This window comes from Apium graveolens, chromosome 3 (genome assembly GCF_009905375.1).
Source record: "Apium graveolens cultivar Ventura chromosome 3, ASM990537v1, whole genome shotgun sequence".
In the NCBI taxonomy this organism is placed as follows: domain Eukaryota; kingdom Viridiplantae; phylum Streptophyta; class Magnoliopsida; order Apiales; family Apiaceae; genus Apium; species Apium graveolens.
Window position 1 is genome coordinate 65,526,176 of NC_133649.1, and position 72,089 is coordinate 65,598,264.

General features: G+C 36.6%; 3 protein-coding genes across 3 annotated transcripts; 1 reads left to right on the plus strand and 2 right to left on the minus strand.

Moving 5' to 3' along the window:
• The first annotated feature begins 28,216 nt into the window (after positions 1 to 28,216).
• On the plus strand, positions 28,217 to 34,629 carry LOC141712377 (tRNA(His) guanylyltransferase 1-like). Its single transcript, XM_074515297.1, has 13 exons — positions 28,217 to 28,418; positions 28,510 to 28,641; positions 28,748 to 28,792; positions 29,177 to 29,346; positions 29,480 to 29,565; positions 30,609 to 30,716; positions 31,081 to 31,334; positions 31,798 to 31,929; positions 32,019 to 32,063; positions 32,311 to 32,480; positions 33,280 to 33,365; positions 33,453 to 33,560; positions 34,195 to 34,629. The coding sequence occupies exons 1-13, from the start codon at positions 28,312 to 28,314 to the stop codon at positions 34,327 to 34,329; spliced, it is 1,578 nt and encodes a 525-aa protein (XP_074371398.1). The 5' UTR covers positions 28,217 to 28,311; the 3' UTR covers positions 34,330 to 34,629.
• A 1,372-nt stretch (positions 34,630 to 36,001) lies between these two features.
• Positions 36,002 to 37,552, minus strand: LOC141710748 (peroxidase 27-like). Its single transcript, XM_074513282.1, has 4 exons — positions 37,287 to 37,552; positions 36,915 to 37,103; positions 36,627 to 36,798; positions 36,002 to 36,538 (listed from the first exon to the last, which is right to left on the minus strand). The coding sequence occupies exons 1-4, from the start codon at positions 37,509 to 37,511 to the stop codon at positions 36,132 to 36,134; spliced, it is 993 nt and encodes a 330-aa protein (XP_074369383.1). The 5' UTR covers positions 37,512 to 37,552; the 3' UTR covers positions 36,002 to 36,131.
• Positions 37,553 to 56,798: 19,246 nt separating this feature from the next.
• LOC141712378 (uncharacterized) lies at positions 56,799 to 60,946 on the minus strand. The gene is made up of 2 exons (XM_074515298.1): positions 60,603 to 60,946; positions 56,799 to 58,295 (listed from the first exon to the last, which is right to left on the minus strand). The coding sequence occupies exons 1-2, from the start codon at positions 60,891 to 60,893 to the stop codon at positions 56,985 to 56,987; spliced, it is 1,602 nt and encodes a 533-aa protein (XP_074371399.1). The 5' UTR covers positions 60,894 to 60,946; the 3' UTR covers positions 56,799 to 56,984.
• Between the last annotated feature and the right edge of the window lie 11,143 nt (positions 60,947 to 72,089).

Consider the following 72,089-nt stretch of genomic DNA (forward strand, 5'->3'; position numbering starts at 1 on the left):
TGGTGACTTTTCACACTCCATGATTACTGGAGAAATACTCTGATAATAGCATAAATTCTGATAAGCAGTCATGACTCACTTACACTGAGAAGCCACTGTAAACTGGAATTTAAAAAGATGCACAAAATTAGCACAAAACAGTTGAGATGGACTCAAGCATGAACTCATTCAATAGTAGACTTCAGAATAATGACAGATTTTTAGTAAAGTTTTAGTTATGCCTTATTTCTAATATGTACTGAAGTGAATCAGACTTTACTCTTTGTCTGATATTTAGCTTAATGCACACACTAAACACTCCATATGAATGATGAAAATTACTGCGGTGATCTATGTTATTTTAGATGAACAGTTTATGTATCAGATTGCATAAATTCCGAGGACAAGTTCTGTTGAACGTTCTGATGATTAAGTTCTGAAGAATCTATATCAGAATTTGTGTGAAGAATTACAAAGATAGGCATTCATTTTTCGAGTTAAGAAATCATGTTCTGATGACTGTTAAGTTCTGATATAAGTCTAAGTTCTGATATTAAAATTCTGATTCTTTACTTGACTTATTTGTGGATAAAATCCAAAAATAGTCTCATTTTAAATCAGAATATGTTTGGGCGGAATATTAACGGTCAATATAATTAGGGATAGTGGTACACGTACATGCACAGTAATTTTTACTTATTTCTTTTGCGCATTAAACCCTGTTTTACCTTTCCAATGACTGTTTTTCTTCTTCCAAGTCTAGGGAGACGAGGTAGAATTATTTCTACCTGTTAGCATTAAATTTCCTTGCATCTCCTGGCATTCTCTTGCCTATATAAACCAACACTTCACATCAGCCTATACATCAATTCTTTTCTCACATATTCACTCTCCTTTCCTTCATACCAACAAAACCATGGTCAACTACAACATGTTCTTGAACTATGAGATCTTCAACATGGAGCTGAGCTGTGAGGCATGGCAGCAGGAATGGCACGTGACTGTCATTCCTGATGAGATTTAGGACTCGGTTCCCCAGGAGGTTCTCACCCACCTCATGTTCTTTTACATAGACTATCATCGCCATCTGGAGCGATTGGAGGAAGAAAAGCTGGAAGCTCTCCGCCAGCAAGAGCGAATCATCAGACTCGCTATTCTTTTTGTAGAGAGTAGGAAGAAGAAATAACTTATTTTCTTCTTCCTGTTTTTCTTCATCGTCAGCCTTGCCCTGCTTCTTGAGCTAGGACTAAGGTTATTGATGTTAGGTTTAGAAGCTTAGGACAATCTTGTAATGCTCTGATGTAATTTAAATTTCATGAATGTATTCTCTTAATATATTAATGGAATTTCTACTTTTTGCAAGTTTTTGTCTCTGAGATGTTTGTAATTCAAATGCCCTGATAAATCCTGATATATCTATATTCTGATGACCATTTCATTTTTGATTTAAATTAAGTTCTGATCTTAAAATATCAGTACTTGTTTATTTGATTTATTTTGGTCATTCTCACACTCGAATTTTTTTTCAGAATATTGGTGTTGTAGTGCAAATAATTGAATAAGTGGGAACAGTTTAAATTTTGAATTAAAACTGATTTACCTCAATTAATGGAATTACTGGGTAAGTGGAACGGTTTTTCCTTGAAAAACTGCGAGTGGGTAAGTAATGATTACTGTTTTCCCGTGCCCATTAACTATTCATTATTGCTGCATGTCTGACAGGTGTCCAACGGTTATATTTTTTTTATCAAGTATAAGTAAGAGAGAGAGAAGATTATACAATCTTTTATTTACTTTTACACTTTATCTCTCTTTCTTTACTTTTACTCTCTCTCATCACCTGACGTTGGTTTTTCATACAGACATTTTATCAAACACCTAACAGGTAAATCTTAAATTTCAATTATTCTCATGGCACCTAAGGATTTGATCATTGATGGAGCTAAGTTCGTTCCAAATAACTATGCTACAATTTTCGATCATGTTGAAGCTCCGTCTGAGTTGCATTTTGTACAAGATCTTCTTGCACACAGTGAAATTGGGTATGCATTGACCCAGCCTTCAGTCTTTTCAAGCCAACAAGTTCTGACGTTTTGGCGGACTGGGCATTTTGACAATGGTGGTGCTAATGGTACTCCCAGCATTGTTTTTGAAGTGGATGATACTGAACATGTGGTAACTCCTGGTACAATTCGCAAGGCCTTACATTTACTTGAAGGTTGTATTTTTTCAACACCGGAGGAATCAACTCTACAAGAGTTAATGGCAAGTTTGGAGTATGAGCAGAGTTTGGCTAAGCTTGGACAGTTGAAACGGGCTCATATCAGAAAGGAATGGAGCTTCTTCTTCGACTACATCACTAAAGCCTTCGGGAATAAGTGTTCCAACTTTGATGCCATTCCTATAATGAGTCAGCACATCGGGTATGCTATTATTAACCAAACTCATTTTGATTTTGCAAATGCTGTGATAGGTTTTATTGGGGATAGGATGACAGAAGATAGGAATGTTATCTACTGTGCTAGATTTTGTCAGCTTATATATAATTTATGTTGTGCTGATGAACCCCAACCTACCACTGACTTAACTTCAGCTTTCAAAATTGCAAAACGAGCCTTTAATGACTTGGTAAATGCTGACCTTAAGAAAAAGGTGGTTAGACCTTTACAGATTCCTCAGTCTGTAAAACAGATCTTGGTAAATGCTGATCCTCAAACCTATAGATCTGTATATCCTGATGTCCAACCCACCACCACAACCCAAACACCACAGAAGAGAAGGAGGATTATTCTGAGAGATGAGTCTGATAGTGAGGAACAGGTTTCTTCATCAGAACCTGTTGTTAAAGAAGCTGAGAAAGTTCCTTCTTAGAAGGATTCTGGAATTGGGGGATCTAAGCTTCTCAAAAGGCTTAGAAGAATGACTTCTGCTGAACCTCCCAAGGAATCCCCACCTTCAAAGAGATACAAGAAACAGAGAGCTAAAAGGCCAGTTTCAGATGATGAGGAAGCAGCAGCTAAGGAAGGAGATCAGGAATCTCTGATCTCACAAGAACCAGAATCTGCTGAAGCCACTGCTTCTCCATTAACTCCAACTCATGAAGCTGCTACAGAAAAGGCCAACACACCATCTGTGTCTCCTGTACATAAGACTGTATCTCCTGTTGATCCAGGCACAAGTGCTGAAATTGATATTCAGAATCTGGTTGTGCCTGAGGTACTTTACTTAGAAGCTCCAACAGAAATTAATCCATCAACAACACCTGTTACTGATGCTACTCAAACTCCAGAATTATCTACTACACCTTCTCTGCATCTAGATATTGATGATCAGAATATAGGTGAGCATCAGGATATGGATGTTGATCAGAACTTGGAACCAGATCAGCACTTAGAGGATGATGCTGAAGCCTCAATTGCTTCTCATACTGTTGTTTTATCAGAAGATGCTGATTCTGTAAGTTCTGATGCTGCAAATGCTGATGATACTGGAAATGCTGCTCCAAATGCAGATGCTGATGAAGCAGGTCCTTAGCCTCAATTGCTTCTCATACTGTTGTTTTATCAGAAGATGTTGATTCTGTAAGTTTTGATGCTGCAAATGCTGATGATACTGGTAATGCTGCTCCAAATGCAGATGCTGATGAAGCAGGTCCTTCAGGATATACACCTCAGCAAACTGTTCACAAAAGTGAACTAGTTAAGAAGTTTGTTACAAGAGAAGCACCAGTGCCTTGTAGTGAAACTCCTGTAGGACATGAGTGGACTAAGGAATGGAACTCAGTTACCTGTGTTCCATCTCAGTTACCTGTGTTCCATCTGCAAAGAATCTTGCTGAGCACTTGACAAAAGCTGATGAGATGTTAATTACTGATGATTTCAAAACACAGCTTCGAGTCACTGTATTGAGTACTAAACATCTGTAAGGTCTCCATTCAACTACTCATGCAGAGTTACATAAAATTCAGGAAGAATTAATCAAGCAAGAACAAGTTCAGAAAATTGACAAGAAAAAAATCTTCCAACCTACCTTTGATAGGGTTGCTTATATTGAGAAGACCCAAGAGAAACAACAATCTCAGATTGATGATATTTTGAAAAATCAAGCTTCTCAGCAATCTCAACTTGATGAAATCCAAGCCTCAGTGGAATTGCTTGTCTCTCTTCTCTTACCTGTTGATGCCAAAAAGGAGAGAAAGTAATTAAGTCCAAATGCAAAACTGAAAAGACACTAAAGGGGAAGGATGATGAAAAAGATGACCAGGGAAACTCTGGAATGGGTGGAGGTCATAGTCAAGGTAGAGGTTTCTCATCAAGTAGAGCTGAAATCACAAGTCACAGGACAAGTTCTGATGCTGAAAAAAGTATTACTTCTGCTACTGGTAAAAGGATAAGTTCTGATGAACTTTTAGATCATAATGAAGAAATGTCAAGACAGTTATTTCTTAAGGAAAATCCAGGAATGGACTTGGAGAGTCCGATGGAAGAAGAAGCTAGACTTAAATCAGAAAAAGTTAAATCTAAATCTGAAGCTTCTGGTAAAAAGAAACTTCCAAAACTCAAAGGCATTGTGATAAAAGAAAGGACAAATTCTGAAGCAACCAAAGCTAAATCACAACTGCAGATAGATCCAAGGTCCAAGGGCAAAGAGAAAGTTGGTGAACCTATCAAGGTTTATGTGCCTCCTGTGAATGAAGAAATTACTGATGAAGATGATGATCTTGCTCTGACTTCAAGAAAAGTTTCTAAGACAACCTCTGACATGGCTCAAGTTGTTCAGAGTCAAGAGATAGTTAGTTCTGATATATCAAAGAAGCAAGTAACCTCTGACATAGCTCAAGTTAACTTGATATCAGAAGATATATCAAAGAAAACCTCTGACATTGCTCATGTTAAACCTTCAAAGATACTCCTACCAGGATTCACTAAAGCCAAACAGACTCAACCTTTGAAGACTGCTGCAAGTGGTTTTGAAGCAAGAGTAGTTATTGGAAAGGAAGCAAGAGATAAAACTGGATTGGGAAGTGCTGATAAAAGAAGAATACAGAACACAACCAATGATCCAACTTCCTTAAGTGAACCAGGTATTGGAGCAACTCCTGAGAGATTGAATCAACTAGAATCTGTACAAATGGTTTACCATACCTACTTGAAAGAACACATCTTGTTGTACTTCATGACAGATGGTAGGGTTTATCATATAATGGAAAATGCCATTCCACTGAAGTATTTTGAAGAGCTGGAACATGTATTATTCTTACTTCAAGTGAATGACAAAATAACAGAATGTGGTGCAAACTTTTTGAAGAGTCAAATTCAGAAACAGAAAAAGCTTTATTCAGTTAAGTCTGACAGCTCATATCTTCCAAAGTACAGAGATCACAAGGGTGATATTGTTGAGATGAAGCCCAATTCTGCTAAGATTATAACTACCTTTCTGGGTTACAGGGCTGTGGAATTCAATCTTGAGTCTGACAAGGCATATTTGATCAGACTGAATCAGGACATAAGGAAAGCTAGAATTAATGATCTTAGGGCTGCAATCTTTCAAACTGGTGAAGATTCTGCAAAACTTAAAGATGCTAAAAGGAGGATGATTGATGAACTCAGATATGCTGAGAGATGTTTGTTGAAGAACTATCTCAGAACAACTCCTGACATCAGAGAGATCAGAAGATGAAGCCAAGTCAAGATCTACAACTACTTAAATTCTGATATGGATACAGACTGAAGTTGTTATCAGAAGTTAAAGATTGGTAAAGCTTTAAGGACTGTAAGTTATAGTTATCTAGTCAAATTCTCATGCATTTGTACTTAATGTTTTTGACATCATCAAATATCTGTTAAACTTGTATATTATGCTAATTTACAAGTTGGGGGAGATTGTTAGATATATTTGATAATGTCATGGCTAATGTGATTTATGTTTAGTTTTCAGATCTTACTTAAACAGGATAAATCAGTACTTACTGGAAGTCGGGACTTAAGGATATTAGTACTTATATTATCAGGAGATAATCATCAGAAGATGGATATCAGAACTTAAGTATTGAAGGACGTTCAGATAAGGAAGACAGCTGGTTAAAGGAAAGAAGATCGAGACAAACATAAGAAGAGATATGCATGAAGATGGAATTCTATGAAGAATAGAATACTTGGAAGAAAAGATATCTGATTGATATATTTTAGGAAGCAGAATTATATTCCATATTAATTAGCGATTATCTTATAATTGTGTAGTATATAAACACAGACATAGGGTTTACACTATAAGTGTTATCAATCGAGAAGATTATTCATTTGTAACCCTAGCAGCTCTCGTGATATTTGTTCATCACTGAGAGAGAACAGTTCCATACTGTAACAGAGTTTATTGTTTCAATAAAGTTTGTTTTCTGTTACTTGAGTTATTAAAGTTCGATTTGATTGTGCTATACACTGTATTCACCCCCCTCTACATTGTGTGTGTGACCTAACATAGGCAAGGAATTTGATTCCCACCAATTCTTCCTTATGCTGGTAATCTTATTGAGAATCTTAGTTTTGGCAGTCCTAGTAAAGCCAGTATCCCTTTTGATAGCTGAGTAGACTCTAACCAAGGTAGAATAGCCCTCACTTAGAATTCTTTGAAGAGGCCAAGTCCTTTCCATATTTCCTTTATATTTGAACACTAGCCTTTCTGGTAGCTGTCTATAGGCATTAATTCCCCTTACTTCCTCCAGCTCATCCAGGAAGAGTTCAATATCTGTATGTTCTTTTATGTCACAAATATGAACATAATCATCCTTTGAGGCTTGTGGCTTAGGTTTTTATTTCTGAGTGAATTTACTTGAGGTTAGGGGAGATGTTGATTTGGATTTTCTTTTCAGTTTCTTTGGTGGTGGAGAGGTAGTTAGGAAGGTAGGCAATTTGATGGTGTCCCAATCAATAGGTTCCTCTTTAGGGATGATTGTTTCACCATGAACATTTATACTGGGATCAGCCACAACAGGTTCAGGAATAGAGGGTAGTGGTTTAGATTTTGATTGGGTTTCCTCAGTGTCATCTTCATTCTTCCTTTTTGCCTTGACCTTCTTTCTGTTCCCTTTCTGCCATTCCTTTCTTTCCTCACTTCTTTCCTCCACACTCTCACCAACCATATTCCCCATATCCACATTTATGCTTTCAGTCTTGTCTCCTTCACTCTTGTCTTCAATCTTCTTCTTTTCTTCAATTTGACTTGACTTTAGCTATTTTTTAAGCTTAGCTTGTGCTCTTTTGTCAGCCTTCAACTTTTTAGCTTCTTCTTTTAGCCTTTTGGTCTCTTCCCTCTTGGCTATTGAAAATTTGGGATATCCTTGCATCACACAGATGCTCTTTCCCTCTATATAGATGATAGCCATATTCATTCTTTCCACTACATCTTTGGTCTCTTTGTGCTTTATGATGTTACCACCCAAAACTTTGTCTTCATCAGGCTTTGGAAGAGGAAAATCCACTTCTTTTAGTTGAGCAAAGCTTAGAGGGTTCTTTGTAGAGTCCTTGTTGAATCTAGTGGTTGGCTTGAGTACCATGGGCTTCAGGTTCATGAAAGAAGTTTCTCCAACCTTATTCCTCCTTACTGGCTTGTGCTCCATTGTGATTGGCTCGACTTTTGTGCTATGTTTCACAGATAAGGATTTTGTAGTTGTAGAGCCAAACACTTGTTGCATCCTTTCATCAATTTTTCTCCTTTGCTCTTTCACCTTCATCTCAGCTGCTGCTAGCTGGATTAGATCAATTCCATCAAGCTTTCCTTTGATTTGAAGTGTTGGAAAAGTAGTGATGGCTGGAACTAGCACTTTTGATATTTGTATATGTGTAGATGGCTCCCCTTCCCCTTCCCTTTTATTCTCCCCCTTTTTTGTTATCATCAAGGAGAGGGGTCAAGCCCTATGCTTTAGCCAGTTGTATTAGAAGACTAGTCTGAGACTGTTGATTGTGAAGAATGGTGACCACAGAGTTTTCAATAGCTTGAACTCTTTCCTCCAATTTGGCCATCTTCTTTTCAACATCTGACTCTTTTCTCAGTCTGAGTAATAGTTCCTGCATGGTACCAAAGGGCATGATTGAATCCAGCTTCTCAGAATTGTAGGACTTCAAGTCAGCTATATCCTTCTTGAGTTCATCCACACTTAGATTCTGTCTTAATTGTTGTAGCTTCATGAGATGTATAGAATCTAGGTGGGCTTGAAGAATAGCCTTGGTACCAGCATTTGAAGTTTCCTGAATGGCCTTTTGGATAGACATGACTTGTTTGACTAAGGATATATTGAAATTTCCTGGTGTAGCCTCCTTTGTCAATGCCCATTCAGGTAACTCTGGAATAGAACTTGGGCCTTCAGCTCCCCCTAAGTTCATGCTTCCATCAAAATAATCAGAGTCATCATCATTAGAATTTACTCCAAATTCTTCAGATGGCTCACCAGCTGTAGAAGACATCCTATTGACAACAGCTTTATCCCTTTGTAGAGATTCTGAAGTATGTACTAGATTTAAAGTCTTTTCAGCCTCCTCATTGCCCTGAATAGCCAACAGTTGATAGGCTGATACAGGATGAGTAAAAGTGTCAGCATCCAAGGAAATGTTATAAATTACATCTTTGTAATGTTGCGGAAATTGTCTTTCCTTTTCAGCATCATCCATAATCATTGACTCACTAGCAATGGCTGGATCCACCCTTATATCTTCTGTACCTGCTTTTCTCTCAATTTCTCTCTTTTCTTGCATCAGAGGCTCCCCTGGCTCACACTCCTCACACCCTCACCTTCACCTACTAAGGTGGTACTCCTCTCACTTTCTTTTGCCATGTTGGAAGAAATAGCATGCATATTTAGACTCTCAAGCTCTCCTTTTGCCTGGGAGCAACCCAGCATCTCACTCAAGTTTTCACTCCATTCCCTCAATCCTAGAAGTGATTGCACAGTAACTATGTCTTCTACACTTGGAATTAATTCAGTTGTTTGTGTAGAGACTATCAACGGATAGGGAATATCCGTTAAAGTTGAAACTGATGGTATCAACGGATAATTGCTGTTATGCTTATCCGTTGAAGAACAACCACTTGTCAATGGATGAGGAATATCCGTTGAAGAAGGAAAAGAAGTAGAAATTGAAAGTGACATAATTGTTGAATCTGTGTGGATTGATTTTAATTTAGGTGACACAGATTCTTCAACTAAGTCTGAAAGAATTGGCTGATGTTCCAACAAATCATCTAAAAGATGATGATGACCAGTATTTGAGTGGGGCTCCTCCCTGAGTTGTAAAGAGGGAGAATCAGGAATTGATGTGAATATCATGTCCACATCCAGAGATGGTGATGGAGAATTGGGTGATTGATGTGTGTCAGTGTTGAGAGAATGGGGCTGTGACTCCACATTTGTTGGAGTCACATCAAGCTAAATATTATAAGGCATTGATACAGGTGGTTGTATCTGTGCAGTGTGTGCACCCTGTGTGGAAACTAGGGTTTTGACCTTCTTTCTTCTTGTGAAGGCTTTTACAGGTGAGTGTGTGGCTTCAGTGTCCCTCCCTCTTTTGTTCTGTGTCCCTGATTGGGGACTATTTTCAATAGCTGCACCCTTTTGGGAGGATGCAACTAGGGATGAGTTTGAATCCTTTTCAACCACCACAGTCTTTTGAGAAACTGTGGCTTGGCTAGCTTGGGTACCACTCACCTCTCCTACCTTATTCTGGGGGTTTTCTTGATGTTCACCCCTCCCATCACCATTAACACCCTGTACACTCCCCTCAAGGTTCATGGTAGGTGTTACAACTGTTGCTTTTGAGAGACAACAGATGTGGCTTTCTTTGACTTGGGTTTTGAAACTTTAGGTTTGGTGGCCTTGGTAGGAATCTGTTGGGGCATTGACACAGATCCCATGGCCACACTAGAAGGCAAAGAAGTGATGGGGTTGGAAGAAGAAAGAGTTGAAGAAGTATTTATCTCACTTACCTGAGGTGCATTCATGATTGGTAAGTATACCAATGACACCTGACTGTTGAGGTTAATTCTCAAAAGGTCAGCAAGGACCCTCTTCTCTTGTGCCCAGCATTTGAGTATTACTCCCATTATTTATGACCAAACCTTCACCAATATGGTTAGCCAATAACATAAAGAATCTAACATAGTAGATGTTATGAGGTCTATTAGCCTTGTTGCCTAACCTAGTACCCAATTCTAGCATAACATAATTGCTAAAATTAAAGTACCTATCAGAAACCAGCATATAGAGCATATTAACAAGAGATGAAGTTATTGCATCAAATTTACTAATTTTCCCAGAGAAAACCTTGATAAAGGCATCACCAAGAAAACTCCATTCTTTCCTAAGGCCTTTTCTCTTAATACTGCCTAAACTAGTAGAATCAAGGGAATAGCCTATGGAATCTAACATGCTAGATACATCATTATTAGTGTGTGGTGTCATGGCATTATTTTCATGTAATTTAAAACAGGACTGTATATCATCACAGTTAATACATTAATCCTTACCTTTGAGAGAGAAAGAGATGGTCATATCAGTGGGGTTGAACTCTGCAGTTGTCCACATTTCATCAACTACCTCACAGTAAATCATTGGGGCTTCCAGCATTGCATAGCTTAGTTTACAGTTTTGATGAAGTCCATCATCTTGTGATAATCTGAGTGGGCTTCATTCTTTTCCACCAAAGCTACAAAATTATTTTTCTCATAGACAAACCCAGACTGGGACATTATCTTTACTACTGGTGTCATTGTTGTGAGTAGAAGTTGCAGAGAAAGGTTGAGAGTTTTGGGAGAGAAAGAGAGTAAAAGCTTTTGAAAATTGCAAGAAAGCGTAAAGTGAAAATAAGAATTCAACGGGGCTTTTATACTTTCTCAAATTAAAACATAAAGAGAATGATTAAACAATATTTTTAAGTGAATTACAGCCGTTTGAGAATAAAAGTAAAACTGTATGTATTCTAAAAACTGCCTTTAATACAAATACATACAATTGTGTATATATGTATCAACGGTTAAGTAAATAGAATCAACGGCCGTGACTCACTCAAAATGACTGATGTGACACTTCAACGGATGAGGTAAACAATTATCCATTGAAGATTAACACAGTTTTATCCGTTGAAGGATAAAATTACTAGAAATGTATTTGTCTTTCAACGGATAATGGACATCCGTTGATAGAACAATTTTGGCTTTCAACGGATAGGGAATATCCATTGATAGAATAAACTTTACTTAAAGCCAACTTTGTTCTTACAACAAATTCATTTCAGGCTACAAAACAAATTACAATTAGAACATGAATTTAGGAATAATTAAGCATACCTAGCTCACTTACTAATCTTGTGAATGTTGATTCATCAAGTGGCTTGGTAAATATGTCTCCAATCTATTTTTCACTTGGAACAAAATGAAGTTCCACTGTACCATTCTTCACATATTCCCTTATGAAGTGATATTTGATGTCAATGTGCTTGGTTCTTGAATGCTACACTGGATTTTCAGTGATGGCAATGGCACTTGTGTTGTCACAGAATATTGGAATTTTGTCAATATTTAGTCCATAGTCAAATAGTTGATTCCTCATCCATAATATATGTGCATAGCAACTACCAGCAGCAATGTACTCGGCTTCAGCTGTTGATGTAGAAACAGAGTTTTGCTTCTTACTGAACCATGACACAAGCTTATTCCCTAGAAATTGACAGGTGCCAGTTGTACTTTTTCTGTCTATTTTGTAACCTACATAATCTGCATCTGAGTAGCCAATTAGATCAAAACCAGACTCTCTAGGGTACCAAATTCCTAGATTTGGAGTCCCTTTGAGATATCTGAAAATTCTTTTAATAACAACTAAGTGAGATTCTTTAGGATCATCTTGAAATCTAGCACATAGACATGTAGAAAACATTATATCAGGTCTACTGACAGTTAAATATAGAAGTGAACCAACCATGTTGTTAGGTATGAATACAACACAGAGCGGGGGGTGAATGTGTTTTGGCATAAATGTTTGATTTTTGATTGACTTAGGCTTTAGCAGTTGGTAGTTGTTAATGATTTAGTATAATGGATGTTAAACATAAATAGCTGTGCAAATATGTAAAACAAAGATCTTCAAAACTCACTTAATTTTATATTAAAAATCAAGCAGTGTTTTGTTAAAAAATCTCTAAGTTTTTGTTTTAGAACTTAGCTTCTTTCTTGAGAGAGAACACATAAATTTTCTATTCTGATTGTTCTACTTAACTAGAGGACCAGTGTTAACTTTATAACTCAGTTAACTGTTGGTTTACACGGTGGATAATAAATATGATATTAGCTTTTCTAAACTGTCACTTGTCATTTCTATTTATAGAAAAGCAAATCTTCCATTTCTGGCTTAGCATATCTTTAGCATCCCGTGATTACTTTAATCTCCTCTGTCAGTTAATCTTTGCCATTGATCTTGCACATCTCTCAAGCTGCTTTTTGTAGACTTGTCAATCCAGCTGTGTGAATTGTTTGTTGATTTGCAACCTTGGATATTGAACTGTTCTGCAATTCTGTACTTAGAGAAATTTCTTCACTTCGAGATCTCCAATTAAGCTGTAGAGAACTCGACATCTCTATAGGCATGTTGGCTTGTCGATATCTCTGAAACTTCATTTTTAACTTGACTTATCGACAACTCTGAGTTCTCTAGTGAATTTTGGTTTATCGATAACTCAGAGTTCTCTAATGGACTTTGCTTATCGATAACTCAGAGTTCTCTAATGAATGTATACTTGTCGATATCTCTGAGTTCTCGAATGGTATCTGACTTATCGATATCTCCAATAGCAATTCCTGAGTTCTCTACACCCAGTGGATGTTGCTTATCCGTCGGGTAGACATTGCTCATCCGTTGAGTAGATATTGCTCATTCGTCGGGTAGACATTGCTCATCCGTCGGGTAGATGTTATTCATCCGTCGGTACTCTCTGAAGTTTAAATGACTTCTCGATAAGTCATTCTGGAGTTCTCGAATGATTTCTCTATAACACTAATTCTGTGACTTGTAGAGATCTTGACTTAGAATGTTTTATACCAAACAGATTTATTCAACTCCAAGCTTCTTCATAATTCTTCTGAGGCATTATCTTCTTGATCTTCTTCCAGATAGAATTCTTAGGCTTGACACTGTTTAGGGAAAAATGCTCCAGTCTGCTCCATTTACATTTTACAGACATTAAGTGTTACAAGTATGAATTACAGATTAAGGTTACAATACAACTAATCTTAGGGTTGTCAGTATGACTTAGTCTTGTTATAATACAGGCATGTCTTGCACAACACATGCCTCTATGCTTGTAATGTCCACAGACTTTTCACCCTTGTTTAATTCAAGCTTAGTGGCAGTGGCCATGGGAGTTTTTGCAGATGAACATTCCATTAAGTCAAACTTCTTTAAAAGATCATAAATATATTTAGTTTGACTAATGAAAATTCCACCATTAACTTGTTTAACTTGTAAACCAAGAAAATAATTTAGCTCTCCCATCATGCTCATTTCATATTTACTTTGCATTAACTTAGCAAACTTTTTACAAAGTTTATCATCTGTAGAACCAAATATAATATCATCTACATAAATTTGAACAAGTATTGTAGAGCCATTAACATTTCTAAAGAAAAGAGTTTTGTCAACAGTACCTCTTGTGAAGTAATTATCTAGGAGAAATTTTGACAAAGTCTCATACCCGGCTCTAGGTGTTTGCTTTAGTCCATAGAGTGCTTTCAATAGATAATACACATGATTTGGAAAATTTGGATCTTCAAACCCTGGAGGTTGGCTCACATAAACTTCTTCCTCCAATTCTTCATTCAGAAATGCACTCTTGACATCCATTTGATAGACTTTGAAATTGGCATGAGCTGCATAGGCTAGAAAAATTCTGATGGCTTCAAGTCTTGCAACAGGAGCAAATGTCTCATCAAAATCTATTCCCTCTTGTTGAGAGTAGTCATTGGCAACCAATCTAGCTTTATTCCTTATGACAATGCCATTTTCATCCATCTTGTTTCTGAATACCCATTTTGTGTCAATAGAACTTTTGTTCTTTGGCTTGGGTACCAGCTTCCATACTTTGTTCCTCTCAAATTGGTTTAGCTCCTCTTGCATTGCTAAAATCCAATCTGGATCCAATAGAGCTTCTTCCACTCTCTTAGGTTCCTCCTGTTGTAGAAAACTACTGTATAGACATTCATCTTGAGTATCCCTTCTAGTTTGTACGTTAGATGTTGTATCACCAATGATTAGTTCAAAAGGATGATTCTTGGTCCATTTCCTTTGAGGTGGTAGATTAGCTCTAGATGAGGTTGCCTCAGTATTGTCATGATATGAGATAGAGTGTTGATTGGTTGAAACTCCCCATGTGTCATTGGTCCTTTGTAAGGAACTGGGAGTTCCATCAACTGATGATGTAAATTGATTATCCGTTGATGAACTATGATCAGCGGATGCTCCATTATGTACTTCAACGGATGATGCACTTTTTCTTTCAACGGATGTTGCATTACTTCTGTCAACGGATGCTGAATTATGACTTTCAACTGATGCAGCATTTTGTGCATTATCCAAAGGCAGATTTTGAATCCTTTTTAAAGTGTCTTCTCCATCATTCTCATTTTCACTATCATCACAATATATCTCAATGTTGTCAAATTTGAGTCCTTCATGATGTCCCTCATCTGTTAGTCCATCAATCTTTTTATCATCAAACACAACATGCACAGATTTCATAATAATGTTGGTTCTTAGATTGTAGACCCTATATGATTTTCCAGCAGAATAACCAACAAATATCCCTTCATCAGCCTTTGCATCAAACTTGCCTTTGTTATCAGGTTGGTTCCTTAGAATGTAGCATTTGCAACCAAAGACATGAAGGAAGTTTAGGGTTGGTTTTCTTCTCTTGAACAATTGATAGGGAGTCATGCCTTTTACATGATTGATTAGAGAAATATTCTGAGTGTAGCATGCACAGTTAACAGCCTCAGCCCAAAAATATGTTGGGAGTTTTGACTCTTCAAGCATTGTTCTTGTAGCTTCAATTATTGATCTGTTCTTCCTTTCCACCACACCATTCTGTTGTGGAGTCCTTGGAGCTGAGAACTCATGCATGATCCCATTTTCTTCATAGAACAACCTCATGGTAGAATTCCTGAACTCAGTTCCATTTTCACTTCTGATATTCCTTACTTTGAAATCTGGATGGTTGTTGACTTGCTTGATATGATTGATAATGATTTTACTAGCTTCATCCTTTGATCCAAGAAAATAGGTCCATGAAAACTTTGAGAAATCGTCTACAATCACTAGGCAATATCTTTTTCTTGAAATTGACAATACATTGACTGGTCCAAAAAGATCCATATGTAGCAGTTCTAATGGTTCATCAATTGCTAATTCAAGCTTCTTACTGAATGATGCTCTCTTTTGCTTTCCTTTCTGACAAGCATCACACAGTCCATCCCTTGAGAATTCCACTAGAGGCATTCCTCTAACTAAGTTCTTTTTGACTAGATCGTTCATTATCTTGAAATTCAAATGGGACAGCTTCTTGTGCCATAACCAACTCTCATCTTGACTTGCTTTGCTGAAAAGGCAAGTAATTGATTCCGCATCTGTAGAGTTGAAGTCAGCCAAGTACACATTCCCTTTTCTAATTCCAGTTAGAACCACTTTGTTGTCCTTCTTACTTGTGACAACACAGGCTTCAGAATTGAAGGAAACAGTATTCCCTCTGTCATATAGTTGACTGATGCTCAATAGATTGTGTTTGAGACCATCAACTAATGCAACTTCATCAATGATAAAATTTTCCTTTGAAATCAAGCCATATCCCATAGTGAACCCTTTGCTGTCATCTCCAAAGGTTATGCTAGGGTCAGCTCTCTCCTTGAACTCTGTGAGCAGGTTGAAATCTCCTGTCATGTGCCTTGAACAACCACTGTCCAAGTACCATAGATTCCTTCTTTTTCCCTGCACACAATAAAATCAAATCAAGTTGATTTTGGTACCCAAGTTTCCTTGGGTCCAGCCTTGTTAGTCTTTTTCCTAGACTTCACACTTCCTGCACCTTTTGACTTAGGTAACTTTAAGTCAACCTTGATCTCAGATGTAGTTGGTTGAAGTGTAGGGTTAGTCACAGAATCATTTAGCACATTTGGTTGAATTTGATAAGGCATAGATTGTGCAAACATATTATTCCACATAGGCATGTTGTATGGCATTTGAGGCATACTAAATGCATTAAAATAAGGATTATTAACATATGGCATGTTTGCAAAATGTGCATGTGGATTCTTTTGAGACATAACAGGCATAGCATGCAGTGGTGACATAGACATGTTAGGCATGGAGGGAGTTAAAGACATGGGAGCATTCTTAACAGATTTACAGTTAGCAGATAGATGATTAACACTACTACAATGCACACAACTTTTTCTAGGAGCATACTTATCAGGTGTGTAATTGTTGTGTTTGTTAATCCCTACCTTCCCATTTCTATTAGATTTTCTTTTAGTTTCCTTTTTATCCTCAAGCAACTTAAGCCTATATTTCAACTGATCTAAAGTCATGTGTCCTATATTCACCTTACTGGCATCTTTGGATGTGCTAGCTTCTTCTTTGACAAAGTTCTTGGAAGTTGAACCAAACTTCTTACTGAGATTTTTCAAATTATTCCTTTTAGAATCATTTGCCTGTTTCAATTGATGAGCCTTCAACGGATGCTCCTTTTCTTCCTTCAACAGATGACTTTCATCATCCGTTGATTCCACATCTGTTGACAGTCCATCAATTAATTCTATTTCCTTTTTGTTTTTCTTCTAGGCATTCTCAGAGTGATTCAATTCCTTGAACCTTGACAATTTGAGCACTAACATCCCTAGATGTTTTCCAGGCCTTGATTACCTCTTGCTCACGTTCTAGTTGTCTAGAAAGAACTTCTACTTTCTTAACAGACTCTTCTAGTTCACTCTCAACAGATAAGCATTTGATTTTAATCTTTTCAAGCTCAATTACCTTACCCTCTAACACAGCATTCCTATCACTTAAAAACATATAATTCATTGGACATATCATTTATAGCTTCATTGCATTCATTTTTAGAAAGCTGAGAGAGGTCAGTAGTGATTACCTGGTTGCTTGATGAACTAGTTTCATTTTCATCAGAATTAGCCATCAGGGCTAAGTTGATATACTCCATATCATTATCTTCATTGGCTCCATCAGCTGCCCAGTCATTTTCCTGAGTCAGAAAAACCCTTTCCTTTTGTTTGAGCAATTCAAAATATTTCTTTTTGTAATCCACTTGCTCAAATTTCTTCTTTTCAGAAGTTGGCTTTCTGCACTCACTTGCAAAGTTCCCACTTGTGCCACAGTTATAACACTTGAACTTAGATTTGTCCACCATGTTCTTGTTTGGCTTAGTGGCTCTAGTGTTTTTCTTGAATTTTATCTTTGCAAACCTTCTGGACAGAAAAGCCAGATGTTCATCAACATCATCAGAGTCATCTTGACTGGAATTGTCTTCAACCTCAGCTGCTTTCTCCTTTCCCTTGCTTGATTCTGATTTGCTTGTGCCAATTTTGAGACTTGGCATTGTCTTTTCTTCATTCCTGGCTTCAGTTCTCTCATTGTCAGCTACAAGTGCAACTGATCCACCTTTTCTTTTTCCCTTCTCCAATAGCTCATCTTGCTCCATCTCAAGTTCATAGGTCTTCAAAATTCCATATAATCTTTCAAGTGTGAAGTCCTTATAATCTTGAGAATTCCTTAGTGAAACAGTCATAGGCTTCCATTCCTTTGGTAGAGACCTCAGAAATTTTAGGTTGGAATCCTTGACTTGGTACACTCTGCCATACAGCTTCAATCCATTCAACAGTTTCTGAAATCTATTGAAGGTATCATTTAATGATTCTCCTTCTTCAGAATAAAAATATTCATATTATTGAATGAGAAGCTGCATTTTGTTTTCTCTAACTTGTTCAGTACCTTCACAGATAAGTTGCACAGTATCCCAAATTTCCTTAGCAGTTTGGCTGTTAATGACATTATCAAACATATCTTTGTCTAGGCCATTAAACAGAATGTTCATGGCCTTCTTGTCCTTGTGAACCTCTTCAATATCTTCATCAGTCCATTCTACTTTTGGCTTGGGAATATACTGTCCAACAGCAACTGTGGCAGTGGCAGCTGTGGCCACTTTGTGAGAAATGTGAGGACCATTCTCAATACAGTTAATGTAGCTTTCATCTTGAGAGAGAAGATGTAGATGCATCTTCACTTTCCAGTGATGATAATTATCTCTTTCTAAGATTGGAATCTTCACTCCAATATCCTTCTTACTCATGATGTTAGTAGAATAGATCTTTAAACTCTTTGTATGTCAAGAGCTTGCTCTGATACCAATTGTTATTCCCAAGGAACTAACAATGAGATTTACAGAAGGGGGGTTAAATTTAAATCTCAAAACTTTTTCATGTTTTGAGCAGTTTCAAAAGCTAAGTGTATGATGAACAGATGTGTGTGAATTGTTTTGAGCAGGTGGAGATAGATGTATACTCAAGACACAAATGTAAAGAACATAAAGGCTTTAAAAACTTTTCTGGTGGATTTGTTGTTCCACCAGAGATGTGTATTTCAGAAAATCTGTGATACAAAGAATTGATCACAGTTGCTTCCTAGTACAAACTAGATGATTTTCTCTCTATATTTTTTTAAACAGCTCTGGAAAATTCACTTCTAATTACTAGCTGCAACTTGGTTTATATATCACCAAGTTTACAAGTGAAGACAAAGATAAAATACAATTATAAAATAGTTCTTCACATGTTTCTTCTTCATTTCTCTATCCAATGCAATCTAAGATAATCTGTGAATCTTTGAATGCTTCCTTGTTTGCACCAAATGGAAATGCTGTTTTTTCTTAATTCCTCCAAGAGGCTACCATATTCCAATTGTCTCTGTCAACCCATGTGCCTCTGTCAGCTTATGAATTGTCATTATCAACTGCTATTGAACTGAGCATCCGTTGAAGCTTTCATCCGTTGATGGTTTTACCGTTGATGCTTTAGCAGTTGAAGCTTTATCCGTTTATGCACTCATCCGTTGATGGACTCATCCATTGATGGATGTTATCCGTTGAAGCTTTAGAGACATCTGTTGAAGCTTTAGAGACATCCGTTGAAGCTTTCTTTCTCATCCGTTGAAGGCCTTTAATCTATCAGTTGATACTACTTCATTTATACAAAAATACAAGGCATGAAATATTTACAATTAGCCCTTTTATTTGCATATCCACTAGTAGTCAACATGACTTATAATTTCCCACAACTTCTAAGAATTATAACTTAAATGCAGAGGCTGAAATGTGCTACAATACTAAACTTATTTCTAAGTAAAGCTACTCCATCAACGGATAGCCAAGATGGTCTTATTCGTTGAGGCTACAAACACTGGATTTCTACTTAAGTGTTTTGTTTAACTTATCATCAAACTAATACAGATTCCTAACACATAGTTTTCACTCTTGATTCTTTTATTCTCTAAGGTTTGATCCCTATAACTAACATGCAGAGTCTTAAGAAATAATCTTAATTCATAGATATTATCGGTATCAAAAGCAAGTGTAGTCTGAGGTACCTTTAATTTAGCATTATCAGCCTCAGCATCAGCATTTTCCATGACAGCATAATTGACTCCATCATCTGATTCTGATGAATCATCCCAGTTTTTATTCTTTGAGATCAAGGCTTGTTTCTTCTCAACTCCGAGTTTTCTGCAGTCAGCTGTAAAGTGTCCAATTTTATCACAGTTGTAACATCTCTCCTTTGACTTGTCAAGTTTTCCAAATCTTGTTTCCTTCCAATCAGTATTTCTTTTGTTGCTCCTCTTATCAGAGTTTGAGGAACTGTAACCTTATCTGGAAAATCTTCTCCCTTTCTTGAAGTTCTTGTAGACCATCTTCTTGAAGCCTTTAACTAATAATGCAACCATTTGATCCATGTCTTCATTATTGTCATGATCACTATCAGTATCTGATTCAAAATCAATATTTGATTCATCATCACAGTTTGATGATTCAGTTATGACTTTACAATCATAGCTTTTCCTTTGGAGTAGTTTTTTCTCCTAGATTTCTCTTTTGGACTCTCTTCAACTTTGAGTGGTACTGGTCTAGATTTAGATCCTTTCCTCTTGCTTCTTTGCTCCATCTCTAGTTCATGAATTTTCAGTATTCCATAGATCTCATCTAGAGGTGTTGTAATATCCGGGATATATCGTGTAATTATTTTTGCTATTAAATAATTATTATGTGTGTTCAGTATCTATTCTGTGAGATAATTGTTAAGTGTTATCTGTACTTGGATATTCAAAAATAATATTAATTGAGTATTTTAATTTTTATATGTCCAAAATAAAATATAGATAATTGTCATATCTTCCTAATTATTTTGATGTTGATTTATGGATTTATAAGAATCATATGAAATTTCTAAAATCTTTTTCCAGGTAATTAAAATCTATTTTATAAAAACGGGAACCAACCGACGTCACCCGTTGTTACGTTTTTGGAACCCGAAACTCTTCCGAAAACTCCTTCCTAACCTAATTGTAATATTCCAAGCATATTCCATGTTTCGACTTTTTCGATCCGGCGTACGGTTTGTTCTGCGCGGGTCCCGGCGCAACATTTTCGATACAATATTCGTCTCGGTAAATCAATAAAACCCGTATTTACGATAAATGGGAGCTTTTTATTAAACTATCCCAATTATCACTTCGTAATACGTGTAACCAGGCGTTGAGACCAAGACCGCAGTACAAATTGTACTGGTTTGGATAATTATCCCGAAAACCGATACCGTTTGGATCAGTTTTTATAAATAAACGTACCGTTTTGATCCAACGGGATACTAATTTTTCATAAATATAAATAGCCTTCTACCGTATTTTATTTCGTATCAAAATCATTTGCAGACAGATAAATATATAATTTTACAGAGAAAAATCATATATTCATAAACTGTTCCAAGAATCAAATCAACTTTTGAAGGTGTTATTGATCTTTGTTTGAAAAGCTCGAGTACTGGATTTGAAGGCCTTGAAAAGCTCTATCAGAATCTGTAATCCATATACCTGTAGAATCAAAGGTTTATTTTCTGATAATTTATTTATTTTCGAATTTATTTTATTAAAAATATGAATTTTTGTTCGGATGATTGTTTGTATGATTTGATGATTGCATGTTGTAGAGCTTGTTTTCCTGATGATTTTCATATGTCATACGTCTGATTTGGAGTTCAATAACATGCTCAAAAGTGGGTTTAATTTTCAAATTTCAAAATTAGGGTTTATAACCCGTATGAATGTTTTCTATTGAAATTTGGGGGTTTTTGATTCAGGGGTTATTAACTGTTGATTTATAGTGGGTTGTGTTCCTTATGAAATTTGCAATCGATTGATATATAGCTCGTTAACAGAGGATACTTGAATCATAGGGAGTTGTGTTTTTAAAATTCCCGATGTTCGCCGGAAACCGGCGATGTTCTTGGCCAATTTCTGGTCAGAACAGGGATGATTAGAATGATTTATTTGAATGGATATGTTCCTGGTAATCTGTAGTTTAATTCTGGAGGTGATGGTGGTGGGAGGATGCCGGAGGTGAGTTCTCCGGCCACCCCCGACTTTTCCGGCGACTGGAACTGTAAAATTGCAGTTTGGTCCCAGTACTTTTGAAAACGATGAAGTTTGGTCCCCCAGGTTTCCAGACTTTGCAAAAATTGGATTCCTGTTTTAAAAATATTTAAAAATCATATTTCCTATTTATTTTTATTATAAAAATTCATTTTTAATTTCTGAAAATTCTAAAAATTAGTATTTTAATTCCGAAAATTATTTTTAATTCCAAAATAAATCTAAATTAATTAGTTAATTAATTTCAGTTAATTTCTAATTGATTAATTGGTCAATTAATTCGAAAATTAATTGATTAATTGATTTAATTAATTATTAATTGATTTTAATTAATTATTTAATTAGATTTAATTATTTAAAAATGATTTAAAAATTCCGAAAAATAGTTTCGAGCTTTAAAATATTATTCTAAATTATTTCCAAGGCTCGATAATTATTATAAAATTGTTTCGGAGCCAGAACTGGCCAACCGAACACTGTTTATTATTCCAAAATTGATCCAACGACCCGTTTTAATTACGAAAAATGTTTTAAAAATTATTTTAAATACCCGAAAGCCTATTTATGACCCGCAACTTCTTTATAAAAGACATATCATTGATTACATGATGTATTATGTGCTGTACGTGACTTATTGATTGACTATCGGTCTATATATTCGGTGTTTACTTGATTATTGCATAACTTTCAATCCGTAACCGGATTTGGGTAAAACGAAGGGTAAATAGAAGTATGTGTTGAATAGAACTCTAAGAGTCGATTATTGATAGATGCTTATGATATGTGAGCAGAAGAGGCAAGGCGTAGGAAAGGGAAATAGGTAGTTGAGGAGTAAAACGGTTGTGATTGGAAGCGAGTGCAGTGTAGTAAGCTAATACCAGGCAAGTGTTCTGAATTTTCTCGAGATATTGTAGTACTTGATAGTCTTGTTGATATTGCAAGTGCTTTGAAGCACTAAAACCCAAACTCTGATTCCAGTTATTATTCTTGAGCCATGAACCTTATTCTTTCTATACCATTGATTGTTTTATACCCAAACACGAACCTCAAATATACAATATTACTCCATAAATACATACACATTAAATATTAAACACGGAACCAGATTGATTATACCTTCAAACCATTGTATTTTATGCTTTGAAAGCCCAAATCTTTAAAACCCTGAAACGTTGATTCCTTTGTTATCCAATTCTTTCATTACCCAGCATCCAAGCTTTGAAATTATCTTATTGATCCTTACAAGGATTGAAACCCTTTCATTGTTAAACACTTATTGTTGTTAATGATTCTGGTTATTGTTTATTATTTCTTATTCTGTTATTATGTAGAATTGGATTGTTTTTATAAAATTGTGGACCAGATTCGTGGTCAGACCATATAATGGTCAAGTTAGGTCAATGTGTGTCTTGGATCCAGTAGTTAGAGCAATGTTGTGTACCTTGCTTGGGGTTAGTGCGTGACTGATCAACAGCCTAACCTTGGTTTTTAAATTAAAAGTATAGTATCCAATTCTAAATCATAATCCATTGTTCACTTGATATCATAATCATGTTCACCTGATGATCATTATTCTCAATTTTGTCATTGTGACTTGCTGAGCTAGTTAGCTCATTTATGCGATATTGTTTCTATTCTTTTCCAGTTAAGAAGGAACCAGTTGGTACCGCGGATCCCCAGTCCAGCGCGAGAGCTAGGGGTTCAGGTTGTTCGAGCTAAGCTAGTAGGCTTCTTTTGAGATAATTTAAGTTTGTAAAAGTTGTAATAAAGTTTAATACTCAGTTTGAGTTTGAATGATTGGGATTTGAACGGTTTGTAATATATTAGTGTGTTTGGCTTGTGTGCATACTTTAACCTGTTGCGGTCCGTGGTAGTTGGTAAGTAGGGTCACTGCATATATTATTATTATCTTTATTATTGTTATAAGCAGGTTATAAATAAGGTGTGTGTGTGTGAACCCCAAACTTCTGACCCGGGTTTGGAGGGCGCCACAGGTGTGTCATTAAGTTCATAGTTATCCCTTATTGATGTAACCTTAAAGTCCCATTTTTCAGGGAGAGCAAGTAAGAACTTCAAGTTCGAATCCTCTAAATCATATTCTTTATTGACAAGGGATAAGTCATTCAGCAGCTTCCGAAATCTGTCATAGATTTCAGTTAAGGACTCATTGTCTCTTGAGTCAAAATGCTCATATTCTTGAGTAAGTACTGTCCTCATGTTCTTCTTGATAGCAGTTGTACCTTGACACTTTACCTCTAAAGCATCTCATATCTTTTTTGCTGTCTTACATCCAATAAACCTATTGGACATGACACTATCAATACTGCTGTGCAAGATGTGTCTGACCTTAGCATCCTTCATAATATATGAAAGATCTTCAGGAGTGTAGTCCTTCCTGTCTTTGTCAACCATCTTTTCTGGTTCTCCTGCAAAAAAAAACAGCTACCTTCATTGGTTTATAAGGACCATCATAAATCCTGTTTAATATTCAGGATCTGTGGCTTCCAAACACATGGCCATCCTGACTTTCCAGATTGGATATTTTCTCGTATCTTCAGAATTGGCACCTTGATTGTTTCATACTTACTCATGTTGCTGCTAATCTGTGATGTGGCTGGGGTTGGTGGTTTTGGATTATGTGGTTCTTCTTCTTTGTCTGACATTGTAGATTGATTTTCAGATCTTAAATTATTTGTATGCTAAAAGCAAGCTCTGATACCAATTGTTAGGCCCGTAATCAAATGTAGAGGGGGGTGTATACAGTTAATGTAATCAATTCGACAAAGCTTCAATTGAATCAAAAGTATTTATATTAACAGATAAAAACTGATTATAAATGTACTCTCTCGAAAGGATGAACAAATATCCTTGAGAGTTTCTAGGTTATGCGAATGATATAACAATGTTCGCAATGCTTATATCATGAACCTAATATATGCTTTATTAAGAGCACCGCTACACAATATATAAGGAATCATATTCTATCAATAACAAGAAAACCTATTACAATGCTCCTGAGATAAAGTCCTTCACCGCCTTGAATTCCTGCTTTCCTTTTCCTCCTCGAATATCTACTAAAGTGATAAATCCTAATGACATCATCTGCTGATCATCAAGTACTGATATAAATAATGATGACGTCATTCTCCAGTAAATGTTGTTAGGAATATGTCATAGGCTTCATGATAAGTTCACCAAAACACCTTGTAGATTTAATTTTGTGTATTTTGTAGCTCTCAACGGATGATTTAATTCAACATCCGTTGAGAGAGTAGCTTATGTATTAATAAGTTTTGTAACACATTCCTGCATACTACAATACCTTAGAGATCTAGAAGTTGTAGGATATTCACAGTCATGTTGACTACTAGATTGATGTGCAAAATAGGTTGGCCAATTATATATACTAGATGCCTTGTAATTTTTCATAAGTGAAATGGAATTAACTGATATGAAAGACTTTCAACGGATGATTCTACAAGGTTTCAACGGATGATCAACTAGAGTCTCGACGGATGATCAACCATACACTCAACGGATGATCCAGCAAAGTCTCAATGGATGATCCAGCAAAGTCTCAACGGATGATCAAATTCAAAAAGCAGTTGATAGTGACTTGACAGTCACATGGGTTGATTGTATGTAAATGGATTGTGGCAGCCTAAATACAGGTTCTAGAGAACAAAGAAGCATTTCCATTTCCATGCTTACTTGAAGAAAATCAAAGATACTGGATGAAGAAATGTAGAAGTATGTGATTATACAAAGACATATTTTATTTTATAAGGTTGTCTTATTCACTTGTATCTTGGTAATATATAAACCAAGAGTAGCTAGTAGTAAATTAAACACTTGAATTAGAAAAATAGAAAAGGTTGTACTTGTGAAGAATTTCTCTGTTCTTTTAATTCTACTTGTAAGCAGCTGTGTGCAAACCTTGCATCACAGAGTTCTCAAACTTATATATATCTCTGGTGGAAAAGTTCAATCCACCAGAAAATTTTTAAATACTTGTGTTTAATTACTTTGTGTTTGATTACTTCAATATTTTCATTCTGCACTTTTGTTTAGTCAAATATATTTATATATTTGAGATAAAGTAGTTCTTCAAATCGAAAAAGAACCAGAATTCCATTCAACCCCCCTTCTATAATTCTTTGTTAGATTGATTGGGAATAACAAATGCTGATATAAGTCTTGATATGAACTTCTGATATTTTCTGTTGATATCATCAATTATATCTAACATTTGATATTCATGTATCTTCAGGATTGGCACCTTGATGACTTCATACCTACTCATATTGCTGCTAATCTATGATGAGGCTAGGGGTGGTGTTGTATATTATGTGGTGCTTCTTTGTGTGCCATTGAAAATTTGATTTTTAGATCTTAAACTGTTTGTGTGTCAATAGCAAACTCTGATACCAATTGTTAGGTCCGTAATCAACTGTAACGGGGGGGGGGGGGTGAATACAGTTTATGCAAACAATTCAATAAAGTTTAAACAGAATCAACAGTTTTTATATTAACAAACAAAAACTAATTACAAAAGTACTCTCTCAAAGGATGAACAATTATCCTTGAGAGCTGCTAGGTTATGCGAATGATTTAACAATGTCAGAGCGCATATAGCATGAACCTAATATGTGCTTTATATAGAGCACAGTTACACAAACAATAAGGAATCCTATTTTATTACAATAAAAAAACCTATTACATATCAATGTATTGCTTCTGAAATAAAGTCCTTCACCGCCGTGAATTCCTGCTTTCCTTTTACTTCTCAAATATCTACTGATGTGACAAATCCTGATGACAGCATCTACTGATCATCAAATACTGATATAAGTACTGATGACGTCACTCTTCAGTAAATACTGATATAAGTCCTGATAAGAACTTCTGATGGTTTCTGTGCATATATCATCAATTATATCTAACAAAACTGTTGTATTTACCCTTTTATATGATTCTTTCTGGGGTCCTAAACAGTTGTCCGTATAGGATTACCAAAATAATTCTTCATACTCTAAAATGTTATCTGTGAATGTACACAACAATGATACTATGTTTTAAGATGTTGTATGTTTCATTCTAAAGTCATTTATTTGCCACATTATCAGACAAGTGTTTCTGAGTTCAGGGAAACACTTGTGTTAGCCTGTATATAAGAACGTCTTTTAAACAAACTGTTGTTATTTCTAAATGTTTCACAATGTTTCATTTTATATTCGCATTATCTTTACCAACCCATAAACAACGAACTTTAATCTCCATTTGATGTGCGTATCAGACGGCATTGCAATATTCAACGGTTTTTGAGGTATTCAAACAACAGTTTATGTCAGTCGTGTGATTCGATTTTCCTTGTAGTGAGAAATACGCATATGAAGTAACAATATTGATGTGTTGCACGCCTTGCCCTTGGACAGTAGACATGTTTAATAAATCTGTTTTTGGAGGCCATGTTTATTTCTTCATACATTTGTGATGTGTTGTAAGTACACCGGCCTTTTTTCGAGAGAAAATTCTCTTATATAAAAAATTATAAAGAAGTTTTGATTATATTATAAAATTTTGTCAAATTCGTTATTAATATAGAATAATAATTATACTTAAATGTAGTAAAATATTTAACAATTAAAATTTGAAAAAAAATTGATTTGAAATTTGATTCTATTGTAAAATAATTTTGGATAAGTGTGATTTTAATTGATTTTACTATGAAACCATTTTAAACTATTTCATCATATTTTAATGATTTTTTAAATAAAAAAATTGTTCAACTTCATTTTTAATTTGAAAATTTGAATTTGTAACTATATATGACGAAAAATGAAATAAATTATGTATTTATATTTTTTAAAATAATGGTTCTCGAACCTCTAATTTAACTACAAACTCTATAAATTATTATTTAACTTAATTTCTAATCGCAATCAATTTCTTTCTTACCTATTTTGTAGGGAACCAAACACATCCAAAACTAATTTTAGTAATTCAAAGTTATAATGTAACAAAATAATTAATAAATCAAAAAAAAATAAAAAAAATAATACTACTTTCATAGGCTCCGCACCCGTATAATTATTTTTTATAATTCATTTTAATAACTAATAAAATTACACATGTTATAATGGGTGAAAGACAAATTTAGCCTATTTTTACACAAAATTGACAAAAATAACCAATTTCTGAAAAGTTGGCCAACTTTAGCCAATGGGATACCCAACTGTCAGCGGAGTATTCACTTTATACAAGATACCCAACTGACAGTGGAGTATCCCATATATGAAATACCCAACTACTGGGATACCCAACTGATAGTGGAGTATTCAATCGGCCAAAATTGGCCACTTTTTTCAGAATGACTATTTTTGTTAAATTTTTTAAAATTCGGCTATTTTTGTCATTTTTTCTGTTTTTCTGTTATAATCAGCTTTGTGTATACTAAAACCTGAATAGTTACCGAGCCCATTAACATATATATATATATATATATATATGTATGTATAAATCATACACGCCACCTGTTTGATCGAAGTCCTCCGAGAAAAACAATTCAAAAAACACATAAACGCAACAAACTAACAATGGCAAACAGCAAGTACGAGTACGTTAAAGTTGATTACGAAGTCAACGACGAAGTCATGTTTCCCAATCTCATTGTGGTTCGCATTCACTTCTGCAATTTCACAACGTAACACTCCCACTTTCTTCCTATAAATATGTGCATGTATTATTATTTATAAGTTGAGCTCAGCTTGTTTTGTAACTGACCCATTTACCAGATTTTCTCAAGTTCATGAATTTGAGCAGCCCAATGATGAAAAAGCTTTGAATTTGATGAATGCTTGTGCAATTGCTGTTTTAAAAGAGTATCCTGATATCGTTTTTTCGTATGGCTTTGGTGATGAGTACAGGTTTATTATCTTACTATAAGCTTGTTTAGTCCGTATGTTGAGTTTGTTGGACTGTGTTGAGAAGTTTTTAAGGTTGCGTAATTGTTGTTCTTGCGTGTTTTTGCAGTTTTGTTTTTAGTAAAGAAACCAACTTCTATCAAAGGAGAGCCAGGTACTTGTTGATCTTGTTACATTTTGGGTTTGCTTTGCTTTTCTTGTTTGTTGTAATTTCTTCTACATTCTTTTCATTGTTGTCTGATACGAGCTTTAGTAAAAGTCGGAATGTTGCAATTTAAGATATTAGATCAGTTGTGATGCTATATGAAGAATATCAGCCTTTATTGTGGAGTGTATTTAAATGTCTTTCATCCGGAGCTAATAAATTTGTAATCATTAAGTCATAATTGTGAGCTGATTGTTAAATAATTAGAATCTATACGCCTTCCCAGAACTTAATTACCTTCACGTATTTTCGATATATTGCAGCATGGTTAACTTTTTAAGCCTTTCATTATGAATTGAATTTATTCTTAGCTCCTTGATATTTATTTTGCAGCAAAATATTGTCGCTCATTGTTTCTTTCTTCACATCCAATTTTGTAACGAATTGGAAATATTGCTTTCCTCAGAAGGAGTTAAAGTCTCTTCCTTTATTTCAATCACGGATCATATGTTGTGCAACCATAGAGGTTCTCCAAGCATATCTTGCATGGCGACAGAGAGAATGTAAGTGGTAACAGCAATGGAAAAAATCAGAAGTTGATACCCTACTTATTGCATGTGCAGCTTTGACTAATAGATTCACACACAAGTGTTTCTTATCCTTTTTTAAATTCAAAGGTATTTGCTCTGTAAACAGGCCACACACGAAACCAACATAATACTTGTCTATGGAATCTGGTCAAAAGTGGAAAGACAGAACTAGAAGCACAAGAAATCTTAAAGGTGCTAGCAGTTACTTCTATCCTGTTTTTTTATGTTTCATGTTCCGCACTTTCCTGATTGATCTTTTCGCCTAATGTAAGTTATTGCACTGCGTAATTTTAAATCGTAATAGTCTTGATTACAAACAAGCCTTAAACCTTTAAACAACAATATAATTCACCATTACCCTGTAATTTGTTTCAGTTTTAGAGTTACCTTTAGCAGATGGCAGAATTTGTTCAAGTGCGATTGTTAAAATTTGCTTGTTTCACTGCTCGTATCTACTTTGTATTGGAAAGTTGTGTGTATTCAAGTGGAAGCCCCTAGCATTCTAGCATCTGCTTTATGATAGCTGGGTTTTTAATAATATAATATCTTTAAATTTACCATATAAAAAGTTTTGAGTTCAGATTGTCCATTATCGTAATGCATATGAGTTTGCTTTTACTTTAAAGGCATTAACTTAGACCTTGCTTTGTAGTTTGGTCACTTGCATTCTAAGAACATAATATTTTTCTAGACCATACTATAAGTTTTTGTCAAAAGATGAACTTTGAAACTTCAGTGCTCTTGTTGTTAGTCAAGATCTACTTATATTTGGAAAAAATGTGGTGGAACGGAGGTATGATCTTGATTGAAAAGACACAGGAAAAAAGAAAAATATATTAAAGTATAAAAGAGTTTCGGAAATACTGAGAGATGTGTTGAGAGATAAAGATAAAGAGGATTTGTTGTTGCTTGTATGTACTAAGTGCACAGTGAAATTTTGGGAGTTGTCATCTTTTATTATTAATACATTGTATCTGGTTGGGAATAACTCAAACTAATCTCTCTCATCTGAAAAAGAAGTGGAATATTATCAATATGTACAGGTTTATCTGTAAAAGATGTCCTCTACTCTTAACTTTTTCTTAAAACATAAAATTCGTAGAAAGGCATATCCGGTTGATGGTATTGTGCTTTTTCTGTTTTATATTCTTCTTCACTGTTTTCTTATTCCAATATTTTTTTTTCCATCCAAAATATGCATGCTGCAAGTACATTATGTTGTAATTTATCTGCAGGGGACACTTAAGCAAGACAAGAATGAACTGTTATTTCAACAGTTTAAAATTAATTACAAGTTGATAAATAAGATGTTCCGTCAAGGATCCTGTGTTCTCAAGACAGAGGTAACTCCATGCTAATATTTATTGTTATGCTGTTCTAGTTTATTACAATTAAGTCAAAACTTATTCTTTGTTATCAATTCTCTTTGTTCTGTAAGAATAAATCTTCACTTGTCTAATTATCTACTGATCACATTCAAATACCGAATTTAAGTTATATATCAAAAAAAGTCAAGATTGGATTCAAACCTATTAATATATATTCATTTTATAATATTAACATAAAGTGGTGAAAATAATGACCCTATCTGTGATGATAATAGTAGGTTGGGACTTTTGAAGTGCATAATTTTTGTGATGCTTAAACTTTATCAAACCTTGAAAATTCAACATGGTATGATTAATTACTAACTCATTTTGTACTCAGAATGAGGCAACCGTGAAGTATATCAACGACACTCCAGTTAAAAGATTGCGGAAAAATGTTATTGTAGATCATTCTGAGAACATAGCCTCACGAAAGTTTTGGAACGAGCATTCTTGTTTAGTAAAGGAGATAGGTAGCTTTACAGTGGAGATCAACAATATCAAACCAGAGTTTGTCAAGTCCTTCACATTTGAGAATAAGTTGATGCCATCAACCTGGATTGTTGTTAGGATAGATGGCTGCCACTTTCACAGGTGTATTTCCGCTTATATATTGATCTTCTTTAATATATAGACTTGGAGTGTATTGTTTCTGTGGCGTGTAGTCGAATTCCCTATGAACTTTGAATGTAAATTTTGAAGTTGATAAGCTTAAGTTGGAACAACAATTTAATTTTCTGTTACATAGTGCAGCATTGTAAGATTGAGATTTTTGTATGCTCATTTTTAGATATTATATGTTGCCATTTTAGCCAAGTTAAACTAGAAAAAAAATGTCAGGTGCAAAGATTCTTAATAGAAAGGATCAGGCAAACACCAACACATTTCAGAATTAAGTAAACGGAATATTTGTGTTTACTTACCAGAGTGTTTCAACTCTGCTTTTAGATCCCTAAACTTTATATTTTTGACAAATTTACAATGCATGATGTTGTATTTTGCAGTAATTGTGTCAAAGCTGAATTATATTGTAAGTTTAGCTGATGGCTTTTGGTAGGTTTTCGGAGATACACGAATTTGAGAAGCCAAACGATGAGCAAGCCCTGAACCTTATGAATTCATGTGCAGTTGCAGTGCTAAAGGAACTCAATGATATAGTATTCTCATATGGGGTGAGCGATGAGTACAGGTATATAGTTTTCTTTGGCACATTTATTAGAACATTCGTAATAATTTTTATAAGTTATACACTTGAATAATTTAGTCTCATGTTTGCAGCTTTGTTTTGAAAGAAGATTCTCAGCTCTATCAAAGGCGTGCTAGGTATTTAATCTGTATAATATATCCCTAAATACAACTAGATATTTGAAGTTAACTAAATTCCAGTAGCGTTTCCTACTCTCTATCCTGGTAACTTGCACTTTTCTTATCTGATGCGAACAGTTTGGCCACAAGCTGCATATGTATGATATGACATTCACATACTCTCTTATCTAGCTGCTATTGTATCTTCAGCTGTCAGTTAATTATCAATGCCTAAGATACTAATATATGTATATGAATGTTTCAGCTACATAGTGTCAGCAATAGTGTCTTTATTCTCTGCCGTTTATGTTATGCAATGGATTCACTTTTTTCCCAATAAGGAGTTAAAGTACACACCCTGTTTTGATGGCCGCGCTGTGTGTTACCCCTCCTATAAGATTCTTCAAGATTATTTAGCATGGAGACAAGTTGATTGTAAGTGTCCCTTCTCTTTCCTTCTAAGTACTGCACAAGCCTTGAGATTGCTACATGTTCCTGCATAAGCATTGGCATTGCCTTGTCGCTTTATGTTTAGGGAATAAGAGATCTTAATCAAAATCAGAAGTTCGGAAAGGAAGAAGGACGCAAAGATGCTTACTGTTTCTTGTTAAAATACATAAAATATTGTGTGTTATAAAATAGAAATTGGGTTTAGATAGTATTAGATAGAAAGAGGTAGCAGAACGTATATGTTCACTGCTCTAAGTATTACAATGAGGCAAAGCCTTGGCTTATAGAAAACTATAACTTAGTGCTAGAATAAAGATAAGTACCTATAAACTTACTGCTAGAATAGAAATAGATGCTTAATATATCAGTCGAGCTTAGATGTCTTATACATCAGTCAAGCTGATACATACTGTAGTAATGATTTTATTACAATAGTAATTATTTCATTACTGATATTTGTAGTTTCTTTAGTTTTGCTATGGCATATATGTGTACTTTTCTATGGCCCCTGGTCCCCTCCCTCCATGGGTGTCTTGGAGGAATTTCTGTTCCTAGTCTTTGCAGAAAGATATAGCTTCTCTCTTTTTTGTGCATCGTTTTCCACTTATTATGGGTGGTTGACTACTTGTATAACTTTCTTTATCTTTCTGATAAAAACTTACTCTCCTATGAAAAATAATGGAATAAGGTAAACAGAAACAGCCCAATTAAAGTGTAGTAGCTTCTGGTATTGAAACACAGTTGTCTGTTTCAACTTCTATATCACTCTCCTTTGAATTTGCAGGCCACGTCAACAACCAGTATAATACCTGTTTTTGGGAGTTGGTCAAATCAGGAAGGACTAAACGCGAAGCTCAGAAATACTTGAAGGTTTTTCCCACCTCCACCCCCATTTTTGAATGAATATCCTGATTTACCACACTTGCAGTTTCCTATTCCAGTCCTTTACCTATGTAGGGTACTCAAACAAATGAGAAATATGACCTGCTCGCACAGCAATTCCATATAGACTACAACAGATTACCGATCATGTTTCGCAGGGGATCTTCTGTCTTCCGGGAACAGGTTAAATATATCTCCTTCGCTCTTCTACAGATATATATCTGCAAATTCTACAGACAGCGACACAATAAATCGAACAGAATCACAGGAAAGAAAAATCAGCTCCCACTAGTTAGTTACTAGAATGCTAGCATATAATAAAAATAAATTCTATCCAAGAGAGACCGGTATTTTGTTATGACTTCTAAGATGCAGTCTTAATTAAACTAACCAGCACTAATTTATAGTTGTAAGATTTTTCAAGACTTCTGAGATGCAATGTTAATTCAACTGGCCAGCAATAATTTATAGTGGTAGGATGCCGCCTAATTCCAGTATGTTAGGCTGTATGGTAGTTTATCATATAATAACAATGGATGGCATAAAGTGATAACGGTGTTAAATTTTGGAATTACTAGTAACTTAAAGTGTATTCTTTTCGTAGAACATAAAATTGTTAGGAAGTGAGTCAGGTTGTTGGAGGGAGTGAAAACCATTTAATTTTGGCGAGAGGGCCAGTTTAGTAAAATATTTTAGTAGATGGTTTTATCATTATTGGAGAAAGAGATTTATATGCTGTATACTATCTATCTTTCCAAGTTACTGTTTTTACCTTTCTTTTCTATATCACAAGGCTAAATTTTATTTTTGTTTGCAGGACAAGGACACTGCCATTACCAATGAAGGAGTTGGAGGAGAAACTCAAAGTAGAGTTGTAATAAAGCACTGTAATATAATTGACTGCAGCTTTTGGGAAGCCAACCCAAGCATACTCAACAACATGTCGCTTTAGAGATTATAAGGATTTATGCAGTTCTACATCCATCTGACAATGGCGGTACCGAGTCACTTGGATTGATGTTCCTTAGTTTTTAACTTTACCAAATCTTAACCTAGTCCTGTTAATTTACTCACGAACATCATAACGAACAAATTCAGAACATAAATATTAGTTTGTTGTTCATTTTGCAGAATATAACTTTATTCTCATCTGCAATGTATAATTCTAAATACTCTAGTCTACCAACGTGGCTGCATATGGTTAGACGGGTTAAGCTTGTTGCAAGAAAGTTTGGCAGTAACAAAAGTGCACCAGTATAGTCTGAATAATATGCATGTACCTAGGGCTAGGGCTGAACATTCAATCCACTTAACTGCATTAATCGCAAAAATTACCCGCAACCGATCCGTAATGGTAGTCGTGTATACAATTTTAGATAATCCTTAATTTATGATTTGACTGCAGATTTTATTATTTTAAAAACCGCAAAAATCCAATTGTAACCACAACATCATATTATATAAATTAATATATTTTAAAAAAATATTTGAAATATACTTATAAATAAAATTACTCAAATATTAAAATTTGGACTTGGCCCAGTATAAATAAAGTCAAGAAAGTTTTGGATCAACTTTTATATTTTAGGATTAGTTTTTCTTTTGTAATGTTATTGTACTATTGAATTTATTTGTGCTTATTAATTTTTTTGACTTATTTAATTTATTTTGTAAATTCTTATAATTTTGCATATACAACATTTATTGAAGTTAATTTTATTTTTTTAACTATTTAAGCAATTAAACCGTGAATCGTAAAATTAACCGTAACCAATTGCAATTGTGCAACTCAATTACTTCCCGGAAAATTCCAGTTAGTTGCTGCAAATCTCTGCAATCGTGGCTCAGTGGCAAAATATATAGAGAGAAATTATGAAAATGGAACATCTAATTTCTTACAAAATGTTATTTATATTTTCTCCATCTATATAAGTATCCCGAAAAATATATTCTTTAACCGGAACTGTAGGCGAACAAAAAATATTTACCACAAATACCATGCAGGTTCCCCCGTTTGGCAAATTTTGAAGAATGAAGTGAAATATTGAAATATTTATTCCGAGAATCAGTAGTAGGATTAATGGTTTACATAAATATTGCCACAGAGTCGTGAGCTCGAAGTGTACAAGTAAAAGTAAAATATAACACGACCATTGTTTCTTTCACCGCAAGACATATGCTCTTTCTTGACGGGATCTATAAATTCAGTGTAAAAATCCCTCTTAAAAAGGTATGACGTGTTATACTCCCTCACTATCAAAAATAATAAATATTTAATAATATAAATATCAACTACATCCATTATTTGTTCTCATTACACTCAATTTATTTATTAAATATCAATTGATTCCCCTAATATATCCAACATTATATTTTTTCCTCATTAAATTATATTATTTCTTTTTTTATTTCCCAAAAGTAACATTTATCACGTATCAGTAGCTGAACTCTTGATCTAAGCTTAAAAAAGGCTAGGACCGCTAGAGAAAGTGCCTAAATCCTTTTGTTCATTAATGGCGATCATCTCAGAGTGAGAGTTGTTTTGCAAACTTGTAATATTTCTGGTGGCAACTGCTACGCGGACGTACATATGAAATTATGAATGAAGCTACATATAACAAGTATCAAGCATTTTATTATTGGAATTTCATAATTGGGAGAAGTTGTCAAGCATATACACAATTACATTTGAACAGAAATCAAACTTCAATCATCAACAAATCAATAAAAACTGCAAACTTAAAGGTGTCCCCTTTAATTAACAAAAGCACAGGTTTTCCTTATTTCACCAGCCTCCCCTGTAAGAACTCCAATGTTACCCATCTTCACCATAGAAACCTCAAAATCTTTAAAGAAAGTAGACCCTTGTGTTGTGGCCTGGAGTTCAACATAATCTCGGGTTTCTTTGTCGTCCAAAAGTGCAGCATCAGACTGAAATAGTCCTCTCCTCTTAGCTACAAGTGTATAGTAATCTTCGTCAAATGTTTTGAAGCTACCTGGATCCATCTCCACCAGATTACTTACATCCGTTGGCTTGCATTTCTTCTTTAGGTTAACTGCATATTCGGAATCTAGTGAAGGGTCCATGTCACCTATGCCAGTAAAGTTATATAGCCGGTTGCTAAAGCTAGAACACTGAGATGTGCCAATGGTGTGTCCTCCTGCCAACAATTTAATCAAATACATATTTCATTAGTAGTTTTTTTATGAATAGATTATTAAAGTATATTAGAATCAACATTTAAGTACCTGATAAAACAGCTAAGTCTTTCATGTTTAACCCCTTGGAGGCAAATGATGCTTTGAGTTGAGAGATGTCGAAAAAAGCAGGTGGTAAATTTGTAAGTGTCTCTTGCATAATCGACACTCTTCCATCTCTTCTTCCAAGGGGCACTTTCCAGTATGGCACTGGTCCTTTGAGCTGCATTAAGAACAAACACATGTAAATAAATTTGCATGTTATAACATATATAATTTAATTAGTTTAGAAAATTAGCGATGAGTGTGATCCTGATCATTTGACTGTATTATTATTACCATTGAAACTGCATCTCGAGCAACTAAAGCTAGTATATCAGCACAAGAAACCACGCCTGGACATTTAGATTCCACTGCAGTTTTTACTGCATCAATAACCTGAAATCCTCGAAGGCCTAAGTTGGGAGGTCCGTCTTTTTCTGCCAAGTTGTCCTTTGTAGAATTTAGTAGAACTGAACCATCGCAACCCTGCATCACAAAAAAGTTAAGGTATGTAATTAATTCTTCAATCTAAACACGTCTGTTAAAAAGATTGAGTGTTATAAATGATCACTTTGTCTTCTGAAATTTGTCCTTACTGACTGGTTATGAGTACACAAGTGTGTGTGTGTGTGTGCAGGCACATATTTATTTAGGGACAGTGAAACATACCCTTACAAAACAATCATGGAAGTGCATTCTGAGCAAAGGAGCTGCAAGAGTTGGCGCTCGAGAAATGAACGTAGCAGTGGTTTGCTTGACGATATTTTGAACAGAAGGGCATGTGTTTTGGTAGAAGCCAACTTTGAGACCTTGTGCATTAGCAAGGCTTAAAACGGAACAAACAAATATAGTGAGTTGCATGAAAACCAAAACAGTACTCTTTTCAAACGCCATCAAGTTCAATGGATGCAGAGAAACTCAGAATGATTGTAGTTTGTGATTCTGATACTGAAAGTTTGCTATACATTTCATTTATTTATAATAGCTCCTGTCTTTGAAACTGTCAAGGAAAACCCGTCACGCGAGTTGGTGGTTAATTATTTTTGAAGATACTGGACTAACAATTATCTCTTGGATGATCAAGTAAATAGTATTTTTAGGGTTGACATCCAACTGTTCAAGCTAATGGGGGTTATCCAAATTTATTTCTCTGTGTATATTTATACTTGTATTTGAAATATCAATTGATGGTGGCCAAATTCTATAGCCAAGCAGATTTATTTTTTTCATCTTACAAGTCTCGCTGGCGGCTCCGAACCAAAGAGAAATAACAATTGAAGAAATTTTTTTTGACTAATTTTGGCTTATAGCCTTACAAATGAGTATCTGTTCTCAACAATTCTCGGGGTGAGCCAGGATCGAACCCAGGATCTGGGACGACAGAGGATAAGCCCTTTACCACTTGAGCTATCCAACCCTTTACCACTTGAGCTATCCAACCGTGCTCAACAATTGAAGAAATTAGCACAGCAGTACTATACATAATATATATTACTCCCCCTTGTTTACTTTTTACAAGTTATAGAGTTATAATTAAATGTTTGTATATATTAAAAGCGTGCTTAGAACATACTCTTATTATTAAAAGAAAGTAAACGTGGTTACAGGATAGAGCTGGAGAGCGATGTATAACCCTCTCAATCTCATCACCTCTGGGGATCAAAAGTATATGTGTTCTTTCTATAAAATCACAATTATTAGACAAATAAATAAACGATTTTTCTAGTGCGTGGCATGTGACCAAAGGCACATACTAAGCGCGAAATCTCATATTTTCTAAGAAGACGTGACACGGATTTGGTTAATGAAAACAAAATTTTGAGGGAAAAAATGTAGATATTCGTTAAAAAAAAAAGAGAAGAAAATTAGTGAAAGACAGAATAGATGTTGATCATCTTCAGGAGAACTAGTCGTAAGTTGGGCAATGTATTTGTATATAGTATGATAGGTTTATCTATTTGAGCAGGGAATGATTACATGGCTTATTTAATGAACAAGGGGATTAAACTTGCTAAACTCAATCTTACTCGCCGTCAACGATCTAGGGGCCGGACAATAAAAGTACACCAAAAATTTTCGATCATTTTTCTATGTATAACTTAAACGTCATGTTTTACTACTAGTTTTGATATTTTCTTGAGCAATGAGCATTGTTGACGGAGGAATTTGGTATCAACAAAGTTTGAGGTTCGTTACCGGAATCAAAATTTATGAAAGTGGTTGTTTGCCTGAAAAGTGAGCGGAGTGTAGTGGTTGTGATAAATTGGGGGATAAGATTGCTTAGGGTTGGTGGTGGCTCCTTAAGGCTCTCGCTTCCGACCCCTTACAATTTGCCTACGTATCCCTATTTATAGGGAATCAAGCCTACGTAGTTCTTGAGGAACAAAAAATCTAATGGGCTTAGATTTCTTATCCCGAGGCCCAATGGGAAACCCACTGGAAACCGTCTTCTACTAGCTTTAGGAATGTCCGCCGATGAGGCCCAACCACAAAGGCCCAAGGCTCGTCCGCGGCTTCGAGACTTCACGGATGAGGCATCTTCCTGGCCAAGGATAACCCTCCGCTACCAGCTATTTCTCTAGTCCGTGGACACAGGTATAGCCGTGGTTCACCCCAAATTTTGGACTCATTCTTGCCCCCGATAAGGAGCCCCTACCAGATTGTAGGACAAGTGATCCCAAGCTTTTGGGTGCAAAGTGCAGGATACTCCAAAGTCTCTCAACGAGGACACCCGTTGACTACATAGACAGAGCTCCCAAAGCACACACCAGATTTCACCCCACATCCCCAATGAGGACACCCATTGACTACATGAGGAGGCCTTCAGTCCAGGCATACCCCTGGAGGTCTCTGACCACGGACACCGTAGATATGCTACATGAATGAGTTCTTCAATAGAGTTCCTGCATCAAATAAGTTAGTAATAATAATCTTCATCTTCCTTGAATCTTCCACAAAGTCCATCCAAGTAATAATGTCAAAGTCTCATCCAAGTTATCTTTCTCACTTAGGGCGCGCCCTAAGGCTCACCATATGAAAGAATTCAATCAAGGAATTTATCACCCTTTCTTCAGCAATTGGGCGCGCCTCCTCACTATGTTTGAGGGCTCGCCTCCCATGCATGGACACTTGCAACTGTCCATCAACCATTTTCATCATAGGGCGCGCCCTCTTTCCTTTTATGGAAAGATTATCTTATCTGTTCCTCAATTTTAGGCATTTCTTCTTCAATTCTGACCAATTGACCCGATTTTGACCCGAACAAGGTTTATACCAAATTTTGGGCATAACAACTACCCCCCAAATTCCATATGCTATTGAAAATGGGATTGGAATTTTCAACCCCCTAGCAAACTTGAAAAATTTGTATGAGTGTCTACCAATTTGAGGGTATGCCCTTACGAACTTATTCATTCCTCTTTCTTCATCCTGCTCCATTTCTTCTTTGAACATGATAGGGTGCGTCTTGGATGAATGCGCGTCTCATGAATCTATACAACAACTTCACATCCCACAACGTAACATCTATCACTCTCTACCACTTCTCTTCTTTATAGCTATAACATTGGTTTGTCTAGAGAGGTTTACCACTTATGCACCACTTCTATAAGCTTACATGAGCTAACTCGGCGTAAGAAACAAGAGAAGTTGTACAAAAGTGTGCACCTCACATACCTTGAAAAAGCATAATCCATTAACAAAGATTTGAGAGTTTTCTCCAACTTTTTCATCCTAATATTGATTTCTCATGGGCGCGCCTTAAACAGAAAGGGTCATTATGAGAGGGCGCTCTCTAAGGGAAGGCATAACCAGAATAAAAGACCAATTCTCTGATCTTCAAATAATAAATAATCTTTGATGAAAGGAGGATGTTAGGAATATATGTGCATTAGTTTGATGATATGTTTAACAAAACACTTAAGTAGAAATTTAGTGTCTGTAGCCTCAACGGATAAGACCACTTTGGCTATCCGTTGATGGTGTAGCTTTACTTAGAAATAAGTCTAGTATTGTAGCATATTTCAGTCTCTGTATTTAAAATTGTTATTCCTAGAAGACTAACAATGAGATTTACATTCAACCCCCCTTCTGTAAATCTCATTGTTAGTCTTCTAGGAATAACAATTGGTATCAGAGCAGGCTCTTGACACACAAAGAGTTTAAAGATCTTGGAATCTAACAAAGATGAGTAAGAAGGATATTGGAGTAAAGATCCCAGTTCTTGACAAAGACAGTTATCACCACTGGAAGGTGAAAATGCACCTTCATCTACTCTCCCAAGATGAAGGTTATGTCAACTGCATTGTGAATGGTCCTCACATTCCCCACAAAGTAGCCACAGTTGCTACGGCCACAATTGCTGTTGGTCAATCCATTCCAAAACCTAGAGCAGAATGGACAATGGAAGACACAGAAGAAGTCCACAAGGATAAGAAGGCTATGAACATTTTGTTTAATGGTCTTGACAAGGATATGTTTGATAATGTGATAAATTGTTCAACTGCCAAAGAGGTTTGGGACACAGTTCAGCTGCTGTGTGAAGGTACAGAACAAGTAAGAGAGAACAAAATGCAGCTTCTCATTCAACAGTATGAGCACTTTCATTTTGAAGAAAATGAATCTTTAAATGACACATTCAATAGATTCCAAAAACTGTTGAATGGACTGAAGCTGTATGGTAGAGTGTACCAGGTGAAGGATTCAAATCTTAAATTTTTGAGATCCTTACCAAAGGAATGGAAACCCATGACTGTTTCCTTAAGAAACTCTCAAGATTATAAGGACTTTACTCTTGAAAGATTATATGGAATCTTGAAGACTTATGAACTAGAGTTGGAACAGGATGAGGTATTGGAGAGGGGGAGAAAGAAAGGAGGTTCAGTTGCATTGGTAGCTGAAAATGAGAAAGAATGCAGAAAAGAAACTGTGAGATCTACATCAAGCTCCAAAGATGGTGTAAGAAATCCAGAATCAGACAAGGGTAAAGGGCAAGTTGCTGAAAATGAAGACAACTCCAGTCAAGATGACTCTGATGGTATTGATGAGCATCTTGCATTTCTGTCCAGGAGATTTGCAAAGATGAAGTTCAGGAAAAACACTAGAGCCACTAAACCCCATAAGAACATGGTGGACAAATCCAAGTTCAAGTGTTTTAATTGTGGTATGAGTGGACACTTTGCAAGTGAGTGCAGAAAGCCAACCTCTGAAAAGAAGAAGTTTGATCAAGTAGATTACAAAAAGAAATATTTTGATCTGCTCAAACAGAAGGAAAGGGCTTTCATTACTCAAGAAAGAGACTGGGCAGCTGATGGAGAAGAAGAGGATGAAGACATGGAATATGTTAACTTGGCTCTCATGGCTGATTCTGAGGAGAATGAAGTTAGTTCATCAAGCAACCAGGTAATTACTACTGATATAACACAGCTTACTAAAGAAGAGTGCAATGATGCTTTTAATGACATGTCTACTGAACTGTATCATTTGCGTGTATCTCTTAAATCTCTTGCTAAAGAAAATAGTAGGATTAAAGAGAACAATCTGTTTTTAAGTAATAGAAATGCTGTGTTAGAAGATAAGTTAATTGACCTAGAAAAGACTAAGCTGCATTGTGTATCTGTTGAAAATGAACTAGCTGAATCTATTAAGAAAGTAGAAATACTTTCCAATCAATTAGAGAAAGAGCAAGAGGTGATTAAAGCCTGGAAAACATCTAGGGATGTAAGTGCTCAAATTGCCAAAGTCCAAGGAATTGAATCATTCTGTGAAACTGCCTGGGATAAAAATAAAAAGAAACTGGAATTAATTGATGGACTGTCAACGGATGTGGAATCAACGGATGATGAAAGTTATCCGTTGAAGGAAGAAAAGGAACATCCGTTGAAGGTTCCTCAATTAAAACAGGCAGATGTTTCTAAAAGAGAAAATCTAAAGAAACTCAACAAAAAGTTTGGTTCAACTTCAAAGAACTTTGTCAAAGAAGGAGCAAGCACATCCAAAGATGTCAGAAAGGTGAATGTAGGGCACATGACCTTAGAACAGTTAAACAATAGGCTCAAGATGGTTGAGGATAAAAAGGAATCCAAAAGGAAATCCAACAGAAATGGGAAGGTAGGAGTTAACAAACATAACAATTACACACCTGACAAGTATGCTCCTAGAAAAAGCTGTGTGCATTGTAGTAGTGTTAATCATCTATCTGCTAACTGTAAATCTATTAAGAAATCTCCCATAACTGTACCCTCTTCCATGCCTAACATGTCTGTATCACCTCTACATGCTCTGCCTGTTATGTCTCAACAAAATCCTTATGCACATTTTGCAAACATGCCATATTTTAACAATTCTTATCTTGCTGCATTCAGTATGCCTCAATTGCCATACAATATGCCAATGTGGAATAACATGTATGCACAATCCATGCCTAATAATACTATAAATGTGCTGGATAATGTTGTGACTAACCCTACACCTCAACCAACCACATCTAAGACCAAGGTTGACTCAAACTCACCTAAGTCTAAAGATGCAGGAGGAATGAAGTCTAGGAGAAAGGCTAACAAGAATGGACCCAAGGAAACTTGGGTACCAAAATCAAATTGATTGATTTTGTGGTGTGCAGGAAAATAGAAGAAATCTATGGTACTTGGACAGTGGCTGTTCAAGACACATGACTGGAGATTTCTCCCTGCTCACAGAGTTTAAAGAGAGAGCTGGCCCCAGCATAACCTTTGGAGATGACAGCAAAGGGTTTACTATGGGATATGGCTTGATTTCAACAAGGAATGTCATCATTGAAGAAGTTGCATTAGTTGATGGTCTCAAGCACAACTTACTGAGTATCAGTCAACTATGTGATAGAGGGAATACAGTTTCCTTCAATTCTGAAGCCTGTGTTGTCACTAGTAAGAAAGACAACAAAGTGGTTCTAACTGGAGTTAGAAAAGGAAATGTGTACTTAGCTGACTTCAACTCTACAGATGCAGAATCTATTACTTGTCTTTTCAGCAAAGCAAGTTCAGTTGAGAGTTGGCTATGGCACAAGAAGCTATCCCATTTGAATTTCAAGACAATGAATGAACTAGTCAAAAAGGACTTAGTAAGAGGAATTCCTCTTGTTGAATTCTCAAGGGATGGTCTGTGTGATGCTTGTCAGAAAGGCAAACAAAGGAAAGCATCATTTCAGAAGAAGCTTGAAACAACAATTGATGAACCATTACAGCTGCTACATATGGATTTGTTTGGACCAGTCAATGTATTGTCAATAGCAAGAAAAAGATATTGCCTAGTGATTGTAGATGATTTCTCAAAGTTCTCATGGGTCTATTTTCTTGGATCAAAGGATGAGGCAAGTGAAATCATTATCAATCACATCAGGCAAGTCAATAATCATCCTGACTTGAAAGTAAGAAACATCAGGAGTGACAATGGAACTGAGTTCAAGAATTTGACATTAAGGCTGTTCTGTGAAGAAAATGGAATCATGCATGAGTTCTCAGCTCCAAGAACACCTCAGCAAAATGGGGTAGTTGAAAGAAAGAACAGATCTTTAATTGAGGCTGCCAGAACAATGCTTGAAGAATCAAAGTTACCAACATATTTTTGGGCTGAAGCTGTTAATTGTGCCTGTTTCACTCAAAATATTTCTCTGATCAATCAAGCTAAAGGCATGACTCCTTATCAGTTGTTCAAGAAAAGAAAACCAACTCTAAACTTTCTTCATGTCTTTGGATGTAAATGTTTTATACTAAGGAATCAATCTGACCATAAAGGGAAGTTTGATGCAAAGGCTGATGAAGGAATATTTGTTGGTTATTCAGCTGGAAAATCTTATAGGGTCTACAATCTAAGAACCAACATTGTTATGGAATCTGTGCATGTTGTGTTTGATGATAAAAAGATTGATGGACTAACAGATGAGGAACATTATGAGAGACTCAAATTTGACAATATTGAAATATATTGTGATGATAGTGAAGAAGAGATTGATGGAGACGACACTTCAAAAGGAATACAAAATTTGCTCCTGGATAATGCACAAAATTCAGCATCCGTTGAAAGACATTGTGCATCATCCGTTGAAGTACTTAATGAAGCATCCGTTGATCATAGCTCATCAACTGATAATCAATTTACATCATTAATTGATGGAACTCCAAGTTCCCTGCAAAGGACCAACAACTCAGGGGGAGTTTCAACTAATCAAAACTCTATCTCACATCATGACAATACTGAGATCACCTCATCTAGAGCTCATCTTCCACCTCAAAGGAAATGGACCAAGAATCATCCCTTTGAACTGATCATTGGTGATGCATCATCTAAAGTGCAAACAAGAAGAGCTACTCAAGATGAATGTCTGTATAGTAGTTTTCTATCTCAGGAGGAACCTAAGAAAGTGGAAGAAGCCTTATTGGATCCAGATTGGATATTAGCTATGCAGGAAGAGCTAAACCAATTTGAGAGGAACCAAGTTTGGAAGCTGGTACCCAAACCAAAGAACAAGAGTCCTATTGATACAAAATGGGTATTCAGAAATAAGATGGATGAAAATGGCATTATCATAAGGAACAAAGCCAGATTGGTTGCTAAAGGCTATTCTCAGCAAGAGGGAATAGATTTTGATGAGACATATGCTCCTGTTGCAAGACTTGAAGCTATCAGAATCTTTCTAGCCTATGCAGCCCATGCCAATTTCAAAGTCTATCAAATGGATGTCAAGAGTGCATTTCTAAATGGGAAATTAGAGGAAGAAGTCTATGTAAGTCAACCTCCAGGATTTGAAGATCCAAATTTTCCAGACTATGTGTATTATCTGTTGAAAGCACTCTATGGACTGAAGCAAGCACCTAGAGCCTGGTATGAAACATTATCAAAATTTCTTTTGGAGAATCACTTCACTAGAGGTACTGTTGATAAAACTCTCTTCTTTAGAAATGTTAATGGCTCTAGTATACTTGTTCAAATTTATGTAGATGACATAATATTTGGTTCTAAAGATAATAATCTTTGTAAGAAGTTTGCTAAGCTAATGCAAAGTAATTATGAAATGAGCCTAATGGGAGAACTAACCTATTTTCTTGGTTTACAAATTAAACAAGTTAGTAATGGAATTTTCATTAGTCAAACTAAATATATTCATGATCTTTTAAAGAAGTTTGACTTAATGGAATGTTCATCTGCAAAAACTCCCATGGCCACTGCCACCAAACTTGAATTAAATAAGACTGAAAGGTCTGTGGACATTACAAGTTATAGAGGCATGGTTGGTTCACTTTTATATTTAACTGCTAGCAGACCAGATATAATGTTTGCTACATGTCTGTGTGCAAGATTTCAAGCTGATCCTAGGGAGTCTCACTTAATTGCTATCAAGAGAATTTTCAGATATCTCAAGGGTACACCAAATTTAGGAATTTGGTATCCTAGAGAATCTGGCTTTGATCTAATTGGTTATTCAGATGCAGACTATGCAGGTTGCAAAATAGACAGGAAAAGTACAACAGGCTCCTGTCAATTCCTGGGAAACAAGCTTGTATCATGGTTTAGCAAAAAGCAAAATTCAGTCTCTACTTCTACAGCTGAGGCTGAATACATTGCTGCTGGAAGTTGCTGTTCTCAAATGTTATGGATGAGGAATCAACTCCTTGATTATGGACTTCATGTTGATAAAATACCTATCTTTTGTGACAACACAAGTGCCATAGCCATAACCGAGAATCCTGTGCAGCACTCAAGGACCAAGCACATTGATATTAAGTACCACTTCATCAGGGAGCATGTCATGAATGGTACAGTGGAACTACATTTTGTTCCAAGTGAACAACAAATTGCTGACATATTTACCAAGCCACTTGATGAATCAACATTCACAAGATTGGTAAGTGAGCTAGGTATGCTTAATTACTCTTAAAATTCATGTCTTCTTTGCAATTTGATGTGGAGCCTGAAATATATTAGTTGCTAGAACAAATTTGACTTTTAACAAAGTTTATTCCATCAACGGATGTTCCCTATCCGTTGAAAGTCAAAATTGCTCTATCAACGGATATTCATTATCCGTTGAAAGACAAGTATATCTCTGGAACTTTTATCCGTCAACGGATAAAGCTGAAGTACCTTTCAACGGATGACAATTTACATTATCCGTTGAAATGTCACATCAGACGTTTGAGGTGTTTCACAGCCGTTGATTCTATTTTCTTAACCGTTGATACCATACATACATCTGTATGTATTGGTTTTAAAGGTAGTTATTAGAATACTTACAGTTTATTCTTAAACGGCTGAAATTCACTAACACCTATTTATTGATTAATCCTTTATTTATTTTTTTTTTCTTTGAAAGCATATAAGCCCTTCTGATTGTTCATTATTACTTTACGCTTTCTTAGAATTTCAAGCATTTACCATTTTCTCTCTGCAAAACCCTCAAGTTATTCTCTGCAATTTCTACTCACAACAATGGCACCAGTCGTGAAGATTATGTCTCAATCTGGGTTCATCTACGAGAAGAATAATTTCATAGCTCTGGTAGAGAAGAATGAAGCCCACTCAGATTATCACAAAATGATGGACTTCATCAAAAACTGTAAACTTAGCTATGCAATGCTGGAAGCCCCAACGATTTTCTGTGAAGTAGTTGAAGAGATTTGGACAACTGCTGAGTTCAACTCCATGGATATGACTATCTCCTTCACTCTCAAAGGTAAAAATCACTGTATTAACTGTGATGACTTACAAGCATGTTTTAAATTACCTGAGAACAATGCCATGACACCACACACTGATAGTGATGTATCCAGCATGTTAGATTCCATAGGTTACTCTCTTAACTCTGCTAATTTAGGGGGTATTAGACGAAAAGGCCTTAGGAAAGAATGGAGTTTTCTTGGGGATGCCTTCATAAAGGTTTTCTCTGGGAAAATTAGTAATTTTGATGCCATAACTTCATCTCTTGTTAACATGTTCTATATGCTTGTTTCTGATAGGTACTTTAACTTTAGCAACTATGTGATGCTAGAATTAGGTACTAGATTAGGTAACAAAGCTAATAGATCTAATAACATCTATTATGCTAGATTCTTTATGTTATTGGCTAACCATGTTGCTGAAGGTTTAGTCATAATCAATGAGAATAATAAACTCAAGTGCTGGGCACAAGAGAAAAGAGTTCTTGCAGACTTGAAGAGAATGGATCTTAACAGCAGTGTGCAATTGGTATATTTACCAATCATGAATGCACCCCAGGTAGGTGAGGTAATTGCTTCTACAACTCCTACTTCTTCCAACCCCTCTATTTCTTTATCTTCTAGTGTGGCCATGAAATCTGTGTCAATGCCCCAACAGATTTCTACCAAGGTCACCAAATCTAAACTTTCAAAATCCAAGACAAAGAAAACCACCTCTGTTGTTTCTCAAAAGACAACAGTTGTAACAACAACCATTAACCCTGAGGGAAGTGAACAGGGTGTGAGTGGTGAGGGGAGGGGTGAACATCAAAGAAACCCCCAGGATAAGGAAGGAGAGTTGAGTGCTTCCCAAGCTAGCCAAGCCCCAGTTTCTCAAAAAGCTGTGGTGGTTGAAAAGGTTTTTAGCACATCCCTAGTAGCATCCTCCCAAAAGGATGTTACTATTGAAAAGAGTTCCCAACCAGGAACACAGAACAAAAGAGGGAGGGACACTAAAGCCAAACACTCACCTACAAAAGCCTTTATTAGAAGAAAGAAGGCTAGAACCCAATCTTCTACACAGGGTGCACGCACTGCACAGATACATCCATCTGTCTCTGTGCCTTCTCAAACTCAGTTTGATGTGACTCCAATAAATGTGGAGTCACAGCCCCATTCTCTCACAATAACTACACATCAATCACCAAATACTTCTTCACCATCTCTGGATGTGGATATGCTATTCCCATCAATTCCTGATTCTCCCTCTTTACAACTCAGGGAGGAGCCCCACTCAAATACAGGTGATCATCATCTTTTAGATGATTTGTTGGATCACCCGCAAATTCTTTCAGATATAATTGAAGGATCTGTATCAACACATATCAAATCAATCTATACAGATTCAACAGTTATATCACTTTCAATTTCATCTTCTTTTCCTTCTTCAATGGATATCACTCATCCGTTGACAAGTGGTTGCTCTTCAACGGATAAGCTTAACAGCAGTTATCCGTTGATAACAACAGTTTCAACTTCAACGGATATTCCACATCCGTTGATAGTCTCTACACAAACAACTGAAATGATTCCAAGTGTAGAAGACATGAATACTGTGCAATCACTTTTAGGATTGAGGGCAGGGAGTGAAAATTTGAGTGAGAGGCTGGGTTGCTCCCAGGCAAAAGGAGAGATTGAGAGCACAAAAATGCATGCTATTTCTTCCAGCATGGCAAAAGTCAGTGAGTGGAGTACCACCTTAGAAGGTGAAGGTGAGGGAGTGAGATGTGTGAGCCAGGGGGAGCCCCTGATGCAAGAACATAGAGAAAAAGAGAGAAAAGCAGGTACAGTTGATACAAGGGTGGAACCAGCCATTGCTCATGAGTCAATGATTGTGGATGATGCTGAAAAGGAAAGACAATTTCAGCAACATTACAAAGCTGTAATTGATAACATTTCCTTGGATGCTGACACTTTTACTCATCCTGTGACAGCCTATCAACTGTTGGCTGCTCAGGGCAATGAGGAGGCAGAGAGGACACTACATCTAGTGCACTCAACAGAATCTCTTCAAAGGGATAAAGCTGCTATTAACAGGATGCCTTCTACAGCTGGTGAGCCATCTGAGGAATTTGGAGTAAATTCTGATGATGATGACTCTATTTCTTCTGATGGAAGCATGAACATAGGGGGAGATGAAGACCCTAGTTCCATTCCTAATCTACCTGAATGGGCCCTGACTAAGGAGCATAGAACAGGTGAATTCAATGTCCACCTGGTCAAACAAATCATCACTATTCAACAGGCCATTCAGAACACTTCAAATGCAAATATCAAGGCTATCCTCCAAGCTCACCTGGACTCACTGCATCTCATGAAGTTGCAGAAAGTAAAGCAAGATATGAGTCTAAATGATCTCAGGAAAGATATTGCTGACTTGAAATCCTTCACTTCAGAAAAATTGGATTCAGTCATGCCCTATGGTACTTTGCAGGACTTGGTTTCGAGATTGAAAAAGGAATCAGTTACTGAACAAAGGCTGGCCAAGTTGGAAGACAGAGTTCAAGGAATTGAAGATTCTGTGGCCACCCTTCTTCTCAACCAACAATCTCAAACCAATCTCCTAATGCAGCTGGCAAAAGCACAAGGCTTGACCCCTCTCCTTGATGATAACAAAAAGGGGGAGAATAAAAGGGAAGGGGAAGGAGAGCCCTCTACAAAGATTCAGATATCTAAAGTGCTAGTTCCTGCCATCACTACCTCTCCAATCATTCAAATCAAGGGAAAATCTGATGGAATTGATTTGATTCAGCTAGCAGCAGCTGAAATACAAATGAAAGAACAATGGAGGAGAATTGATGAAAGGTTGCAATTGGTGTTTGGTTCTACACAAAATAAATCAACATCTGTGAAATTTAGCACAAAGATTGAACCAATCAACATGGAGCTCATGCCAGTAGGGAGTCTTAAGGATGGAGAAGCTTCTTCCAAAGAGCTACAAGCTATAATCCTCAAGCCCAATGAAAGATCCAATAAGGACTCAACAAAGAATCCTTTAAAAGAAGTGGACTTTCCTCCTTCAAAAGATGATGAGAACAAGATCTTAGGCAGGAGTATTGCCTATCTCAAAAAGTCCATGGATGAGGCTGTAAGGAGAAATAGAGCTATTATCATTAGAGAGGGAAAGAGCATATGTGTGATGCAAGGACATCCCAAATTCTCAATAGCTAAGAAAGAAGAAGCCAAGCAATTAAAGGCTGACAAAAGAGCACAAGCAAAGCTTGAAAAACAGCTAAAGTCAAGCCAAGTTAAAGAAATGAAAGGAATTGAAGTCAGGGGTGAAGAAAAGATTGCTAACTTAGATGAGGTTCTTGGGAGCATATTTGGTGAAAATATGGAGGAAAGAGAGGAATGGCAGAAGGGAAACAGAAGAAAGGCCAAGGCACACAGAAGGAGTGAAGATAACCCTGAAGATACCAAATCTATATCTAAACCACTACCTTCCATACCTGAACCTTTTGTTACTGATCCCTCTATAAATATCCATGGTGAACCAATCATTCCAAAAGAGGAACCTATTGATTGGGACAACATCACATTGCCTACCTTTCTAACCACTCTTCCACCACCAAAGAAACAGAAAAGAAAACCAAAATCTACACCTCCCACAACCTCTAAGAAATTCACTCAAAAACAAAAACCTAAGCCTAAGTCACCCATTTCTAAAGATGATTATGTTCACATTTGTGACATAAAAGAAATTTCAGACATTGAACTCTATCTGGATGAGCTGGAGGATGTAAGGGGAATAGCTGCCTACAGACAGTTACCAGAAAGATTAGTGTTCAGATATAAAGGAGCTGGGGAAAGAACATGGCCTCTCCACAGGATTCTAAATGAAGGCTACTCTACCTTGATCAGAGTCTTTTCAGCCATCAAAAAGGATTCTGGCTTTACCAGAACAGCCAAGACTGAAATTCTCAACAAGATTGCCAACATAAGGAAGACTTGGAGGGAACCAAATGCTTTGCCCAGAACCTTACTCATACAAGAAAGGGGAACTAAAATTCACAAATCACCTCATTGGTTGATGGAATTTAGAGATGACAAAGGAGTCAGAAGATTTTTCAGACTTGAAGACCAACTCAAGATTGCCAGCAATGAAACTCTCAAGGAAATGCAATCTAAGTTGGATATCAGTGATGAAGATGAAGCTGAATTCTTCAGAAAACTCCAACTCCAAATTGAGGGAAATGACAAAGGGCTAGGAAAGAAAACCAGGGAACAAAGAAGAAAATGATGATTTGCTCAGGCTAGAGGAGCACCCTTGGAAATACTGTAAATCTTCAATTACCTCCTAGTACATACACTTTTGCAGCACTTTTTATATTTCTACTTAGTTTCAATTCAAATATTTGTTAAGTGTTTTGTTATCATCAAGTTAACCCTGAATTTATGCCTACAGTTCTTATAGACATAAATAGGGGGAGATTGTTAGGAATATATGTGCATTAGTTTGATGATATGTTTAACAAAACACTTAAGTAGAAATTTAGTGTCTGTAGCCTCAACGGATAAGACCACTTTGGCTATCCGTTGATGGTGTAGCTTTACTTAGAAATAAGTCTAGTATTGTAGCATATTTCAGTCTCTGTATTTAAAATTGTAATTCTTAGAAGTTGAGAGAAACTATGAGTCATGTTGACTACTAGATGATATGCAGATAGGAAGGCCAATTGTAAATATTTCATGCCTTGTAATTTTGTATAAATGAAGTGGTATCAACGGATGACTTAAAAGACCTTCAACGGATGAGAAGCTAAGCTTCAACGGATGTCTCTAAAGCTTCAACGGATAACATCCTTCAACGGATGAGAGCATCAACGGATGAAAGCTTCAACGGATAACATCCTTCAACGGATGAAGTCATCAACGGATGAAAGCTTCAACGGATGTTCTGCTAATCAGCCGTTGATAAGTGGTAGTTGTACCTACAAGCAGAGGCACGTGGGTTGACAGAGAAAACTGAGATGTGGTAGCCGAATTTCAGGATCAACAGAAAAAGCAGCCGTTCTTCTTTTGTACAAAGTTGCAATAGTCAACAAAGTACTTGAGTGAACAGGAAAAGAAGCAAGTGAAGAACTTATTTTACTATTGTAATTTTATATTGTTTTTCACTTGTACACTTGGTAATATATATATGAACCAAGAAGAAGCTAGTAATTAGAGAGATTTTTCCAGAGCTGTTAAGAAATATCTTGAGAGAAAATTCATCTAGTTTGTACTAGGATGCAGCTGTGATCAACATTGTTGAACACAGATTTTCTAATACACCATCTCTGGTGGAACAACAAATCCACCAGAAAAGTTTTTAAGGTCTGTTGTGTTCTTTACATTTGTGCTTGAATATATATCTGTCTGTATTAGCTTAAAGCAATTCACACACTTGTTCTTCTTGAACACACAACTTTATAAACTGCTCAAAACTTGAAAAAGTTTTGAGATTTACATTCAACCCCCCTTCTGTAAATCTCATTGTTAGTCTTCTAGGAATAACAGAGGACGTGTTTTGTTGGTGAGAATGATCCTTCCATCAACAACACAATAACATTCCATGTTTAATTTCTTGCTCCTTGTCAAATCATAACTCTAAATCGTTGATCTCATCTTTTTCACAAATAGTGTGATTCATTTTAACTCAAAGTCAAAACCTTTACGATCTTCTACAATCATATACTTTTAGAGGGCGCGCTCTTTATAGTGGCGGCGTCTTCCTCAAATAAAATTATCTGTGAATTAGAGGGAGCATCCTCTTTACGAGGAACGTTTTTCTCAAAAAAGGTGTTCATCCCTGGAGGGCGCGTCCTTTATATAAGGCGCGTCTACCTTGATAAAGGTAATCATTCTTGGAAGGAGCTTCCTCTGTAAGAGGCGCGTCTACCTCGACAAGGGTATTCATTCTTGAAGGGCGTGTCTTCTGGAAAAGACGCATCCACCTCGACTAGGGAAATCATCCTTGGAGGGCGCGTCCTCTATCAGAGACGCATCCACCTCGACAAGGGAAATCATTCTTGGAGGGCGCGTCCTCTGTCAGAGGAGCATCTACCTCGACAAGGCTATTCATTCGTGGAGGGAGCGTCCTCTATAAGAGACGCATCTACCTCGACAAGGGAAATAATCTTGTTGAGGGCGCGTCATCTATCAGAGGAGCATCTATCTCGACAAGGCTATTCATTCGTGGAGGGTGCGTCCTTTATAAGAGACGCATCTACCTCGACAAGGGAAATCATCTTGTCGAGGGCGCGTACTCTGTCAGAGACGCATCCACCTCGACAAGGGAAATCATCCTTGGAGGGCGTGTCCTCTGTCAGAGACGCATCTACCTCGATAAGGGAAATCATCCTTGCAAGGCGCGTGCTCTGTCAGAGACGCATCCACCTCGACAAGGGAAATCATCCTTGGAGGGTGCGTCCTCTGTCAGAGATGCATTCACCTCGACAAGGGAAATTATCCTTGGAGGGCGCGTCCTCTGTCGGACACGCATCTACCTCGACAAGGGAAATCATCCTTGGAGGGAGCGTCCTCTGTCAGAGACACATCCACCTCGACAAGGGAAATAATCTTGTCAAGGGCGCGTCCTCTGTAAGAGGCGCATCCACCTCGTCAAGGGTAATCTACAGAATCTTCATGTAATTAAACCAAATCAAAGATCAATATTCTTAGAAGGCTTCTATCTTCTACAAAGCTCAAGGGATGCTGAAACTATCTCATGTAGAAACATCTCTTGGGCATCTCACGAAGTGTCATCCAATAAATGACATCTCACTCTCAATATTTCTGTGAGGGTGCGCCTTAAAGAAAGGGCGCGTCTTGAAAGACAAGGAATTAGTTCCAGTCGAGCCATTCTTCAAGTACCGACTATGACTCATCTGATCATCAAGACATCTTCATTGAAAACTTCCATAGACTTTTTCTTCTGAGGGCGCACCCTGGGAAGGCAATTTTCCACTGAATGTCTCACATGCAGAGGGCGCGCCTTAATAGATTGTGATACTGTGCTTCGCAAATCATGAGATTTTCCCCATATAAGATTTCCTACCTTCAAGAAATACAATTAATATGGAACTTTAAATGTTACCTGGAGGACGCGTCCTAGAGGGACGGACATGTCCAATCAGCGAACTCTCCTGAAATATGTTGGAAGTCTCCTGGACCTCGGATGTCTTCATCAAGGCGCGTTCGAAGTGTTTGTGGGGGTCTCCTCCGTGCTAAATCTCTTTCACAATATTCTTCCTGCACAAGTCCCAGAAATAATTAACGGAAAATACAACAAAACTAGTCGAGTGTTACCTCGAGGAATCGTCTTAACGGCGATGACTATCTCATGGTAGTAATGCCTTCTTCTTGAAGTGTTCTCCTCCCGATCCTCCTCAGATTTGCTCCTGGTTAAGTCCTCTGAACTGAATAGTGTCCTCAAATATTCTAAATCAAATAGGATTCTTCAATCTTCTTGTTGGAATAGGATTCTCCAATCTCCTTAATGGAATAAGATTCTTCAATCTTTTAATTAGAATAAGATTCCCCAATTTTCTATATCGAATAGGATTCTTCAATCTTCTAATTAGAATAGGATACTCCAATCTTCAATACCAAATAGGTTTCTCCCAATCTTCTAAACCAAATAGGATTCTCCCAATCTTCTAAACCAAATAGGATTTTTTGAAACAATTCGCAGCTACTGTTTTCCTCTGTTTTCGGACTACTCAACTTTTATTCTCGTAATCATATTCATCTCCTAATTAAAGAGAATTCAACAAGTTTCGCGTAGACTGTAAGATCGTTCAAATCTGACTTACGGAACTCGAGATACGGCCCAAACAGTGTAAGCAAATCGCTTAATCCATCAAATCCGAATTTTCCATCCAACTTCGCTCTTTCGTGGCTATGGCTGCAACTTCAACCTTCATGGCTGGATATCATCATCCATGGATCTCCCTCGTGGCCGCGGATACTACACTGAAATCTCCTTCGACCCCCCTGCCGAAAATAGTTATTCAGGGATCTCCTACGTGGTCGTTGTATGCAACTCCTCCGTGGCTATCCTTCAATTCTTGCGTCAAAGAACCTTCATCGTGACGAGACATCTCTTCCTCCTGAGATTTTGATCTTGATTAGCCCCTCCTTCTAGCGCCAATTTGTTGACAGAGGAATTTGGTATCAACAAAGTTTGAGGTTCGTCGCCGGAATCAAGATTTATGATGGTGGTTCTTTGTCTGAAAAGTGAGCGGAGTGTGGTGGTTGTGATAAATTGGGGGCTGAGATTGCTTAGGGTTGGTGGTGGTTCCTTAAGGCTCTCGCTTCCGACTCCTTGCAATTTATCTACATATCCCTATTTATAGGGAATCAAGCCCACGTAGTTCTTGGGGAACAAGAAACCTAATGGACTTAGATTTCTTATCCCGAGGCCCAATAGGAAACCCACTGGAAATCGTCTTCTACTAGCTTTAGGAATGTCCGCCGATGAGGCCCAACCACAAAGGTCCAAGGCTCATCCGCGGCTTCGAGACTTCACAGATGAGGCATCTCCCTGGCCAAGGATAACCCTCCGCTACCAGCTGTTTCTCTAGTCCGTGGACGCAGGTATAGCCATGTTTCACCCTAAATGTTGGACGCATCCTTGCTCCCTGATAAGGAGCCCCTACCAGATTGCAGGACAAGTGATCCCAAGCTTTTGGATGCAAAGTGCAGGATACTCCAAAGTCTCCCAACGAGGACACCCATTGACTACAGAGACAGAGCCCCCAAAGCACACACCAGATTTCACCTCACATCCCCAATGAGGACACCCATTGACTACAGGAGGAGGACTTCAGTCCAGGCATATCCCTGGAGGTCTCTGACCACGGACACCGCCTTTCCTGCATCAAATAAGTTAGTAATAATAATCTCCATCTTCCTTGAATCTTCCACAGAGCCCATCTAAGTAATCATGTCGAAGTCCCATCCAAGCTATCTTTCTCACTTAGGGCGCGCCCTAAGGCTCATTATAGGAAAGAATTCAATCAAGGAATTCATCACCCTTTCTTCAGCAATTGGGCGCGCCTCCTTACTATGTTTGAGGGCGCGCCTCCCATGCATGGACACTTGCAACTGCCCATCAACCATTTTCATCATAGGGCGCGTCCTGATTATGCAAAGGGCGCGTTCTGATTACGTAAAGGGCGCGCCCTCTTTCCTTTTATGAAAAGATTATCTTATTTATTCTTAAAATTTAGGTATTCCTTCTTCAATTATGACCAATTGACCCAGTTTTGAACCGAACAAGGTTTATAACAAATTTTGGGCATAACAAGCATTGATATGCAAGTCCTATTAATTAACGTAAATATTTTTACATATGTATGTATATTTGTGCCGGATAAAGTTCACAGGTAAAGCTCCTGCTCAGTTTAGTAGATACCTTGCTGTTTTGTAATACATTACACATGCAAATTATAGACCAAAGGTAACACCATTTGTGTCGTTCGTTGTTTGGATTGATTCACATTAGGATTAATTACAATTTTTGGTTATTACATAATGCAATTCCCTAATTTCACACATTTGTTAACTTTAACCACACATGCTTTACAAACAATAATTATAACATCCTCTGAAACAACCAACAAGAGTCCAGCTAGCTTTAGAATTTTCCCCAAGATCATATGAAAGACCCTTTCAGATCCTCAACTTTGATGCTCTTGTGCAAACTCGAACCTTCAGGAATGCCCAGTGGTGCATCTTTGCACGAACAATTGTCAACATCAAACAACTCCCACTCTTGTATGTGGCATCTGTCTAGTGCAGACACTAAATTTCCCCGCTCCCTCTCATCTGGGTATTCGCCATTCAGACTAACAAGAACTGCTCCAGTGTAAGATTGTCCGGCAACTCGAGCAGCTCCACTATAGTGAAACAAACCCCAGCTGAAATCAGCAGCAACATCTACAATAGTCCAAAACTCATTTGAAACCACCCCATTATCCAAAACACTAAAATTAAATGTCCCAGGCACTTTGCTTCTTTTAACTCGATATTTTCGCCGCCTCCAAACCAACTCCCCATCTAAGGTTTTTACCTGAAAAACTGGCTCATACCAGAATGACCCCCTTGCTTTACCTCTGTAGAAGAGCTGGTACTGACATGGAAACTGATCGTAGGCGGGGTTCTGTCCTGCTACAACACGCCAGCTCCAGTCCAAATTCCCTAACCAACCCACAAAAAGATCTTCAGCAATTTCATGACTCAGGTCTTTCCCTCGAAACCTATTCATTGGTGGGACATAAGGTTTTTCAGGGATCTTAGCCTCCAACTCAAGGCAATTGTTCTTTTGTAGTACGCAGAGAGAAAATTCTTCTAAAGCCGGACTCTCATAAGAAGCAATACATTGATAGTTACATACCTGATCTACTGGACTGCATTCATTCAGGCACTGAAGAGCCTTCCTACAGTTAGGATCTAATAGACAGTTTAAGACCTGAGGCCCACAGTTTTTCACCATGCAACTTAGCGTGGAGAAACCTTGTGCCCTTAGGTTTTTCAAGATTGAAACTGGTCTTATATAAGCATTGATTATAACTAGCAAAGAAAATCTTATATCATCTGAGTTATAACGTTCCCAAGCCTCATATATAGTTTTAACAACTTCTTCGGATTCATATACTTCCTTCGGCTGAGAAATCTCTGATAGTTTGCTAAAAATATCCCCCCTGGTTTGTCTCTGGATAAATGACCCTCCTAGCTTGTTACTTAGTGCTGGAGATGACTCGAAACATACAATGTTTGAAATGTTTTGGCTGTTCTGCTGAATCCATTTTACTGATTTTTCATCTGTTACAGAAATAAGCACCAATATGTCTGCATAAAGTAGCTCCCCGGTAAGATTTTTGACTGTTTCATCAGAAGATTTCTCAATATTATCTGTGAAAACCAGCATTTCAAATCCATCATCAACCCATTTTAATCTCTTCGCCTATTGAAAAATGAGAGATGAAGAAGAAAATGAGTGTTCTACTAGATAAGATATGCTATCTCTGCTAATTACCAAAATAGTTATAATACAACACAAAAATGAAATATATATCACCATCCTCTTCTGCTCTTCTACTATATATGATAAATATCCTCTTTAAATACTAAAATGAACAATAAGTAAAGAAAGATATACAAGATATGTGAAAAATACAGGGAATTACATTTGTATCGGTAAAGAACCCCTGTACACTGAGTAAAGTTCAACTTAGGGTTTATACCGTTCTTCATAATTATTAATTGAAGGTTGAATGCCGCTTTAATATAGTGAAGTAGAAAGGCATCTAGGGTATTAGATGATTTGGAGAGTGGACTCTTATCTGGGGGTGCCTGACATTTGGAATGTACGTATAATGAAAAGGTGGAAAAGACAAAAGTTCAATTGCCTTGAATGCAGGAAACCATTACCATATACATCCAAGCAATCCATAAGTATTTCCATCATGTCACAGTTATAAATAAATTTGTAAACAACTTACTCCTACGGAGTGCTTTACGCAATGTTTGTTTACCTGGACTCTAATTCAGAACTAATTTATTTTGCTATCATTTTAGCAAGGTTAATTATATGGACAAGAAGTGCAGCAGACTGCTTCAAAATGCATTCGCGGACTTCACCGATTCTTAAAAGGCTCATGCACCATTCCTCCACAGAAGCTTGAGTGAACGTCACATTTAGTGTTTTAACACTCACACGAGCACTTATTGTCTACCAGGTACAACCGTACAAGCCAGAGTTATGGCATCAAGGCGAAAGAGCAAGCAATCAGACCATTGCCACTTTGCTTCATTGTAAAGAATTCAATGGAACAACCACACGAAAAAAAAAAAATAGGAATCATATGGGTACCCCAAATGGAGCAGAGAGAATGATTTACCGACCAAATAGAAATGAGGTTCCCGTTTCACACAACAAAATTGGTAATCCAAACACCAATACATAAAATTGAGATTCCCGTTCACCTTAATACTCATTAAACATGAATCAAATGTGGCAACAAAAAGTCTTACCCGTATGCACCCTATGTAGATTAGATTAGATCCATACAAACTGAAAACCATACATCCTGCGAAAAGAACTAATTTCGGCATATCGGATCAGACATATGAGCAATTAAAACCCTTATGATCATAAACATCATTTCCCATACTTAAAGTTAAATATCCACATGGATTTCTGGTGTCACAAAAAGCTTCATTGGTTCACTTAATTCTTGTTGCTACTATACTTCTCTGACAAACACTCAGATAAAATAATCCCTAGCGTTGTAGCTGGGTAGATATCCTCTTGGTCTCTTATAACTAGAGTTCGATGTTTGACCCTGAATGTAGGCATGTGTGAGTAGTTCAACTCATATGACCATGCCCAAAAGAACACACTCAACGTAACATATTTCGTAGCATTGTAACTTAATGGATACCCTCTAATGTTGGTAAAAGGAGTCCAGAGTTAGAGTCTCATTGATGCATGCGTAGAGTTTTTAAATTTATGCGAGTAGTGACCCTAACAATAAAAATACCAAAACTAACATACTCGTTTATCAAGATTAAAATTACATAGTCCTTGTTACCTTAAAACCAACGAAAGGTTATTTAACGAGATTATGCCTATTTGGCATCCTCCGTTTAAGTGACTTATTAACTTATAAGCCCGTAAGTACTTATGGACGAGTGTTTGTCGACCCAACTTATAAGTCAAATTTGCAACTTATAAGCTGATAAGTTGAATGTTGGCAGCGACGTACTTTTTATCAACTTATTTTAATTTTTCGCTTTTTTTATTAACTTTAGTTTTAAAATATATGTTTGTAAATATTATTCAAATTTCAAATTCATGAATTAAGATAGTTATATTTAAAAATTATTTATTTTAGTTCATTTAGGTAATAAAATTTCTGACTTTTAGGTAAAATTATCCAAACATGTATATACTTTATAAGTATTCATCTACTTATCACTTATAAATCACTTATTCTTTTTTTGTCATAAATTACCTATTTTAAGATTCTTCAAACGGTCATTATTTATTTTATCGAAAATCCACTTATCAAGGTTATTCTGTACTATACTAAAATAAAAAAAAACACCAAAACTAGATGTTAAGATGATAAGCTAAACATGCTATTACAAGGATAAATCACAACCACAAACAACAAAACTAATAAACTAGTAAGAACAATAGAAAAAAGATGATCTACATATAAAGATAAATGCGTGTGTTTTAGAGAGAGAAGAATGTGAAACTTACAGTGTGGAGCATAACATCATACCAAGAAGCAGAGTTGAGAGGACTCACACTGCCTTCTCCAACAAAACTCACCATTTTCACCTTGTCATTTCTTTCTTTACTCTCCAGACCCGTTGTTATGGTGGTGTTTGATACACGCAAGGTGGTTTTCCGGCTGCTATTTGACCGGAGAGTGGTAATATAAGTGCTATTCCGGGGGGTACAACCGATTTGAAGAAACGGGTGGGTCGGGTAAAAAGCGGGTGTACCCGGATCCAGAAGAGTCCAGGGGTGTACATTTATGGCGCTCATGTTGCGGGAAAACAATCCCAAGTCCCAACCCAAACAATACTGGGTTATACAAGTACCAGCGTCTCAATTTTCTCCTATTCATTTTAACTTTCTTTTTTTCTGCACACCTGTTGGATAGTTAAAACTTAAAAGTATAACTTTTAAAAACAAAAAAATCTGAATAAAAATAAATAACTTAAACTTTTATTTAAACAAAAAAATTAGAAATTATAATTTTTAATATGCAGTCAATCCATCTTGGAATATGTGCAAAAAAAATTATGTGTAGAAAAATTATGCGACAGTTAAAATGAAACATAGCGAATATTCTTAACGTATTTTTAATAGTTTTGAAAATATAGTAAAATTTACTAATTTCCTTTAAAGTTTTTTCCTGATTTAAGATTAAATATTTAAACTTTAATCTAGAAAAAATAAATTTGAAAAATATTAACTTTTACTATATTTTCAAAACTCAAACGACTGACTAGAAATAGTAATAGTTTATGCTTATAAACATTTTTATATTTGCACACGCAAATTTCTAAGTTAAAAAAGTAAACGGCATTATTATTTTTTTAACCAACTTGTTAAATAATTAATATTTAATATACTATAATTGGATTAAGTTTTGATTTTTGAGGGAAAAGATAAGGTGCTTATTAAAAAAAATTATGAGTGAATGACAATAAATTATAGATTTTTTTTGACCGAAAACAATAAATTATAGAGTTAAATATAACAACAATTCACGTTTAACACATTGTTTTTAGGGTTAAATGGCATTTTGGTCACTCAACTTACCGAAAACTTGCAGTTGGGTCACTCAACTCAAAAAACTTCCAATTACATTATTTTACTCTTAAAAATTTTCATTCAGATCACTCGTCGTTACATTTTCATTCAGGTCACTTGTCGTTACATTCCGTTAAAAACTTGACAAAATGCTGACTAAGTTTGGTAACTTGACTTAAATAAATTCACCGTGGCATGTACAGTCACATGATGTGGCATTTTGGTCACTCAGCTGACTTGAAACTTGCAATTTGATCATCAAACTGAAAAAACTTTCATTTATACCACTAACCATTATGTCCATTAAAAATTGAAAAGAAAACCGAACGAACTGGTCTCCTACAATAACGTTAAGGGCCCTCCTATCACATTCTTTTACAACAAATATGTGGCGCCCTCCAAACCCGGGTCAGAAGTTTGGGGTCCACACACACACACATCTTATTTATATCTTATTTATAACCTGTTTATAACAATAATAAAGATAATAATAATAATATGCAGTGACCCTACTTACCAACTACCACGGACCGCAACAGGTTAAAGTATGTACACAAGCCAAACACACACTTATATTACAAATCGTTCAAATCCCAACTATTCAAACTCAGAACTGAGTATTAAACATTATTACAAACTTTTACAAACTTAAATTATCTCAAATTGATACCTACTAGCTTAACTCAATCAACCTGAACCCCTAGATCTCGCGCTGGACTGGGGATCCTCGCTACCAACTGATTCCTTCTTGACTAGAAAAGAACATAAACAACATCGCACAAATGAGTTAACTAGCTCAGCAAGTCACAATGACAAAACTGAGAATAATGATCATCAAGTAAAAATGGTTATGATATCAAGTGAACAATGAATTATGATTTAGAATTGGATATTATATTTTTATTTTAAAAAAAACAAGGTTAGGCTTCTGATCAGTCACGCACTAACCCCGAGCAAAGCACACATCACTGCTCTAACTACTGGATTCAAGGCACACATTGGCCTAACTTGACCATTAATATGGTCTGACCACGAATCTGGTCCACAATTTTATAAAAACAATCCAATTCTAACATAATAACAGAACAAACAATGTAAAAGCAATAAACAGAATCATAAACAACATTGGATGTTCGATAATGAAATGGTTTCAATCTTCACAAGGATCAATATGGAAATTTTCCAAGCTTAGCTGTTAAGTAATGAAAGAATTGGATAACAAAAGAATCAACATTTCAAGGTTACAAGGATTTGGTCTTTTAAAGCATAAGGTACAATGGTTTGAATATGTAAGTGATTCGGTTCTGTGTTTGGTATTTAGTTTGTATGTATTTGTGGAATAGTATCGTATATTTGTGGTTCGCATTTGGGTGTACAACAATCAATGGTTTAGAAAGAATAAGGTTTACGGCTCAAGATCAATAACTGGAATCAGAGTTTAGGGTCCAGTGCTTCAAAGCACTTGCAATATAGAACAAGATTATCGATCAACTACAATATATCTCGAGAAAGTTCAGAACACTTGCCTGGTACTAGCTTGCTATACTGTACTAACTTCCAATCACAACCGTCTTAATCCTCGACTATCTGTTTCCCTTTTCTACGCCTTGCCTCTTCTGCTCACATATCATAAGCATCTATCAATATTCAACTCATACGATTCTATTCGTCATACACTTCTATCTACCCTTCGTTTCACCCAAATCCGATTAACAGATTGAAAGTTACGTTATAAACAAGTAAACATCGAACATATAGATCGACAGTCAAATAACAAGTCACATATAACACATAAAACATCAAATAATCAATGACATATCATTTATAAAGGAGTCTCGGGTCATAAACAGGCTTTCAGGTATTTAAAATATTTTTCGGAATTAAAACGGGTCGTTGGATCAATTTCAAAGTAATAAACAGGGTTCGATTGGACAAATCTGGCTTCAAAACAATTTTATAATAATTATCGAGCCTTGAAAATAATTTAGATTAATATTTTAAAGCTCGAAACTATTTTTCGGAATTTTTAAATCATTTTTAAATAATTAAATCTAATTAAATAATTAATTAAAATCAATTAATAATTAATTAAATCAATTAATCAATTAATTTTCGAAATTAATTGACCAATTAATCAATTAAGTATTAACTGAAATTAATTAACTCATTAATTCAGATTTATTTTTGAATTAATAATAATTTTTGGAATTAAAATAATAATTTTTGGAATTTTCAGAAATTAAAAAAGAATTTTTATAAATAAAATAAATAGAAAATATGATTTTTAAACATTTTTAAAACAGGAATCCTAATTTGCAAGTTCTGGAAAGTTCAGGGACTGAACTTCATCGTTTTCAAAACAACAGGGGCTAAAGTGCAATTTTGCACCCCGTGGCCGGAAAACGTCCTATATCGCCGGAGACAACGTTCCCGGAATCCTCACACCTCCACAAGCTCCAGATTTAATCTACAATTCACCAGGAATCTAACCATACCATTTAATCACACAGACAACCCCTGAATAGGCAGGAAAATGGCCGAGAAGTTCGCCGGTTTCCGGCGAACTCGACGAAAACTTCAAAACACAATTTCCTTCGATTCACGAATCCTCTGTTAACGAGCTATATATGTAACACCCCCAGATCCGGGGTCGGGGATCCGGGTTGTCACGGTCTTTCTTTCCACAATATCACTTCACTTAATTAATAATAAATAACCTCATACTGTGACCCCACACTAACACACACCACAACCCGTTATAGTCTCAGAGATGAAATTGAAATAAGTACAAGTCTTTGAATCCACAATTTTAAAATTATTACAACCCAAAACGATTACTTGATAATTTACAGTTAATTGCCATTATCTGCCACAAGTTATAATTATACATAATTTGATTCTCAAAAGTAGATGGTCTACACTACAATGGATCTACCTCTGCAGCTATAGCAGCTACAACATCATCGGGAAGACGCGGGACGCTTCCCACGCGCTTGCGCTGGGTCTGCTGGAGTCTGGCCATCTTTCCTAACTGTTGTTGTGTGATGAAGAAATAAAGCAAGAGTGAGCCTTACAGCTCGCAAGATAATATATATAGTGATAACAATAATATAAGTATCTAAATGGATACTTAATAGCATCTCTATCATATGCAAGATAATTACTTACTAGATATAAGTAAAAACAAGGAATGAAGTTACCAATACTTCACCACACTTATATCATATATAAAGTTACTTGAACTGCCACCGTTCGAAGTATTATAAGTTTTAAGAAAAACACCCCATAGATGAGACCACAAGTTAAGACTTAAATAGATTCAATCTTTGAAATATTATTGAATGAAAAAGTTATGAGATACTTTATTTAGTCCCGGTATATATATATCCACATATATATACCCCTTTAAACATTTCCTGGAACCTCTGTTATGTAAAGTATGAACAGAGTTTGAAACATCCAATGAATTTTGGAAAGGAAAAGAATTTTGGCATAAACCAGATATCTTGCTGATCAGGCAAAGATACCAATAAGTAACCTTTTCTACTGTAGATGGATGAATTCCTCACCGGTCATCACCCTGGCCGCATTAGGACCTCGCGCTAGACCGTACCCCGGCCCCTCACGCGTTGATGGACTGCCACCCAGCCACTTACACAATAATAGACCGTACCCCGGCCTGTCGCTTATGCCGACTCAATGAGATGGGCTTACTTCCCGAACGTTGGGCAAGTAATCAATTCATTTACCAAATCTGCAACCTCGTTGCGAATATAAAATACACCACAGAGCCGGATTCCCCAGGTTTTGAGCGAGTATTTAAATCCCCTTTAAAAAGGAAGATCTTAAATATAAAAAAAATGAGTTTTGGGATCCGCTCTGACTTTTAAAAATCATTTTGAAGACTCGAAAACACTTTAAAGAGTGTTTGGAGTAAGGCTGATTTAATGAAGTAAATCAGTCCCCAGAATATTTAGAAAATGACTGAATATTATTATTTAAATAATATTCCCATAAAGAATAATCTTTATAAAAATAATTGAAGTAGAAGTATTAAAACTTATACTTGAAATAAACATTAAATAACCAAAGATATACTTATATGAAAGTATTATCTTTATTTGAATAATCGAAAATAAGTTTGATTATTAACACCTTACTCTTTAATAAAATAAAGAATATATTACAGCACATTATCGGAGTCATAGATCCTCAAATGAATATTCAAATAATATTCATAATAATATAAAAGAGTCATAAGTCCTCGAATGAATATTCAAATAATATTCAGATAAATAAATAAAAGGAGTCATAAGCCCTCGAATAATATTCGAAATAATATTCAATAATAAAATAAAATTTCAAGTTATCGAATAAACCTTATTCGATTAATAGTTTGGAAAACTATAACCATATATATATAAATATATAAATATATATATATATATATATATATATCCATATCCATATATATAAAATCTACTCGGGATCCTCGACTCCCGATTTTTGAAAATATTTTCACCTTTGGGTCCCTATACTAAGGGTATATGCAAGTTACCGCTATCCTCTAGCATAGGTATTATCAAATGAACCAACAGATATATATTTCAAGAATATGAAACAGGCATGCATATATACCATATCACATGCTACAATATATCGCAAAAGTTTGCTAAATAACCAATAGGCATTTATCGCAAGATCATGCATATACAAAGGTATACATCACAACAACAGTATATCGGATAGAATACTTGTCTGAGCGACTTGGGGGTGAGAAAGGCTCGGGACGAGTCTGATAACCTATAAACAACAAGTAAGTTGGAATTAAACCAAAATCACTTGTAAATCTATGCTTTAACTAACTTAGACTCTAATGCTAGTTTTGCGCTCACCGATTTGCTTAAGTCACTCGGGTACCCTCGGCTCCACCATTTTTAATAATTTAACCTTTACGAGTTTTAAAGCGATTCCTTCGCGAATGACTTACCAACTGCCTAACACACTTACCATAAATGTTTCACACATTAATTAACCCTTTTTGGTCTTTAACCTACATTCCAAAGTAAGGCGAGGGAAAAAGTTTCGTTCGCGAAACGCCGTTACTTGAAACGGTCGTTTCTCCTAAACCGTAAATCGGAATCGAACGAACTACATATCAAAACGAAGCTCGTAACATGAGCTATCTAAACATGGCAGTGGTCACAATCTAGCAGGGGGTTCTCGGGTCCTAATGCTATGCACAAAAACAGTCCAAAGAAAATCGGACGTTACGACGGCTATGTTTACGTGATTTCCAATTTTTAAACCATCCACAATCAACCCAAATCAACCTCAAATCCAACATACAACCATCCTCCATCCTTATCACATCATAACCACCCCAACCAATTCAATTTAATCTTTCATACTTATGCTTAAACTTAACTTTAATCATTCTTAAGTTCTTTTAAATCAAAACACAATAATTACCATTCCATTCACTACCATACCAAATCTTAAACTCTAAATCATAACAACAAGATACAATATCAACCCACTACTCAAAATCACCTTATAATATATATGAACCTAGGGTTTGGAAATGGTATACCTTCCTTGAAGTGGTGGGTGGAGCTAAGAAGCCTTAAGAAGCTTTGAGAAGCCTTAGGAAAGCTTGGATCTTCAAGAAAAACAAGAAAAAGTTCAAGTTAAAAACTTGAAAACACTATTCATTGTCTTCTTCCTTGATTAAATGAAGAAGTTAGAGAAAGAATTGATGGCTTAAACTCATGATATAGCCATAACTAAGCATAAAGATGATTAGGGAATTTTCTTACCAATTTAGGATGCTTGGATCTTGATTTTTTGAAAAATCTATGCCTTTAAAATGTAAAAAGCCGAGAGCTCCTAAGAACAAATGCCTTGGTTGTTTTTGATTTTTTTGATGAAATGATTTTGCTAGCTTGGTTGGCTTGATTTGTATTTGATTTAGTAAATTACTACCTTGCCCTTGAATTTGTGTGGTCCTTATTCAACCACACCTCCTTCCTTCCCATGTCATGCTTACCTTATCCTCATGATGTCATCCTTCCTTCCTTGTCTTCTTTCTATTGGTTGGATGACATCATTCCCACTAATCCCTTTGATTAACTTCCTAATCGTTTGCCTAATGACCGCTGATCTGTTATACGGTTCGCTTAACTTTCGTTCTCGTTTATCGTTTGAAGGATCATACCCGGGATCTTATTACTTAGGTTCCCTTAACCTTTCTCAATACATTATATTCCTTTTTATGATCCTCTAATATAATCCTTAAATTTAAATCCTTTTTATCCTGTTACCTTATACTCAATTCTCTCCATATCTTGTGGATTTCCGGGAAAAACCAAAGTGTTCGGAATTGGATTCTGACGATATTTACATACACTTATATACTTCATAGAGTACTAATAAAATCCCAGAATATCCATAACAGAACCCCTACATAGTGTGGCGCGAAAAGTTTTCTCATTCAGCTAAAACACTATTCACAAGGGTTACAAAAAGTTGAAAAATTTTGGGGTTATTACAGTCTCCCCTCCTTAAAAGGATTCCGTCCCGGAATCAAACAGAAAACAAATGGGGGTACTTTTCTAGCATTGCGCTCTCTAGTTCCCAAGTCGATTCTTCCACATTATGATTCTGCCATAGTACTCTGACTAGCTTGATCACTTTGTTCCGAAGCACCTGCTCCTTCTTATCTATAATCCTTACTGGCTTCTCCACGTAAGTTAGATCTGGCTGCATATCCACCTGCTCGTACTCCACTATGTGCCTGGCATCCCGATGATACCTCCTTAGCATTGACACATGGAACACATTATGAACCTGTTGCAAATTAGGGGGTAGGGCTAGCTCGTAAGCTAACTTTCCAATCCGTCTTAATATCTCAAAGGGTCCAATATATCTTGGGCTTAGTTTTCCTTTCTTTCCGAACCTCATTAATCCCTTCCAAGGGGATACTTTCAACAGTACTAAGTCCCCTACTTCATATTCCTTGTCCTTTCGGGCTAGGTCTGCATATTTCTTCTGTCTGTCTTGGGCTGCTACAAGTCGCCCTCTGATAAGATCCACTATATCTTTGGTCCTTTGGACCACTTCGGGTCCGAGCATCTTCCGCTCTCCTACTTCATCCCAGTATAAGGGAGATCGACACCTTCTTCCGTACAAGGCCTCATAAGGCGGCATTCCGATGCTAGCATGAAAGCTATTGTTATAAGAAAACTCGATCAATGGCAGGTGATCATCCCAACTTCCTTTAAGGTCTATTGCACAGACTCTCAACATATCCTCTAGTGTCTGGATGGTCCTTTCACTCTGTCCATCCGTTTGGGGATGGTACGCGGTACTCATATTTAACTTGGTCCCCGCACATTCCTGAAAGCTCCTCCAAAATCTGGAGTTGAACCTTGGGTCTCGGTCTGAGACAATGGACGCTGGGACTCCATGTCGCGTTACTATTTCCTTAAGGTAAATGTCCACCAGTCTATTGACTGTGTATCTCTCGTTGATAGGAATGAAATGAGCTGACTTTGTCAGTCGGTCTATAATTACCCAAATGGCGTCGTGATTGGCTTTCGTCCTTGGCAAGCCTACAACAAAATCCATCGCTATCTGTTCCCATTTCCATTCGGGAATCTCCAGGGGTCGCAAAAGCCCACTGGGTCTCTGGTGCTCTGCCTTTACTCTTTGGCAAGTCAAACACTTGTTTACCCATTCTGCTACGTCCCTCTTCATGTTGGGCCACCAGTAATATTCCTTCAAATCCCTATACATCTTGGTACTTCCCGGGTGAATGGAATACCTTGAACTATGGCTTTCATCCAAAATCTCATTTTTAAGTTCTTGAACATTCGGAACCCAAATTCGGTAGGAGTACCTCATTATCCCTTTATCATCTTTCTCAGTATGGATCTCCTCTCCAGTCATTGACTCTCTGTCTTCATTCATTATTTTCTCCTGGCATAATCTGATCTTTTCCAATAATTCTGGCTGCATTGAGATCTCAAAAAGCTTTTCAGTTTCGGTTCCGGTTACCTTTACTTCTATTTCCATTTTCTCAAAATCCCTTATCAACTCTTCCGAAGTCGTTATCATTCTGAGTCTTTCCTTTCTACTAAGGGCATCAGCCACCACATTGGCTTTCCCTGGATGATAGAGAATCTCACAATCATAGTCCTTGATTAGTTCTAACCATCTCCTCTGGCGCATGTTGAGCTCTTTCTGCGTAAATATGTACTTGAGGCTCTTATGGTCTGTGAAAATCTCGCACTTCTCTCCATACAAGTAGTGCCTCCAAATTTTTAAAGCAAATACTATTGCCGCGAGCTCAAGGTCATGAGTAGGATATCTAATCTCGTATTCCTTCAGTTGTCTCGATGCATACGCGATAACTTTACCGTGCTGCATAAGCACACATCCTAATCCTTTGTGCGACGCGTCACTATATATCACAAAATCTCCTTTTCCATCCGGAAATGCCAATACCGGAGCCGTTATCAACCTTTTCTTTAATTCCTGAAAACTGTTCTCGCATTTCTCCGTCCATTCAAACTTCTCTGTCTTACGAGTAAGTCGTGTCAAAGGGGCTGCGATCTTCGCAAAGTCCTGTACAAATCTACGATAGTAGCCGGCCAATCCTATGAAACTCCTTACCTCTGTGGGTGTGGTTGGCCTTTCCCAATTTGAGACCGCCTCTATCTTGGAGGGGTCGACCAATACTCCTTCTTTATTGATCACATGTCCTAAAAACTGTACTTCATTCCGCCAGAATTCACACTTCGAGAATTTGGCATATAACTGCTCCTCTCTGAGTATTCCTAGAGCTATCCTCAAATGCTCTGTATGTTCTGCCTCAGTCCTTGAGTAGATCAAAATATCATCGATAAAAACTATCACACACTTGTCCAAGTACTTCTTAAATACTCTATTCATTAAATCCATGAAAGCCGCTGGGGCGTTGGTTAGTCCAAAGGACATTACCAAGAACTCATAATGCCCATACCTGGTACAGAACGCTGTCTTGGAAATATCTTCAGGTTTAATCTTTAGTTGGTGATATCCAGTTCTCAGGTCGATCTTGGAAAAATAAACAGCATCCTTTAGCTGGTCGAACAGATCGTCTATTCTAGGTAATGGGTACCTGTTCTTTATGGTTAGCTTGTTCAACTCTCGATAGTCTATGCACAACCTCATGCTCCCATCTTTCTTCTTAACAAATAAAACTGGTGCTCCCCACGGAGACACACTGGGTCTTATCATACCCTTATCCAAGAGTTCCTGCAATTGGATAGCTAATTCCTTCATTTCTAACGGGGCTAACCGGTAAGGTGCTTTTGAAACTGGCGCCGTCCCTGGGGCCAACTCAATAGCAAATTCAATCACTCTATCGGGTGGTAATCCCGGAAGGTCTTGGGGGAATACATCTTCAAATTCGTTGACTACTGGAATATCTTGTAAGTTGGGCACCTCCTTCTGCGTGTCCACCACATAGGCTAGGTAGGCCTCACTTCCTTTTCGTAGCATCCTTTTGGCCTTAGCCATGGTCAAAAATTTCTGCGTCTGCCTCTTTCCTCTAAATATAACTTCTTTCTTCCCGGGGATATTTAACTTAACTTTCTTCCCTTTACAGTCTATCTGAGCATCGTTGCTAGATAGCCAGTCCATCCCCAAAATCACATCAAACTCCCCTAATTTAAAAGGAATCAGATCGACACTGAAAGATTGCTCCCCTATGCCTATCTCACAGGCGGGGTGAATCTGGTTAACAGGAATAATTTCATGATTGGCTATTTCTACTTGTAAGGGTTCTATCAAGGGTTTAGCCTTAAGTCTTAACTTACGCGCAAAGTCCTTTGATATAAAAGATTTAGTTGCTCCCGAATCAAATAAAATATTTGCACTGACTGAATTTAGAGAAAGGGTACCTGCTATCACATCTGAATCTTTCATAGCATCCTGGACTGTCATGTTGAAAGTCCTCGCAGTAGGTGGCTTATTAGAAGCAGCCCTGCTTGCTCCCGAAGCTGCTGGTTTGTTCATTGGGCATTCCTTCTTCCAATGACCCGGGCGTCCACACTGATGACAATTGGTGGTTGGAACGACGGCAGGGGTTGATGATGGGCACTTATTTGCATAGTGGCCCTCCCGACCGCACTTAAAACAAGTTACTGGCCTTTCCTTACACTCCCCAGTGTGATTCCTTCCACATATGTTACAGGCTGGCAATGGGGGCCGAGACTGGTTGGAATAGGACGTTCTTGACTTCTGACCGCCCTGGCTCACACTCACACTCATTGGTCGCTTAAACCCAGTGTTCCTTCCTGGTAGGGACACTGCTCCTCGATTAAATCTAGTTGGGAAGCTCCTTCCTGCGGAACCTCCACCCATGCTCATACTTTT

Excerpts from the sequence above, each read along its gene's own strand:
- LOC141712377 (XM_074515297.1), top strand. The coding sequence starts at position 28,312 with ATGGCAAACAGCAAGTACGAGTACGTTAAAGTTGATTACGAAGTCAAC. Across the intron at positions 32,481-33,279 it reads AGCATGGAGACAAGTTGATT|GCCACGTCAACAACCAGTAT; the intron begins GTAAGTGTCCCT and ends TTGAATTTGCAG. Across the intron at positions 33,366-33,452 it reads AAGCTCAGAAATACTTGAAG|GGTACTCAAACAAATGAGAA; the intron begins GTTTTTCCCACC and ends TTACCTATGTAG.
- LOC141710748 (XM_074513282.1), bottom strand. The coding sequence starts at position 37,511 with ATGGCGTTTGAAAAGAGTACTGTTTTGGTTTTCATGCAACTCACTATA. Across the intron at positions 37,104-37,286 it reads TCCATGATTGTTTTGTAAGG|GGTTGCGATGGTTCAGTTCT; the intron begins GTATGTTTCACT and ends TTTGTGATGCAG. Across the intron at positions 36,539-36,626 it reads AGACTTAGCTGTTTTATCAG|GAGGACACACCATTGGCACA; the intron begins GTACTTAAATGT and ends AATTGTTGGCAG.
- LOC141712378 (XM_074515298.1), bottom strand. The coding sequence starts at position 60,893 with ATGAGCGCCATAAATGTACACCCCTGGACTCTTCTGGATCCGGGTACA. Across the intron at positions 58,296-60,602 it reads ATGATGTTATGCTCCACACT|GCGAAGAGATTAAAATGGGT; the intron begins GTAAGTTTCACA and ends ATTTTTCAATAG.